Source organism: Saimiri boliviensis, chromosome X, assembly GCF_048565385.1.
Source record: "Saimiri boliviensis isolate mSaiBol1 chromosome X, mSaiBol1.pri, whole genome shotgun sequence".
NCBI lineage: Eukaryota > Metazoa > Chordata > Mammalia > Primates > Cebidae > Saimiri > Saimiri boliviensis.
In genome coordinates, this window is record NC_133470.1 from 55,189,443 (window position 1) to 55,261,531 (window position 72,089).

Sequence of the window (72,089 nt, forward strand, 5' to 3'; positions counted from 1 at the left end):
AGGAGAAAAATTAATAGGTCATAGGTTGTATATATTTTACTATATTGCTTTAAAAATCTTTAATTATGTATTTTATTTAAACCAACATATTCAAAATACCATTATGACTGATAATTAATGTAAGAAATGAAATACGTTTTTGTATTAAATGTGGAACATTTCAAATATAAGTTTTAAAAGTACAAAATTTTATAATGAACCCAGATGTGGACTAAAAATCAGCTTCAATAATTATCAATACATAGCCAGTCTTGTTTCATTTATACTCCATTTACACTCCCTTCAGAACACATTGAATTACCCTGAAGCAAGTCATATAATTTGGATGCACATTTTAAAATTTGGATGCACATTTTAAAATTTGGTATATCCTGAAAAAGTGTCTCCAAAATAGTTGTGCCAATTTATACTTTCATCAGCAGTGTTTCAGATTACCTATTTTCCATATCTTTGCCAAACTTAAAACTATCAAACTTTACATTTCTTGCTAATCAGAAAGAGTATTTTATTTTTTAAATTTGCATTTCTCCGACTACTAGTGAAATTGGGCATCTTTTTATATCCTTAACAACTCTTTGTATTTCCCCTTCTGCAAACTGCCTGTTCAAGTCCTTTGCCCATTTTTCCACTTTGGTTATCTTTTTTGCCCATTTTTCTACCTCGTTGTTGTTTTTAATCACATCCGATGTTTATAAATGAAATGCCACTAATAAATAGGCACAGTGTTAGCTTGTGTTAACATTCTGAATGTTATTAGGAAACTGGGCTTTACTTAGCATCTACTTTATTTATATATTTGTTGAGTACCTGGTACCTGCCAAACTCCTGAGGATACAATGTTAAGCGAAAGAGAGATAGTTCCTGTCTCATTGAAACTGATAATCAGTCAAGTCAGCAAGATGAACATTAATTAAACAATCACACATATAAATACACAATTACAAATAGTTATAACTGTTGTAAAAGAAAAGTACCTTGATCAAAAACCTTGAGGTAGCCAGGTTGCTGGACCACTGGGTATACTGGAATAGAGAAAGGGTGAGTAGCAGATGCTTTTATTCAAAGGGCCATAGCCAGTAAGAAAAGATCTCGTCTACTAAAGATACTCCTTCCCTAAGGAATATTAGCTTTAGGATCACAATTTGCTTGTAAGATAATATTTTATGAAATAGAATAAGATATAAAAACACTGGCCAAACATTTCAATATTAATCTCTGGCCAAAAATGCAGAGGTAGAGACTATCCTCTGTATCCCCAATGGCTCATAAGCTCAGTGCCAGAATTCCTCTGGGAAAACCACAAGAAACGTGATGGATAGGCCGAGTGTCTTCTAAAGAAACATGGAAAGCTATGACCTGGGCTAATCTAGTGGGACTGTGCACTCCATTAGAGCACTATCAACACCAGCAAGAACAGCAAAAGCAACATTAGCAACATCAAAACCAGAGCAACGGCAGGAATATCAAAGTCCAGAAGAACAAAAGCAACAACATAAACAAGAGTGAGTATAACATCAACCACATTAACAGGCAGTATCAGAAGAGAGAATAATACAGACAACACCTCAGACTTTTTGTACCTACTCTTTCAGTAAGAGAGTAACACCGTGCTCAAGAATGCTCACCACCTCAGAATTCTCCAGAAACCACCTCCAACCTCAAGAGATGTATTAATAGAATAGAGAATAAAGTGTGATCTTAGAGTGTCATCCATCACATTTTAATTGATTCACTGGAGAGACAGTACCCATCATAAAAAATACCACAATACTGAGCAAGAACTGCTTCAAATAATTATATAAGGACAGATCCACATAATTTGGGGAAGTGGTCCAGTTAATCTATTTTATAACCCCACGTTTCCACCTTTTCCATGATTGACTACAAGATCTCCATCTAGGCTTGGAACCAGGAAAGCCTTACTAAGGCCAAAAAGAGTTTGGGCTGCAAGTTGCTACTTACAATGCTTTGTAACTAAACAGAATGGCCTTTACTTGAATTGACTAATTATTTTAAGATCCCAAAGCTAGAGAGGCATAAGAACACAAGATCCAGAACTCATGGCTTCTGATATGGCTCAAGACTGGGTGACAAACAGGGTTGAGCTGTGACAACCCTGGAGGCTAGGGCTGCTCCAGAAGGAGGTTTGAACACACAGCCATCTCTAGGGAAATGTGGGGGCTGGGGCTGTCTCACTTTGTCAGTATTCTTGTCAGAGTGTTTCCTATAAGAGAAAGCATCCTACCTGTGATCTGACCAATGTTAAGTAGAACAGGATTGTCACCTCCCTGGTTCTGAACATTGCATTTTTAAGATTACTGTTAAAGATAGCATTAGGTTTTGGCCACCCTACCTCATAAATGACACATATTGAGCTCACTGTCCTCCCAAATCCCTAGGCTGTACTACATTTACTGCTTCTAAGCCAAATGTTCTCAATCGTGTGTGTGTGTGTGTGTGTGTGTGTGTGCACGTGTGTGCGCGTGTGTGTGTGTGCATGTAGCAAGTTTGGGGAATAAAGAGAGAACCAGGAAGAATTCAGAACTGAGTAAGAATTTCTGATCCATAGGGGTTCCAGCAAATTAGTCAAGTGTTTTTTTACCAAGAGATAATTACAGGTAGGAAGTAGCCCTCAGAGGGAGATCACCATAAGTTCAAGGTCTGAATTCAACTTGGTGAGACCAGAAAGTTAATTATCACCTCATCTAGAGTTGGTCAGGCACAAGGACACTAATTTCCATTCTCCAGAAACAAAGTTGAATTTCCCACACCTGCTATTCATCTAAGCTGCCCTGTCCTAGGGTGAGTTTGCTCAGATGTCAGACTTGAGAGCATAGGGGTGTTTGAGGAACAGAAGAGTAAGGCAAAATGGCTTGGATGGCATTCGGGAACATTTTCTTAAAGCTGGAGTAGCTAGATGAATTAACTTTCAGGGGACTTCAGTCTATGTGAAGCAGGTTGATCCATGGACTCAGTGGTCCCTCTCTTTGGCTAGTGTCAGAACCACATTAACACATTCTTTTGCTTTTGACTCCTCTTTCTCTAACCTCCATGGAGACACCTCCAACTACCAGCCAGCCAACCACTCTTCTGTTATGACAACACAACAGTAACCTCTGCCAAGTTTCAACATAATTGAGTAGGTTACTGTTTTCTGTGCACCAAATTCCATTTCTCCTATGTCTTACTAAAGATTTGACTAGGGACATAACCTGGTCCCTTAATGGAGACTTGAGACACATCCAATTCCCGTCACGTTAGTAATAAGCATTCAAATTCTTTCTAAGGCTCAACTCTTTCTGCAAAGGGCTGAGCTCATAGGTTCCTTGTTGATTTTGTTTTGGTCAGTTTCCAAGAGCAATTTGGTCTAACTCAGCCTTTCCATGAGCAAGTAGAGGAGCAGGGTTTGGATGGAGGGTGTGCCCCTTGTGGAATCTGGCACATTATCAGAATAACTATCCAGTGCTTCTGAAAATAATCAGCTCTTACATATCATTTCATGTAGTCACCATAAGATATCAGGGATATATATATATATATATATATATATATATATATATATATATATACAGAGAGAGAGAGAGAGAGAGAGAGAGAGAGAGAGAGAGTCACCCTGTTCATGAATAATAATAAAACAAATGTTCAGAGAGGGAAAGGGCCTTGTTTAAGAGTTACATGACTAATTATGAGCAAAGCTGAATCCAGGTCTCCTGATTACAAATCCAGAACTTTTCTGCATTTTCCTGCATCTTTACCTAAAAGTTGGTAGGAACGCCCACCAATGCTACTACTGCCAGGGCTTTCCTGTTTCTGACCATTTCTGGGGACCTCACAGAAGGGAAAAACCTGCCAGTACCAAAATCACTTGCCAGCTTTTTCAGACATAAAGTAGAAGACATAGGAAGCTGACTTCACTGCTCAAGCTCTGCTTCCCATGAAGTGACCTGGTCATAGTGGTTAAAGAGAAGGAGAGAGACCATACTAGACTACTAAGGATCTTCCTTGATCAAGAACCCATGATGGTCTAAAAGGAGCATCAGTAAACAGTGAACTTAAAAAATTGTCTTTGTGTGTATTACTTTGCTAGGGCTACAGTGACAAAATGTCACACTCTGGGTGGCTAAAATAACAGAAATTTATTTTCTCACAGTTCTGCAGGGCAGATGTCCAAGATTAGGTGTCAGCAAGTTTGTTTTTTTCTGCGATCTCTCTCTTTGGCTTACAGATGGCTGCCTTCTTGCTGTGTTCTCAAATGGTCTGCTTTGTCCCTGTGTGTCCTTGGTCTCTTTTTGTGCCCCAATTTTCCCTTGTTATAAAGATAATAGTCACATTGCACTAGAGACTACCCTGACAACTTCATATTAACTTAATAACCTCTTTAAAGGCCTTGTCTCCAAATACAGTGACATTCTGATGTACTGGGGATTAGGGCTTCAACATATGAATTTGGGCAGGGAAACACTGCCCTTTGTTTCTTAGCACATGGGCTGAAACTAATTAATCTTTTAGGCTTAAATAAATAGAGAACAGCTGGATAAAGAGACACATAAATACAATACTTTTGAGATGAAGGTGATTGTATAACATTAATTACCATCTAGTACTTGCATCTCTTCTCTATCCACACCCCACACTGTGTCAGCTCCCTTATCCCTGGCAGGTCTAGAATTTTATGGTTTCTTGGTAAACATCCATTGTCTGCTTGCTAGCAGAGTCTTTGTTTTTCTGCTAAACTGGAACTTTTCATCTTTTTGGTTAATATCTGTTCTCTTTAGAAAAGTTTGGTTTCTTGACGTTCTAGAGACAAGCATGTAAAACACAAATTTTGACTATATCTACAGATCTTTGATCCAACAATGGACAAGTTTTGTCTTTAAGCAGTGGCAGCAATAACTATGGTGAACATAGATATCAGATTTCCCAGCATAGTCCACGTTCAAATATTTGGTCTCATTGCTTCTGTAACTACATGCACATTTGTTAGACTGCTTGTTCTAACGTGGGTCCAGAAAATATACTTTGGGGTGTGCTGAATGGATTTAAGTATTCCCATCTCCATTGTTTCAGAGACAAATTCTAAACTCACCATAGAATTCAAAGTCCTCAGTAATGCAGAATTCCACATCTACAGAGCTTCATCTCCTACCACTATTCTAGATAAGTAATGTACTCAAACCATACAGAATTTTAGTCACTAAACTTGCCTGTCTGTTTTATATATTCATACTTTTGCACATGCTATGTTGGGACACTCTTCTAGAATACCTATGATGCTCTTTCCACTGTTACATGTAAACTGCGTGCTATAATGTTTTTTATTCTTCAAGTCTCAGTTCACATCTCCTCTGTGAAACTGTTCCTGACCTCCTTAGAAAGTCAATCACTCCTTCTGTTTTGCCACTGTAGCTTATACATACTATATTACGTATTGTACTAGAACATGTTATAACGTTGAACACATTGGGCTAACTGGAACACCGTTTTATTTGGCTATCTTGCACAGTACATAGGGACCTGACTTACCGTAAGTACCCATGTGTTTGTTAAATGAATGAAAGAAATAATAGGAAAAGGGCATTGCCAAGGATGAGCATATACATCTCTCCATGTTTCAACATAATTAACATAAATTCTTTTTCTTTTCTTTTCTTTTTTTTTTTTTTTTTCTTTTTTTTTTTTTTTTTTGAGGCAGCATTTTACGCTGTTGTCCAGGCCAGAGTGCAGTTGTGTGATCTCAGTTCACTGCAGCCTTGACCTCCCAGGCTCAAGTGATTCATCCTCTCCCCTCAGTCTCCCAAGTAGCTGGGACTATAAGCATGCACCACCACGTCTGGCGAATTTTTGTATTTTTTGTAGTGATGGGGTTTCACCCTGTTGCCCAGGGTGAAATTTCTTATGATTAAGATGATGAGATGGGAGCAAGGTAGGGCTAGCACCTGGTTTATATAGCTCAGACTACACTTCTAGCTTGTTTACTCATTATGGGACCTGATCTGATCTAACCAAATTTCCAGTGCTGGGACCCAAAAAGATCAATCCCACTTGTCAGATTAACCTAAACCCTCAAAGGTATAAGTAGTTGTGGGAGGACAGGATGATCTGACAGACATGTTCCTGGCAGACCAGTTATCATGTTGAGGTGCCTAGAGAACCTGGTTCCTCCCACTCCTATAACCACCCTAGGGTCCCTGAGGAAACTATGGGAGACCAGAATGTTGCCACATTGATGGAGAAATGTCAGCCTGGAAATTGCCACACAGAGACTTTGGGGAGGCAGTATGGGAGTTGGGTAGGGGACAGAATGGTACAGAGAAAGTGATGCAGAAACCAACTGTCATTCTTGAGCAACTGAGGAGGTATGGGTTAGAAGTCCAGACTGTTGCTGCTGGCACTTCCCTTTCACAATGACTCTGCAGTCCAGAAGCTGGGGAGGCAGTTACAGAGGCCACCTCAGGCCAAGCCTGGGGTAAGGGTGGTGGCAGATAAGCCACCCACCCATGAGTTCCCTTCCCATTCTACTTTCCTTTTTCACATCTTTCTTACATGAGATCTGACAATAGCCCCATGATATAGGCAGGGTAAAGATTATGACCTCTATTTTACACTTGAGTATGTCAAATTTCAGAAAAGTGAGCCATGAGGCAGCCTCCATCCAGAGTCAACTGCTCAATTGTCTTTACTTCGTGGTTCCTTGATGTACAAGGTTAGTCTGAGCCTTGCCCTAACTAGAGTCTCATATTCATTCAACTTAATACCTCCTCAGCTTTTCCATGTGTTCAACTTCTCAATTTCAACTCACTTATAACATTGATCTAGTGATGCCAACTCCTCCTATCCTAACTTTTGTTGTGTCAGAGGCACCATTTACTCACTGAATATTATTTAATATCTACTACCACGGGCCAAGTACTAAGCTAAGCAATATCCAGTACCGCAGTGAACAAAACAGTCTCTGTTTATCTCACAGAACTCCCAGTCACAAAAATACAGGGTTTAAAGCCAAGAAGATGATCAGCAGTAAACATGTAAATTGATTTAAAAAAATCAATTATTCCAAATGGTAGGATATGCTAAGAAGGAAATCAGTTGGGTTCCAAGCATATGAGGGAAAAGGAGTCAGGAGAGCTATTTTATCTTTGTTTGGCAGGGATGCATGCCATAGAGAGAATATTTTAAGCTAAGACCTGAAGAATGAGAAGGAGTCAGTCATGGGTTGAAGAGAATTTCAAAGACCTTGAAATAAGAAAGAGCCAATGGTGCACCTAGTCAAGCCAACTAGGATTCACAGCCATCTTGAGGCAGTGTGGTATACAGGAAAGCACTGGATGCAACCTTAGGAATCCCTGCCCCCACTTTTTTTTGGTCCATCCCTGCTAAGAGATCAGAAGGGAACTGGCATGTGTTGTGTGTCTTTTTTTTTTTTTTTCTGGCTAAAGTGCAGTGGCATTGTCGTGGCCCACTGTAGCCTTGACCTCCCATGCTCAAGAGATTCTACCACCTCAGCCTCCCAAGTAGCTGGGACTACAGGTGCACACTACCATCCCAGGCTAATTTTCATACTTTTTTTTAGAGACAGGGTTTTGCCATGTTGCCCAGGCTAGTCTTGAACTCCTGGGCTCAAGTAATCCTCCCACTTCAGGCTCCTGAAGTACTGGGATTGCAGCCACTGTGCCCAGTCTACTATGCATCATGCCAGGCACAAGCTAGTCCCTTTCTCACATGGATTTTTTTTAAAAAAATTCCTTGATTCTCAGCATTCTCATAGATGTAACAAGGAAGTGAGACTGTTTGGCCTCTAGGGCTTTTATAACTTGGAGAGTTTAGCTGATCTAATCTATGATCCCATCCTCCAGTTAGGAGGCTGAGGTCCTGGAAGATAAAGTGCTTTTGTCTCAGACTGCCCAATAGATAAGTACATTTCTGTTTAACTCTATGCTTGATTGACCAGGGTACAGCTGAAAGAGTCTCATCTAAACTATAACCCAGGTGGGTAAGCCAGACCTTTGGCACTGCCCAGGAAGCATATATGGATTGGGAGGACTCTTTTTTTGAATGCAGAAGATAAAAGTTATCTGCGAGCCCTTTGATGGTATGGTTGTGCCTTTGAACACCAGCAAAGCTTTTCTTAGCTGCAGATATTTTCAGGAAAAGCAGAAACTGCAGCACAGTGTTTTGGGTAGATAAGGCTTAGCCTGGTAGGGAGAGAGGCCCTGGAAGGGGGTTAGTCCAAAATTGTTATGCTTTCCTGGGAGGGAACTTGGTGTTTTAAAACCATTTTTAGAAAATGTTTTAGCATGGGAAGAACTGGAGAGAGATCAAATCCGTTTTCATTTGCTTCCAATAGCTTTTTTTTTTTTTTTTTTTTTTTTGCTGCTGCTGCTGCTTCTGCTGCTGTTCATTCTGTTCTTCCTCCTCCTCTTTCTCTTCCGTTTTTTCTTCTTCCTTCTCTTTTTCTTCTGGCTTTTGAAACTTAGAATGCACATGGTGGCCAGATATAGTTATAACCCCAGTTTCAGGTTCAGGCTCATCCTAGCACTGGTTCTAATATCTATCCCAGACTGTTGGAGAAGATATGAGAAAGTGAAGAAAGGAAGGGGAGAAAAAAACAGAGAAGAAATAAGGAAGAGAAGGTAGGAGAGGGACAAGTAGAAGAAGGAAAGGAGTGGAAAGAAAAAGCAAAACAAACAAACAAAAAAGATAACCTGCCCTCTTTGACTAGTAGGCTCACCAACTCTTCTTTACCATGGAAGGGATTTCTCTAGGACCCAAGGCTTTTCCCATGAAATAATATTTTATCTTGATAAGAACCTAGCGCATTGGTTACCAAGCTCCTTAATCTGATTCCCTCAAAAGGAAGAAAGTGTATCTGCAAATCCTCTAAAACTTCCAGAGTCCCCCAAGCCCAATGTCATTTCTACCAGGGGAGAAGGCAGAACTCTTTTATATAGTGGTAGGAACAAAGTAAGATTCTCCTGCCCTTTTTACCATAACCCAAAGCAAGAGTTTGTCCTGAGATTTCAACCAGTAAAATCACCATATTAACAGAATAGCCATCCAGAGAAGTTCTTAATGGAATGGGGGTTCTCATTAATCAAAGCAGGAAAGAACAGGGCCTTGAAGAAATTGGAAATCTAATTAAGGTGGAATCTCAAGAGATCTGACTGCATGTTAAAGAAGTTGTAGAAGCCTCATCAAAAGGATTAACTCAGCTGCAAAAACAATGCAGAAGTGCGGGTGGGGATTCTGCATGAAGACTGGAAAAAAACAGTGCCAAGAACTGAAAGTGGTCATTGTGTTCATGGTCGTGTCTAAGGGACAGATAAAAGCAAGAGGTGTCCCTGACTCCTTCTTTCATCCCATCTTAGTTGATGAGATTTGGGGAAAAGAAGAATTTGTTAAGCTTATTTAATCCATTTTGTCTTGTTCATGTTTTCATCAAGCAACTTTCTGATTAATTTGGCTCAAGCAATACAGTACAGAGATTGCTGTTCAGCCAACATGAGCATTCCCAGCTATTTGGGGATTATAGTAGCTCTGGAGTTAAAACAAAACAAAACAAAAAACCTCTCTGTGTTACATCTTCTTTCTGTGAGTTGGACTTGCTTGAGTCAGTTCATGGAGTATAGTCAGCTCAACTCCAGGTGTCTTCTGTAAAACTGAATCCATAGTGAGAGGTTTCTGCTTGAGAAGTAAGCCACATCCTTGAAGGACATTTCTATCTCACTCTTTTTGTTATGTAAAGAAGCTTACTCCTTTATTTTGTACATGGGGACACTGAAGCCCAGAGAAGGGAAGAAACTTGCCTAATTTTCCACAGTGGATCAGTGGTAAAGCCAGGATCTAAGTGTAGGTCATAACCTTGTCCTACACAGGCTCTTGTCCTACAACATTCTATGTCTAGATTTTAGTAGACTCTTTCTTGGTCCCTGTGATATATATGTGGGGTGTGTGTGTGTGTGTGTGTGTGTGTGTGTGTGTGTGTGTATGCATGTGTGTAGGTTTTCGTCCACAGTTCCTTTGTTCCTTAGTTCCTTTAGGCCTCAGAAGCAGGTCTCAGAAAACAAAATCTCTCTCTCTCTCTCTCTCTCTTTCTGATGTTCTCCTGCTCTCCTTTCACTTGTCCAAGTCAGCACTCTAATCTGATTGTGGATCCTAAGATCCACATTCCATAGAGCGTCTTGCCTCATACCCTGGAGGAAAGAATCTTATGTAGAGAGGCCAAGAGGGATCTGAATAGACAAACCTTTCTGGCTTCCCTGACCCAGTCTGTTAGTATGAGATAATATCCTTTTTGTCCAATCACATTTGTACACGAGTGTCAGTCATGCTTATGTAATGAAGCCTCCATAAAAACCCAAAAGGACAGAGTTTGGAGATCTTCTGCATAGCTGAACATGTGAAGGTTTCTGGAGAGTGATGTGCCCAGACAGAGTATGGAAACTCCACACCCCTTCCTCCATACGTCACCATATGCATCTCTTCATCTGTATCCTTTGTCATATTCTCTATAGTAAACTTGTAAACGTAAGTGTGTTTCCCTGAGTTCTGTGAGATGGTCTAGCAAATTAATTGAACTCAAGAGAGGGTTCTGGAAACCCCAACTTGGAACTGCCCAGTCAGAAGTTTTGGAGGCCTGGACTTGGGACTGGTGTCTTTTGTGAAGGGAACTCTTAGAAAATAAGCCCTCAACTTGTGAGACCTGAGGCTATCTTTAGGTAGATGATGTTGGAATTGAATTAGAGGACACTTACCTGGTGTCTGCTGCTTGTGTGTGGGAGAAAATGTCCCATACATTTGGCCACAGAAATCTTCTGTGTTGATTGTGATCTTGGTATGAAAGCAGAGGAAAGCATGATTTGGGTTTTTTCCCAAACAACCCTCAATTCAGGATCATAAGATTTATGAACTCTTTGAAAAGCAATCTTTAAATCAATTGAACTTAACTTCCTTAGTAATTCTTCAGAGGACTGATGCTTATTTTCAGCTTTGCCTTTTGACATTATAGAACTGATTTCCTCCCTCCAGCCCACCCAGCTTTGTTCTCTCTCTCGAATTTTCATTTCCTCTTCTTCCTTACCTAAAGTGACTGGAATGCAACCCTGTTTGAAATTGTGTTCTTCTCTTTTCAAATTTTGTCTCATTATGTCCACAGAAGGAAAATAAGGGTTTAGAAGACATTACTGGGAGGGTACGGTGGCTCACACCTGTATTCCCAGCACTTTGAGAGGATGAGGCAGGTAGATCATGAGGTCAGGAGTTCAAGACTAGCCTGGCCAACATGGTGAAACCCTGTCTCTACTAAAAATACAAAAGTTAGGTGGATGTGGTGGCACACACCTATAATCTCAGCTACTGAGGAGGCTGAGGAAGGAGAATCAAGAGATAGAGATTGCAGTGAACCAAGATCAAGGCATTGCACTACAGCCTGGGCAACAGAGTAAGACCCAATTCAAAAAAAAAAAAAAAAAAAAAAAAAAAGACATTACTCATCAACTCAATTGCTGTGGCACCCTGTATTTACCTCCAGACAGATCTTGACTCCAAATCTTTCACTAAAAGCCTACTGTGTTCTAGGTATGGAGCCTAAGAAAAGATGTATCCCTGCCACCTGAAGAGATTTTTAACTCAGGCAGAATTGGAGATGTGGACTAAACATGTATGGAAAGGATACATAAGCCAAGATGGAGTCAGACTGTATAAGGCAAATATTATTTATTTTAGTAGGCATTTTAGACAGATTTAACCAACATTTGCAGAAAATCTACTTAATGGTAGAACTTAACCTAGGCTCTGGGAATCCAAAAATTATTAAGTTAAAGCCAGTGCCTGGTAGAGCACACTTTCTAACCATGTAAACAGATAATTTAAATGCAATGTAATCAGGCTGTAATTTAGGTACATACAAAGTACAGAAAAATTTGTCTAGGACAATAAAGAAGTTTCTCAGAGGAGATGATAATTGAGCTGGGTCTGAAGAACAAACACAAGGTTTCCTGTCAGAATAGTGTTAGAATAGATGTGAAGGGACCAGAAAGCTTTCCAGGTGCACAGAGAGGCATGTGCAAAGGCTGGAGGTATACTGGACTATAGGGCATGTAATAGTTGGAATATAGGATGGGAAGAGAACAGTGAAGACATAGATTGTATACAGACTGTGAAAGATCCTGATCACCAGGGTTGACAAATTTTGAACTTTAAGCTTAAAGCAATGAAGAGCCAGTCATCTTTTTTAAACAGTGCAATAATACCATTAGAGTTTTGTTGTTAAGAGATCATCCAGGCAACAAATATCAAACTCATGTTCATCTCTCTCTTTTTTTTTTTTTTTAAACTATATTCTTCTTCATCACTAGGAACAACATCATTCTTTTCCTCAAATACAGGCATTCTGGGAGCTGACTTTATTACCCTTTATTAATTCAGCTAACAATTCTTAACACTAAGGCCCCTTACTATGTGCCGAACACTGGTGATACAGAAATCAATTTAAACAGAGGTACTTTTTCTTGAGGCAACTACAGGCTACTCATGAGAAAAAAGCATGGACAAAAAATATCACAGTATAAGGTACTAAGTGTTATAATCAGAGTGTTAGTAAAAATATATAATGGTAGTGAAAAATGACTGACATTTCTAGCTTGGATTTTCTCTATAGAGATAAGAAATACAGTATTATGATGAAGTTTGTTTGAGGTGTAGAGTCTAGGACATGAGGACTTAGACATTCTGGAAGATGTCTTCAATATTAGATTGAATCTGATAATCTGGAGGTAGGGAAGTTAGAGAGTAAGCAAGCATGCAGAGACACAATAAAAAGACAAAAGTACACAGTATTTTCCAACACTTACATGCAATAAAGAATAGGAAAGAAAGAGACGTCATTAAGGGAAACAGAAAATGGTTAGGAAGATAGGTGAATCAGAGGAGTATAGGTAAACTTAACAATTTTCACTGAGCACTACGTTGGATCAAGTGTTTTGCTAGGTAACAGGAACACAAATGGAGAAAACAGTCCCTATAATTAGCTCTGATCTTCTGGCATGAATTTCATCTCTAAGTCTCATCTGAAACATACTTCCGTGGCTTCTGGTGGTCAAATTCAGTCTGGAAGGGAGAGCATCCTCTAAACCATTTGATGACAGGTTTTAGGAAAGAAGAAATGGCCGACAGTCATCTGTTGCAGAGATGTGGAAGCAGGTGAGGGCTAGAAGAGAGGCTTTTGGCTTTGTTGATTAGAAATTCATGGTAATTTGGTGACAATAGATACCAGGGTTAGTGCAGAAATGTGAATAAAGGATAAAAAGCTAAATTATGGTAGATTAGGAGGTTAAACAGTTAAGTAATCTATGGAAACTACTTTTATAAGTGATCTGAAGAATGATGTGGTGGTCACTGGAAAGAGATTTTTTAAAATGTTGGTTGTGACATGAGTATGTTCACAGGCTCAGAGATCAACAAATGAGGGACAGAATAAAACAATGTCTGAGAAGAAGCTACTGGGTTGATGAACTCTGTGAGAACAGAGCCAATGTAGCAGTAAGAAGCAAATGAAGTGGGGGTAGTAGATTCCAGTTCTAAAACTCCTTTGCCTAGCTTAGGGGTCAAAATGTGAGGTTCCTGAGAGGTTTAAGGCTGCAGCTTGCAGTTCAGAGAAGAATGTTCAAAAGAAAAGTAGGATAAAGGAAGAGGAAGTTGACTTAAACCACAATAGGTCTGGCTCAGATTAGATGGGAGGTTCAACTTCCTGCCAGAGGAGCACCAGTTCATGTGAAGAGAAGTGAGAAAATCTCCTTATTTGTGATATCCCAAAACTTAGAAATAATTCTCCTGCTTTGGAGTAAAAATTGATATGATCCAGCCTGAAGGCATCAAAATACTAAAATGGACCTTCTAACTGGCATGTAGACAGTAGAAAAATTGGTTTGAATTACAGCTCAGCTGATTACTGAACAACTTGAAGTAAGTCATTTGAGTACTCTGAAGTTTAATTTCCTTATCAGTGAAAGGTATGATAACAACTCTCACCTTATAGAGTTGTTATGGAAATTACATAAAAGGATGTGCATAAAGCATCTAGCTTGGGACAGAGTAGCCATTCTTCAACTGTTGTGTCTCTTCTCCCACTTCCTCTGGTTCCCTAGTCCTGTCAACACAGCGTGCTGGAGTCTCCAGCCCTGCTATCCCTCCACCCGACCCCTGCTGTACTCTTGCCACCTTTCTTTCTTCTCTTTATTATTAATAGATAATGAGAAGATGGAAAAGTCTGTGTATGCTGAGAATTTATGCCACACTGTCCAAGAACTGACCATCTTCTGGATAGTGTCAAAGTTGCTAGAAAGACCCACAGAGCTTCTTACCCTTTCCTCTCTGTTTCCATTGCCAAGACTTGCGGATAAGCCAGGCAGCTTCTAAGATGTCTTATATCATCAGTGGCTTAGAAAAATGAGCCTATTATATGATAAGAGGTACTTCTAGGCTCCAAAATATATCTTTCCTTGTCAGAGATCTATGATATCTACTTTGTACTCATAAGTGCACCATCAGGTCACCATACAAATCCCATGGGGACTCAGATTCAGGTTCAGTTCCAGTCCCAAAGGAACCTTCACGGAGGGCCACCCACGATTCCCAAATGAGAAAATTCATCCCTCACAGTTGTATTATCACTTTGCAGTTTAGAAAGTTTTTTTTTCATATATGTTAGGTTTTTATATATATGTATATATTTAATATAATATCAATAATGTTTATATCATTATAAATTATCTACAATGAACAATCATATTCACTATAATAATAAAAAATAAGTATCTAGTACTATAACTGTAGTATAATTAATGTTAATATTATATATGTACACATATGCACAAGGCCCAGAGAACTTTACTTAGTCTAGGTCATCTTTTAGGTCTTAAACATCTTTTGAAGAAAGAATTTCCTAAACTCTCATACCAAATTAAGTTTGGTATTATTTGCTCTCATAGTACCCTATATTCATTCCGTATAACACTTAAATTTTTATTCTGAGATACTTTGGCAAGTGCCTGTGTCCCTCATTTGAATGTGAGCTCCTGGAAGGCAGGCCCTTGGTCAGTCTGGCTATCTTTGGCACCCTTGCTACCTAGACCACTTGACCAATCTATGAATGGGAGAGAGAAGAGGGCCCTTTAAAGACCACGCAGTTCACCCTACTTATAAATGGGGAGTGAGGGAGTGATTTAGTTTGAATATGTGTCCCCACCCAAATATCATGTTGAAATTAATCCCTAATGTTGGAGGTGGGGCCTGGTGGGAGGTAATTAAATCATGGGGATAGTTTCTCATGATTGGTTAACTCCATCTCCCTTGGTACTGCTGTTGCAATAATGAGTGAGTTCTCATGAGATCTGGTTGTTCAATAGTGTGTAGTAACTCCTTCCTTTCTCCTTGATCTCTCTCACCATGTGATGTGCCTGCACCCCTTTTTCTTCCACCATGATTGGAAGCTTCCTGAGACCTCCCCAGAAGCAGATGCTGCTATGCTTCCTGTACAGCTTGCAGAACCATGAGCCAATTAAACTTTTAAAAAATATATAAATTTCCCAGTCTGAGGTATTTCTTTATAGAAATGTGAGAATGAACTGATACAGGGAGACCAATACCCAGAGCAAAAGGGAAATTTCCCAAGGTGATATTATAAACCATGACACAGCTGGGCCTGGAACTCATGTCTCCTGACAGTTTGTCTAGAGCTATTCTCAATGAATCTTCAAATCTGATGGCTTTCAGGTATCACGTCATCAGGAACCAGAGTCCAAAAAAGATCAAAGCTTTCATTATTCAGATATCACCTCATTTTCTGGCCTTGCAGAACAGGAAGAATATTTTCATCAACAAATATTTATTGAGCACCTACTGTATAAGCAAGGCAGCTCTAAGCACTAGGGATAGTTATGAAAAAGATAAAAATCACTACCCTCATGGAGCTTACACTCTAGTAGGGGACATAAACAATAAACAAAACTATAAAATGCTAGAAAGAGTCAGACAAAAGGCAAATGACAAACTAGTGGAAATAATTGCAATTCTCATAACATACAAAAGAAAAACTTCTCTAACATACAAAATACTCCCAAAACCAATTAAGAAAAAGAAATCAGCAGTCCAGTTGAAAACTGGGTATGACAGATGGGATTCTGCTCTCATGAAGCTTGTAACTGACAGGAATAACCCTTCTTTTTTTTAAGGCTAGGGGAAATAGCTAGGCTCCTTGGTTTGAGGGGGCTGAAGGATATGGCGAGTCATTGAGTAGCCTCTCTTATGCCAACTTAGGGATAAAAGTCTAAATTTTAGAATTTGGAATTCTAAATTCTAACAAAATTATAAATCTCAATTCTGTCACTTACTAAATATGTGATGTTGAAGGAAGCTGCTTAATTTCTTCAAGCTTCAATGCCTCCATTTGTGAAATAGAAATGATTCTTATCTTATAAGGTTATTGGAAGGAATAAGTGATATAATAGCGAGTGAGAGTAAGTGGTACATTCCAATTTCCACCCTTATTCTGCCTAGGATTGAGAATAGAGGGCAGTGTCCCTTCTTATGTCAGTATGAAGCTTTTTTGTTTCTTACCTTGCATTATCTGGCCTTTATAGGAGCTCTCATGATCCCACTTTGAAAACCCGTGAGGTACCAATTTATTAGAATTGACTAATTCCTGAATCAGTGCCAAATCTAGTTCTAGCAAATGCTTAGCTGTGGTGAAAGCTCAAGGGTCTGGTCTAAATTTTCTTTTTGTTTCCCAAAAGGCACAATTATTGCCCTTCCTTTACTCAGAGAACAAACTAAGAAGATGAAAATATTTTGTGTGTGCCAAGTCAATGGTTTCGGGGTAGCCACCCCAGTCTGAATTAGGAAATATGTCTCTGCTGATATATAGATAGATACAGATATAGATATAGATATATTCATTTAGTTTTTATTGTAAATTTATAATTGTATTTGTGGAATACAAAGTGATGTTATGATTTATAAATACAATAAGGAGTAATTAAATTTAATATATCCATTGCCTCAAATAATTACAATTTGTTGAATAATTTGAAATTTACTCTCTTAGCAATTCTGAAACATGTAATACATTATTAACAGTATTCATCATGCTGTGCAGTAGATCTCAAGAAAATCCTATTCCTTCTGTCTGAGACTTTGTATCCTTTGAAACTTATCTCCTTATTCCACCTACCCCTAAGCCTTTGTAACCACCATTCTACTCTCTGCTTTTATAACTTTCATTATCTTAGATTCCACATGTAAGTGAGATCATGTGGAATTTGTCTTTTTGTACCTAGCTTATTTCACTTCACAGAATCTCCAATTCCATTTATATTGCTGAAAAGGACAGAATTTCCTCTTTTTTATGTATTTTTTTTGAGACAGGGTCTTCCTATGTTGCCTAGGCTGGAGTGCGGTGGCTATTCACAGGTGATGATAGTGCACTACAGCCTTGAATTCCTGGGCTCCAGTGATCCTCCTGCCCCAGCCTCTCCAGTAGCTGGGACTACAGGTATGATATGAATAGTGGCAGTCAGGGACAGACTAGAGTGAGAACATATATTTTAAATAAATACATTTTTTTTCCTTCCAAATATACTATTAATGGTAGGCTATTGAAAATTGATTCCTCATTCCTTTCTTTGCTGTCCATTTAAAACTGTTGCCTAGGGAGGGTATATTTAGGGCAACTTGAATCTATGTGCCCAAGCTGCAACCTTCAAACTTGGCCCAAATAAACTCTTTACTCATATTAAGAAAAAACAAAACAAAACAAAACAACTGCTGCTTAGTAAAAACCTTTAGGTAGACCATTATAGGAAATAGATAAAAATGTTTGGTTAAGGTCACTTCAGTTACTTCTGCCATAGATGGAAGCTTCTGAAGGACTCTGACTGAGAGTTAGGTATGGTAAGTAAGCAGAACCAGTCTGATTTTCTGTCTTTAAACAACTTCCTGGAACTCCCATTTTATTTATTTCATTTATTTTTTTTTTCTAAGAAGCTAAACAAAAGTCAGCTTCAGCTCAGACTTATCTAATGATCATAAACTGGAAAGTAATGAGGTTTTCCTGGAAAAAACTGCCCTTAAAGACTGAGATGATAACTGACTTTATCTTGACATTTCCTACCCAGAAACATATATTTTTTGAAGATTGCTCCAAAATTTCTACCATTCATAAATTGTTGCGTGATATTTAAATCCTACATCTGCCATTTACTAGCTAATTACAGTAGCTCTCTCATAAGGTTGTTGTGAGGATTACATAAACTAACATATGTAAAGGGCTTGAAACAGTGCCTAGCACTTAGTAAGCTCAAAATACTTGTTCATTATTATTACAGTACAAAATGGATCTCTTAGTAGTTCTAAAGCCTTTGTCAGATTTCCTCCAGAATACATTTGGTATGTTGCATAGGCCTTTGGGCTGCCATTATTCTCCTCTGCCTGTAGATACTCAAAAATACTAAAAATACTCTTAGGCTTACATTTGCCCTTTTGCATCAGTAGTCTCCCTATTTGCACAAGCTCACCATATTCTTTCCCATCTCTGCACCTTTACTTGGGTCCTTTCCTCTGCCTGGAATGCCTTTCTCTGATTATTAATCCAGTTATCCTTCAAGGCTCTTTTAAAATTCTGCCTCTTCTGTGAAATCTCTAATCCAAGCAGGTGTAATTAACTTTTCTTTCCTCTTTGTTGCCATGGTCTGGACCCCTAAAATCCTAGGCTTGAATACAGAAGGGCGCTGAATCACCTATACCCTTTCTGGCTTCTCATGTCTCAAATGCTCAGCATAGCATACAAGGCTTTTCTTAGTTTGGCCCCTGCTTAACTCTTCTACTTCCTTTATGCTATCTTTTTTCCTTTGCTCACTCGTTTTGAAGCCATACCAGCCTTTTATCTTGTTGCTTCTTCTGCTTGGAACTGCCTTGCACCCATTATCCACTTGGCTCACTACTTTTCATTTTTTCAGTCTCTCTTTAAAAGTTACTTCCTTTAAGAAATTTTCTTGACCTGTCCAAGCCTGGTAGGTTATGTTGTCCTGTTATGTGTTCTCCCTGCTCTCTGGTCTTTCCCCTTTCTTGACATATTTTAAGAATTTGTTTAATGACTATTTTCCACCACACCGTATATGTCAAGGAGGCAGACATTTTATATGTCTTGTTTACTTCTGCATCTTGAGCACCTTGCATCATGCCTGACGCTTAGAAAACATTCAACCTATATTTGTTTCATGAATAAATTTAATCCAGACTTAATGTAGACATGGAAATATGGAGGCCCAGAAAGGGAGAGGGATTTGCTCAAGGTCACACAGAGAATCAGTGGCAGAGAAAAGACTGTAGCCCAGATCTTCTGACTCGTAGTGCAGTGCTCTTTTCTATATATGCACCTCCACTACTGTACTCATTCTTTGAACATGCTTATGTAGCATTCTGGTTTCTGGACTAGGCTGTGAATTCCTGGAGGGTTGAGACCATGTCTTATGCCTGATCTGGTCAATATGGTAGCCACTAGCCACATATGACAATTTCACACTAGAAACATGGCAAGTTGAAATTGAGGTGTACTGTTTGTATACACACTGCATTTCAAATAATGTAAAATATCTTATTAATAAATGTTTACAATGTTTACAGGTTGAAATAACATTGTGGATGTGTTGAGCTAAATAAACTATATTATTAAAATTAGTTTCATTTATTTATTAAAAATTTTTAAATGCGGCTGTTAGAATGGTTGTGGCTCAACAAGCACCAGATCAAACAGGCTGTGAAGAAGCTCTATGACATTGATGTGGCCAAGGTCAACACCCTGTTTCGGCCCGATGGAGAGAAGAAGGCATATGTTCTACTGGCTCCTGATTACGATGCTTTGGATGTTGCCAACAAAATTGGGATCATCTAAACTGAGTCCAGCTGGCTAATTCTAAATATATGTATATCTTTTCACCAAAAAAAAAAAAAAAAAAAAAAAGAGGAATGGTTGTGGCTCACATTACATTTGTATTATATTGTTGCATATTTCTGTTCTGTTGTATGTTCATTTTATTCCCTTGGTGCTAAGCATACAGCTTTGTAGCCACTAGGTGCACAACACACCGTTGCTGCATATAGTTAAGCTGTAGTTAGTAGGTTAATTGCTGCCATTTATCTTGTCAATACCACTGTTTTGTGGTGAGCCTCACAGTGAAACCTTTGTCCCCAGGCCCAGGTATACAAAAAGTTCTTTAGTTTTGGCATGGGGATGCCCTACACATTGCATCAGCCTTTGGATTTCCTTTCAGAGGAAACCACGATGCAATCCTATGCATAGCAATCACCAGGGTTGAGGTGGCCTGTGTGGACACCAGCCGCTTGCACAGGAAGTGGCCTTAGCTTTGCAATTTTCTCTAGGGCCACTTCTTGAAAGTCTTCTGAAAGGAGGTGGGTGTGAGTGAACAGGAAGATACACTCAAAATGAAGGGTAAAGGGTTTCTCAGCTCCTTCATGGAGGTAGGGTAAGCTAAGCAATGTGGGGACATTGGGCCATGAGGTCTCTTTGTTTTGCTTATGCATTGAATGCTTATGCATTCACTTATTCACCTCACAGTTCTGGGATAATTAGTTTATTCCTAGGCCTAAGAAGACAGTAAAGATTAAGCATAGTTCCTACTTTGGGCAGTGCTTGGTCTTCTGGTAGAGACTGACATGTAAGTGCAGTGTGGGTTTCAAGAATAGAGAAGGGCAAGGTGGAAAGCAACTAATTTTGTAGGTGGTTGTCAGAGAAGGCTTTCCAGAGACAGTGAGCATCATTTTTTTCTCCCTATCTTTCTAGATATAGCTAAAATCCTATTCTTCTGAGAACCTTTCTACTTACCATCACCTCCTCATATTCTTCCCTGGGAGAATCTTATCTACATATCTGATGACACTTCATGCCTTTGTCAAATTACTCATTATATTCTGTAAAGTGACATAGCTCCTGGGTGCAGCCTGTCTTCCACTTCCCTTTAGCCTGAGAATCCTTCAATCTGATGTGGGGACTGAGGCTCAGAAAGGCTGTGTTTGATTGTTCAAGGTCACATAGTTAATGAGTTACAGAGCTTTGTCCATAACCTAGGGTCTAAGATGCAGGGACTCTGATTCCATGTTCTTTCCATTCCAGTACTGAGGAAATAAATGAGTATTTGTAGTGTGAGACCCCAGCACTGCCTGCTTGCTCCCCATGTCAACTCTTTTCCCTTCTTTCTCATCTCCCCCCACAAGCATAGGGAAGGCAGAAATCATCCAAAATGGGAAAACTTTGTGATTTTTGGTTGCTCTGAGCAGAAGCCTGGACAACAGACCAAAAAGAAGAAGCCCTTTTGTGCTGTTATTGCAAACTTGGCCCTTCCCAGCATAGTTGGTGTTTGTGGGCTAAAGAGGAACTCTGAGCTCAGTTCCCTTTGCTCTCATTCGAGTCCTCTGCATAGGTGGTGTGATTTTCAGAGCCTTCTGGTTCCTAATGCTCTCTTTTATTGCCCTATTGTTGGGCTCAAAGTAGATACCATTAATTATTACTTTAAGCAAATACATTGTCTCCAGAAACCCTATTAGAAAGTTAGTAGAGTACCCTAATTGATAAGGGAGAAAAAAGAAAAAAAATGTGTGTAACTAATCTTAATCTCTATTTTGTGAGTAGAAAGAAGGGGGTCCCTTTTTAGCAAAGTGCCCACAGGACCACCTTACTTCCGCTCCAAGCTTTAGTCAGAAACCAAAAAGAAACAGGAACTGAATCTTTCTAGAAGCTAGATCCAGGGTCTTGAGGCCTAAGCCAATAAATTATTTTGGTATAAGGAAGTTTCCTACAGAGTAATGTTAGTGCAAGTGAATCCCTACCTTAGAATTCCATGGAGCCTCAGGTCCTGCAACAACGGGGAAGCTCACAGTGAGTAAGAAAGAGCCACAAAGGAAACAGGGAATGTTTGAGTTGGAGTGGTCATCACGACCATTTAGTCCAACCTCTGTTAGTTAAAGGAGAAACTAATGCCCAGGGAGGAATTAGAGTGGGGACTAGGATGCAGGGCTCTTGGCTCACAGGTTATGGTCTTTCTTTTGAACCTGAATTTATAAGAATGTATGTAGCTTGGAAAGGTTATTTACCATTGCTTGAGTACCACTCAGGGCCATACTTCCTCTACTGTAGACAAAGGACTGTGACTTGGGCACTGCAATCATTGAAAGCTATCCAAAATATACCCTGAAAGCATTGAAGGAATTGCCCCTCCCATCCTCCATGCCATCAGAATTCATGGTGGAGGGCACTGCATCGTGGGAATTCATCATCTTCCTGGCTATTAATGGGGACTTCCTAGGGACTCTAAACATGAGGCACTAGGAAACTACTCACCCTCTTTTTACACCTTTCATGTCCCTTATTTGCCTAAAGGTCACAGTTTAACTTAGGGGTCTGGCACTGTCTTTCTTTCTCAAGGCCAACTACTTTCTTCCCCCCTTCCTTGTAGCCAATGTGGAAGAGTAAAAGAAAATCTCAACATTTGGAGTTAGACCTGAGTGAAAAATCTGGCTTCTCTATTATTTTCTAGTTTCGTTTCCTTAGGCAAGTCACTTTATTTCTGTGTGCCTCAGTTTTCTCACCTATAAATAAGAATAATGATGATACCATACCAGAGGGTTGTTGAATAAATTAGATAATACATGTAAAAGAACATCATAAGTACTCTAATAAATGTGAATTTTCTTATTTATTTCCTTCTACAAGTCCTGAGATGACAGAATGTGGCGTGTGGTTATAGCTGTGCTCCAGGACCAGCTTCATAGGCATATGACTTCTACAACTTCACAGGGCTCCATGCTTAGAAGGATTCCACACTTAGTTTAATGTTCTGTTGTTGTCAGGTTGATATTCTTAGTTTTTTTTTTTTTTTTTTTTTTTTTTTTTTTGAGACAGAGTCTTGTTCTGTCGCCCAGGCTGGAGTGCAGTGGCATGATCTTGGCTCACTGCAACCTCGCTCTCCCAGGTTCAAGTGATTCTCCCACCTCAGCCTCCTGAGTATCTGGGACTACAAGCATGTGCCACCATGCCTGGCTAATTTTTTGTATTTTTAGTAGAGACTGGTTTTCACCATGTTAGGCAGGATGGTCTCAATCTCCTGACCTTGTGATCCACCTGCCTTGGCCTCCCAAAATGCTGGGATTACAGGCGTGAGCCACTGTGCCTGGCCTGTTCTTAATTTTCAAATAAGCAGCCTATTATTTTCATTTTTTTACTGGGCCTTGCAAATTATGTAGCTGGTTCTATATGACAAGAGAGAAGTTGGAAGTAAAATGGTATTCCAGGACCAGGAGTCATTCTGGCAGAGTGAAAGAACATGTGATTTGAAGTCCATAGAGATGGGTTCAAATTTCGGCTTTGCCACTAATTTGCTTTGTGATACTAAGCATTTCCTTTTATCCGTCAGAGGCTCTGTTTCTGAATTTTGAAAATGGGCTTTTTCATTAGATAATGACTCCGTTCTGGCATTCCAGGTTTCCTTCAACTATTCTGGGAAAACCTCTTTGACCCACAGGCAGAGCCTAGGGCAACCAAGTGCTTTCCGCTCTCTCTCTCTCTGCAGCTTGGAAAGTTAGTGTCTGTTGAAAGTCAGCTGGGAGTTGGTGGAGGCAGGGCAGTGTTCCGCTACTATTGCTGCAGTAGCAGACCCTTTCACAACAGCATTGTTTTGTCATTTCGCACCCAGATTTCCGTTGGCTAACCTCAGTCTTATCTTCCTCATTTCTGTTTCCTGTTGAAGACACCAAGGGCCCTTCAAAACACACAACCTTCTTGCTCACAGCATAAAGCCCAGTTCCATCTGGCCCCTGCAGGTTGGCTCAGCACTGGGGAACCAGTGTCCCCTCCATGACCAAGGCACCACTCCACTGACAGGTATGGTATCAATTTGCCCTCTCTTCTTGCATTCCCAAGCTAGGGCAGTGTCTGTGGCAGCCAAGGGTGGCTTAGATCTGCCCATCCCATTTTCCTCAGACCCTCCTCAGGTATCAGTGTCAAAGGTGGGAGGAAGAAGGTTTCCATTGACCTTCCATCCTGGAACTTCTACTAGTGGGGAAAAGGAGATAGGATATTTTCTAGCCAATTAGTATGTTTAGGAGAAAGTCACATGGAAGTGGAATGTTCTTTGGACCCAGTAGTCAGAAAATCTGAGTAGCAATCCTGGTTTTACCATTTACCCAATGTGTATCTTTGGGAAAGTCCTTTCTCCAATCTAGGACTCAGCTTTTTCATCCCTTTTGTAAAATAAATAAATAAATAAATAAATAAATGAATAAGAAAAGAATGAATAGATGAGTGCTGTTTAGAGACTTTTAGTTATTAGATTCCTTATTTTTATGATTGTCAGCCCTCTGTCAAGAAGGAAGATGCGAGTAATCTTTGCATATGTAACTGTGGGTGGGGCCGAACACATCCAAGAGGAGAGCTGGTAGTAATCCATATAGCACTCTATGAGAGGCATGGCTCAAAGATGAAAGCCTCTTCTCTAGTCCAATTTTTGACTCCTGGAAGTTCAAAATTGAAATACTCTTAGAGACCAAGTACATGTGGAAGAAGAAACTGAGGTCCAGAAAGAGGAAGAAAGGGACTTGCCCAAGATCATACAGAGAATCTGTAGCAGAGCTGAGTCTGGATTCCCAGGCCAGTCCTCTTTTTGCTCTGTCCTCGGAGGACAGAGACATCAAGCAGCAGGACCTGTCCTGTAACTGACTCAGTTGGGCCTCCTCATAGTAGAGGCAGTCTGGATTTTTTAGGCATGGTCCTGAGGACTTCTTCTTTTCTTCTATTCTTCTTTCAGATGCTTGGCTCACTCTGAGTGTTCAGAGATTTCCAGACACCTACCCCTCCTACTTCTGGTCAGTTCCCTCCAATTACCTCTATAAAAACTGACCCATCCTTTGTGCCAATAATAGTGGCTTTGTGAAGCTCTTCAATTGAGGATTTTACATTTCATATGGGAAAAAAATGATGTTATTCCAAGTAATGTAACAGACAAAAAAAAAGAGCTTCCAAATTCCTTTAATATCATCCCACATAGACATTTATCTCTTCTTTCTATGGGTCTGGCCAACATTTCTCAACTGAACCTGATTTTCTTATATACACTCCATTGAAGAGGCATGGACTAGAACAGCAAGAGTGGAAATGAAACCAGTCTAGTTTCAGCTCAGCCACTAACTTCTTCCATCAATATTAGAGCATTATTGTCTAAAAGGATCTCCAAATTTTGAAGTACTAAGAATTTTCAGCTCCTTTCATGCTTTTTTCCCAGGCTTTCTGGGGGTGAATAAAGTCAGAGAGGGCATTCAAAAGGCTGTGAACACCTCCAGCTTATCTAGGTCTTCTTTCTAGAGCTGGTAGCCAATGAGGGTAATGATACCACAAAGGTAAAAATACATTTCTCTTTTTCCTTCCATCCCCAACTCAAACTCTGTTAATCAGCTTGCTTGGCTGGCCTCCAACCACAGGTTCAGGGGATGAGCCAAGGTCCTTTTGAGCTCCGGTGTGGGAATCTCTGGAAAGCTTAGCAACACTTTCCAACAACTTTGCCAGGTAAGTCTTTTTGTCCTCATTTCCAGAGAAGACAACTGAAGCCCAAAGGAAGACTTGCCCAAGCCATGATTGTCTAGTTGATGGCCAAGACAGCATCAGAACACAAGTTTGTCTGATTTTTTCATACCATATCTGGTGACCATGACTACTGCTTTTGCTGCTGGGTGACTTAGGCTGGATTGAGTAGGTAGAAAAGGAAGCGAGGGAGCAAAAGAGCCTTAGTTTTGAGGTTACTGCTAGAACTTAAATTGAAGGGGTATGTTAACCCCTTACATTCAGTTAAAAGAGTTGAGCAAGAAAAAACGTTGAGTGTTTTCTTGCTGAAAGACAAGGCTGAATCCTTCTGTCTTGCCTTGGCTGGAAACTGGCCTCATGGGGACAGTTTTCCATTTTTGGTAACCTTGAAATTCTTGCCACTTTTCATGACAGTACTTAATGTAGACCAGCTACCTGCTCACAGACCGACTGCCACAGCTGGTAAGGGCAATAATTTGACCCTGGCAACCCGGCATTTTTAGTAACAAGTTCTGAGTGTTGCCAAGGGAATTCTCCAGGAATTTTCAGACCTGACCCTTCTTCTGGCATCTTCCTTATTGCGCTGGTGACTTGTGGGTTCAGTGATCCCAAACGCTGCATTGCAAAGGTACTATCTGTTTTTGTCCTCTTTGTTGCTGTGTTTCCCCTTTCCTAGAGGGATATACAGAGAAGGGAGGCAATAGAACCAATGAGGAAAGCTGTGTAAGGCATACTGCTGAACTGTAGAAAACTTATTGTATAAATTTTACAAGTCTCCTCCCCAACATGAGCCTTTGTTCTCTCATTTATAACCTAAGTGAGTGAGACTAGATGATCTTTAAGGGCACTTTAATAGTTGCCATTCTTGAGTCCCTATGGGACAAGAGGATCATGTTAGGCAAGGCTGAGACCACGAGAAATCAATGTCACACCTGTCCAGAATCTGCTAAGTCAACTGCCAATAGCTCTTGCTTTCGTTTTGGTGTTACAATCACTATTTTTTTTTTTTTTGAGTGTTTGTTATGTATTGAATACTGAACCAAAGGCTTTACGTGTATTTTCTCCTGTCATTCTCACAATAACCTTATGAGGTAGGTATTATGCTTACATACATTTTGTGTGTGTAGCAAACTTGCTCTCAGAAAGGTGAAATGATTTATCCAAGGTTGCCTGGATAGCTAATGGAAGAGCTAGGATTTAAGCTTATGTTTAACCTCAAAGCCTATGTGTATAACCACAACACTGTGAAAACACAGCTTAGGGGAACTGAGAAGAAGAGGGAGCAAGGATGATGGCTCTGGGGTCTGGTACTTTCCCCAAGTCAGAGAGGCAGGATGATGACCAAATTTTCCCCTCTTTGCTTCATAGAGGAACCCACTGAAGCTTGGGACACCTAGAAAAGCCATAGCTACAGGACTCAGGTCTGAGGAGCTTCCAGCTGAGCACTGGGTGTCAATCAGGCCTTCCCTGCTTATCCTTAGGATTGCTCTTCTGGATAGGATCCTTATGCCTATTCTGCTCACTTCCCTATTCTGGTGCTTTGACTGGTCCTTTCAGCAAGTTCTCTAGGGCTAAGAGTGTGACCTCATCAGTTCTTTCTCTCTCTTTCCCTCCAGGGTCACACCTCCCAGGAAGATCTCACTTTCCCACAGAAGCCCCTGGCCTGGCCTCCTGCAGTGCCACGCTCCGTGTATTTGACAAGCTGAGTTGGACACTCAGTGTGGTAGAGTGTCAGTTTGTCAAATACCCCAAGTGCGACACATGCTTAGCAGCTCCAGACCAGGGCAGATGGGATATAACAGATGAACTGCCAGCTGGATACAAGGATGCTCACCAAGCACCAAGTTCTCATGAGTTATTTTAAGTGACTTTGCAGGAACTGACGCATTATATCTGAGGACACCAGGGGAAAAGTGTGGCATCTGTGGGCATTACAGCCCTGGGCTTCGTCTACACACATCATGAGAGTGCTGATGGGGACACAATAGTCTTGAAAATTTATAAAATGTCCAGGAATGGAAGTGCTCTTTGATACATTGTTATTTTCTTCCTTCACATTCTCCTCCCAGAGTCTCCCATCTAGGACACCAGAATTCTCACACAAGCATCATAGCTTATGTGAGAAAGCAGGGCTTAGAAATTCACTTTCTTGATGCTCAGTCTTGGTTTCTAAACACTCCTTGACCTTGCCTACCTCCTCCCTTTTCCACATGTCTTTTCGTCTAGGAAGACTTTCCTCATTTATTTCTGCCTATTCAAATATTTCCCATATTTCCTGACCTAGCCAAAGTCCAGTGTTTCCAGAGACTTTAAAAAGTCAACTTGAACTTTTTCCTTCTTCATTCACAAAGCACTTCTTGCCTGGGCCCTGGTATGTGCCTCTTTCTCTCTTAGTTTCTAACAGCACCTCTTGCATTGTCAATGAACTTTTCTAGGGGGGTATTCTTGAATTCCCAACTAGATTGTGAGCTTCTAGAAGACAAGGCTATGTATCTTTGATTGCTGTCTCCCCTACCACAGCCTGGTACTTTGATTACAGAAAAAAATAAACCTTTACTGATTGATTGACTTTCCACTAGTCCACTAGCTTTAGGCCTTGGGGCCAAATTCTACGTTGGATTTTGAACGAGAAATCAAACTGCGTACACCGAATGTTATAGAGCATATTAGGTAGTAGCCAATATGAAGGTTTTGTTTTTTTTTTTTTTTTTTTTTTTTTTTTTTTTTTTTCCCCTGAGAAGCAATGTCAAGGGCTGGAAGAAAAGGACAAAAGAGTAGATTCAGAAGGCAAATAAATTTTGGTGTTACTTGATTACACAGTTATACAGGTGTTTTATTACAGGATTTTTCAGAACCTTTAATAGTTTAATGCTACCTTGAGAATCTCAAAGACGAAACAATAGAATGAGGCATTTGCCACACTTAACTGATCATGAATTTCTTTCCCAAAGTAAAAAAAAAAAACTTTTCCAATGTGTCAATTTTTTCCCATGTGTCAATGGCCCATGAAGCAAAATTTGGGAAACTGTCATAGAGAAACTTTACACCTTCTCTCTGTTCTGGAGATCTTTTCCTCTTTTCACTCATCTACTTCCTCCACCCAGCCACCTGCCTAAGAAAGGTCCCATGTTACCTCATTTTTGTTTAGCCTATCCTGCAGCTTTGAACTATCTCTATACATAGGAATTTTTTACTAGCCTGTCCTATCTGAAAAAAAGTCTCAGTTTTGAAGCAAAGAAGATCCAGATGCTGCAATAAATATATGCACTGAGGAGTTCACGGGGCTGACTTTTGGTCTCCATTCTACCACTAACTTGGTGGTTGTTCCTCTCTGAGCTTCATTTTCTCGTCTTTAATACGGGAGTACTAGAATCAGTAATCTCTAGGTTCTTTAAGATGAATGATTTTGAGATATCCCTGGGAGTCCTTAGCTCTTAGGGAGAAGTGTGCCTGGATTTGTGGCTCGTTTTTCTAGTGCAAATGCAACCAGGATTTTCTCCCCAACACCTGAAACTCACTTTTTGATGGGTAGCAGGGAAAGATAATGGGTATTTTCAAAGGCTGTCGGGGCTGGACACAGAGTTGTTTCATGAAGGAAGGTGAGCTTTCCACTGGGTGGAGGCCCTATTTCAGAGGCTTGTAAGCACCATGGGAAAGAAAGAGTTGTTCCTTTCACCAACTAGGTGAAGCTAGCATCTGGAATGAGGAAAATGTTGAGGTTTCTACCATGGATCTGGCATGTTAGTGAAATGGTGGATTCCTTTTTGTTACTTTTGTGTACTATTTTGAAGTCTGTAATTATCGCAAAAGGGGAACAGCACCTTGTGAAACATGAACTGTCCTTTGGGGCTGCATGGGAACCAGAAGTAGCAACATGGCAGCTTCTTTGAAGGGTGCAGAAGTTGATTTGACATTAATTACACGGGGAAAAGAAAGCTGTGTAGACCTGGGTCAGAACAGGTTCTCACAGAGGAGCCTTATTTAAAGGTGCAGGAACTTATGTACACATACAAACTCAGACAAACACACTCTCTCTTTCTCTCTCACTCTCCCCTAACCCTATTCCTGCTGGAAGAGAAAGGCTTTCTTGCTCTTACCCCACCTCACATTGTAAGAAATAGCGTGAAGAAGATAACCTGTGAAAAAATGCAACTACCCACAAGATTTTAAGATTCAAAAGGTGAAATCCTTGGGAGTGGTGCATCCATACTTTGGAAAGAAGGAAATCCCTTCATCTCTGCATTTATAGTCCCCAGAGACAGAAGGATTTTTTCTTTTCCAGGCTTCCAGTTGATGTGGGAAGAATCATCCAGATGGACCTGGCAGGATGATAGGTGGGGTAATGGAAGCCAGGGAAGTACTATGTAATCAAATATTCACTGTGTTCCAGCTGGGCTTACCAGTGGAGTAAAGTAAGAGTGGCATGTGTGGGAAGGGGAAAGACCAAAAAAGCAAAGTGACATCCATACTCTCAGGGGCCCCAACCATCTTAACTAGTCTCACTTTAATTACGTTTTGTAGGTCCTACCGTACCGTGAGAGAAGAACAACACAACTAAGATTGCTGTTATGATTAGATATTTATTGAGCATTAAGAGTCAGAACATTAGACTTTCAGTGCAGGAACAGAACCGAGCCCTGGTCTGTGATATGACAATCTCAATTAAAAGATGTCTGGCCCTGAAGAAGGAGAAATGATCCTGGATGCAGCTGGTCCTCTGAGCTGGCAGAGCTGAGTCTCCCGCTCCTCTTCTGGTGGCAAGATGCCAAAGTTGAATAGTGCCTGTAGGCATGATGATAAAGTCCTAGTGCTACGGGTATCTTCCCTCTGGTGTTTAGAGACGAGTACCAGAAGCCCGAGGCAGATATTCTAGAAGGGCCCAGGGCCAAATCCAGCAGCTGACTTACTTGAAATGCATCTGGCAAATTCTAAAGCAAAGCCAGTGACTACCAGGGGCCCCATTATTGGCAGGGCAGAAATTTGAGGCTATTCATGAAGATAGGTAGCAGGGAAGGCTGCTATACAAAAGGCTAGGACTGAACAGGCAATTATGTCAGCAGATCCTGGCCTAGTGGGGCGTTTTAAACAGACACTCTTGCCTCAGTGGCCAGAAACTCATAATACACAGGAACTGCGTGCAGCTGTGTGCAGCAGCTGGGTGTAGTCACCATTGATCTGGGTGATGATCTGGTACTCCTGGCCTATGCAGGGCTGATCGGAGTAGTTGTTGCCCAGATTCTGGGAAGTTAGCTCATCACTGGAGCAGCCACTTGAGAAGATGGCCACCCTCGTGGTTTCTCCAGAGTCGTTGGTCTCCCTGGCATGCACCCTATGGCCCAAGAGCCCACTACCCATAAGAAGGGGCTTTGGGCTGGGGTCCTGTTTTCCCACCCTTCTGCCTCAATTCTTGCCAGTTAATTCTCAGGATCCTACCTCCCAAAGATTCTGGGAGCAGAAGGCTGATGGATTTAAATTATCCTTTGTGTTTAGAGGGCCAAGATAACCTCAGGAGATGCCTGAGAGAGGGGAGAAAGCTATGTCCTGACCCTGAAGGCCTCTGGCCTTAGGATTCGGTCTGTGCCACACCCCCCTTCCTCTACGTTTCCCACCAATAATCAAAATTGAGGGCAGGGAAGGGGTCAAAAATGGAAGAGGAGAGGCTTTCTTACCTGGCCGCTTCACAGACATGCTCTAGAAAAGAAGGAGGAATCATGTCAGAAGTTTTCATGGCAAGTTAACAAGGGTCAAGCGTGGACCCTGGGTGCCAGTCAAAAGATGAGGGAAGTGTACAGAGAAGGAGATTTTATGTCTCAGCTTTCCAACAACTGGGAGGTATGGGAGACGTGAATTGAAACACAATGATGCAGATTTATCAGGGAAAGGAAGGAAAAGTGCAAACTTTTTGTCATCTCTGACTTAGAATATTGGGCTGGAGCAGTTTCTGGGTATGGGTTGGGGGAAGGAACTGGAACTGGACCTGCTCTTTACCCATGAATCTCCCCCAAAGATCCCCAGAGAGTCCTTGTGGGAAACTTGACTGTCAGGCCAGAGACCAGGAAGAAGGGGCTGGATTAGCCTGATGCTGACGACCGTGACCCAAGCCATTCCCAAATGCAGTCACCCCCACCATATACCCAGGAAAACCCGTGAAATAGGTCACCATTGCCCCCTAGTGTCGGAAATAGTGTCATATATTCCATAAAGGCTCAAAGGCTTAGGTTGGTACAAAGATAGATATTTCTTGGTACTGCCCTGTAGGTGCTTACAATTCTTCTGGGCTGCAACTGGAAATGCAAGCATTAAATGATAACAAAGTAAACAAGGCAAGCCACAGGACTTCTGCCTTGTGCGAGAGCCCTGCATTTCTGTGTCTTACCTCCCCCACTGGCCTATGAGCTCCTGTACTGCAAGGATCATGTCTTTTTCATCTTAATATGCTCAATGCCTGTCACACAATAGATGCTCAGTAATTATATTAAATTAAATTGATGCCTTAAAGATATCTTCCTTATAGAGAAGTAGGAAAGAAAAAATTTTGGAAATGAGACTAGGTATAAGGAAATGATGGACGTTAGAAAATTGGCTAGAGCAAGATCACAGAGAGCATTGAATAGAATGCTACATTTTGACCTTTATTCCCTGGGCCATGAGAAGCCATGGAAAGTTTTTGAGAGAGAAAAAATTTAATGTGGTTATGATTTATGTCCAACCTCATCAAGACTATGAGAAATACTCTCCTTTTAGTGCCCCTGGCATTTGTGGCCATGTGAGGTATCTCTGCTATCACGTTCAGCCTCATGGTGATAGCCATGCTAACTGGCCAAAGCCAGAACTTATACTTGAGATCTGAGAGGAGGAGATACTCAAGACTTCCTTCTGATGGTGGAACTCCATGAGACCCATGGTAGAAATCAGGCTGTTTGGGAGTAAGAGATGCTATAGAAAACACAAACTAATGCTAGGGAAAATGACCAGTGCACTGGGTATTGAGAGACAGCTAGGGTTTTCTTTTTTTCCTTTTAGAAACAACCACCTCAATATTCTTTTTCTTCCTCTGTTGGCTCATAGTTTTTGAATGACTCTGACAACTGTGCTGTCATTATGCCACTTCCATGCTTAAAAAATTTGGTGACTTTTAGTGCCCTTACAACGCTTAGTGAAGAAAGTCCAAATTATTTAACCTGGCATTCAAGGCCTTCTATAATCAGGAATAAGCTTCCCTTTCCCACGGTACTTCCCTGTTGCCCATCTACAGAATTTTTTTTACTGATGACCGCACTCTCAGTTGTCTTTTAGGTCTTTACAACTTTGTTCATGTAGTTCTCTCTTCCTGAAATACTGTCCCCTTATGAATTATTTTCATCCTCTAAAATGTGGTCAAAGATATTCCTCCTTCTGAAATCCCTTGCTAATTGCTCAAGCCTTAAATGATTCTCTTCTCCTCTGGATCTCTTTAGTATTGATTGTCTTCTGTAGGTTTTGAACTCATAGCCTTTATTGCTATGTGTTATTATTGATAAATTCCATGTTTCTACCTTGAATCTCCTAAATAAATTGTAAGAAACTTGAAGGCAAGGACTGTGACTTTTCCTTTTCTTATATCATTACAATGACTCATTAAAAGATGGTTGTACTTGACTCAGTACCAAAGACTAGTGCATTTGGTTCCGTAAGTCTTATGCCATTGTTTGCCTGAATGTCTGTGTCTTTGCACTTTAACCCTTACTCCTGAACTAGGCTGGGAGCTTCTTGAAGTGCCTAACACAAATGCCTGATACAGAGTTTAGGTTCAAATATACTGACAGAAAGGATAGATGAGCCAAAGCCACCTTCTCATATTCATCACTCACCTTGTTGGGATGTCTTCCGGCAGAGCATGATATAGGCCATGGTAAAAACCACCATACAGCACAAGGAGATGATGAGGATGATGGCAAAGATAGGCATGCTCTTTCCTAGGGGATAAAACAAGGTCAAGTGGTATCTGGTTGAAAATAAGGCCGGAAACAAGAACTCTAGGGAACAGACCAGACTAGGCCAGACCTTTTTTTTTTTTTCCCTTTTTCCATATTCTTCTAACCTTCTTAGCTAGCCAGATAGACAAATTAAACTCCAGGTCCATGAGAAAGACTTGAGAAACAGATGCCAGGTTCTTCCAGACTCACTGGTTGGCTGATTTCCTGGGCATTTGAGCTAGTTCTCCATGCTTTCTATAGGGCCAAAATAGAGAGTTTTCACTTTCCCTTAGAAAAAAGAAACTAGGACCAGGCACAGTGGCTCACACCTGTAATTTCCACCACTTCGGGAGGCTGAAGCAGGTGGATCACCTGAGGTCAGGAGTTCGAAACTAGCCTGACCAACATGGAGAAACCCTGTGTCTACTAAAAATACAAAAGTAGCCGGGTATGGTGGCACATGCCTGTAATCCCAGCTACTGGGAGGCTGCAGCAGGAGAATCACTTGAACCTGGGAGGCAGAGGTTGCAGTGAGCCGAGATTGTGCCATTGCACTCCAGCCTGGGTTACAAGAGCAAAACTGTCTCAAAAAAGAAAATAATATCTTGATTTTCCAGCTTCACCAAAAATGCTACACACCTTATTAATATTCTGGTCAGTTACTTCTAGCCAAAAAGATTCTTCCTATCATACTCTCTGGTTAAGTCCCCAGCTTCCTTCATTCTGAAAACATATTTCCACTGAGCCCCTTGAGGTACATATTCCCATTATGTGTAAAAACTGAAGGAATCAACTGGACTGGGCTGCCAGTCCTGGATCTGTTATTTACTTGCTGTATGACTGTTGTAGGCAGAATAATGGTCCTCTAAAGATATTCACATCCAAATTCCCGGAACCTGTGAGTATGTTAGTTTACACAATAAAAAGGAATAGAGATTTGAGAATGCTACATTTTTAGTTTTGAAAATGGAGGAAGAAGGCCATGAGCAAAGGAATGTAGGTAGCTTCTAGAAGATGAAAAAGAGAAGGAAATTAATTCTTCTCCAATGTCTCCAAAAGGAGCACAGCCTTTCTGACTGACACTTTGATTTTAGTTCAGTGATACTTGTGTCAGACTTATCTCCAGAAGCGGAAGATAATATATTTATGTTGCTTTAAGCTACTAGGTTTGGGGTAAGTTTTTACAGCAGCTGTGGAAAAATGAATACAGTGACCTTAACCAAATCCTTGACTGTCACTAGGCCTTAGTTGCCCCTTAAGGTCAATGAAAAGATTGTATGAAGTCTAATGCACTTTTAGCCATAATATTCTGAATCTAAGAGGCTGGATTGGGGATAGAGAGGCATATGGAAAGGAATCTCAGTGTACTCAGGATTTATTGATGTAGCTGGCTTGTTTTCATGAGACTCAAAGATATTATGTCCTAGGCATCCAGTATTTGTGGTCCTTAGAGTGTCTTGTTGGAACCAAGATAATTCAAGTTATAAGCTGCTACAAATCAAAAAATATCCTTTTTAAAAGAGAGTCAAGTACTGAAAAACTTGGTAGAGAAAATAGGGCACAGACCCAACATCTGAGAACTTAGACTTTGCAGAACGTTATTTTCTCATTTTCTAAATCAACTCTTCATGAGACATTTTCTAACTTCTCTTCTCCCAATAGATGTTCTTCTGGGAGAAGAATAGAGCTATGGAAGTATTGAAGCCAAAGATGGCAATGCAAAGGTGGCACATAAAACAGGTTTGAGCTATGCCTAGAGATAGCCAAAAAGCTCTGCAAGCAGAAAAGGAGAGGTACGAAGAGCATTTGGAAGTTCACTCTCAATTATACACAGCCAGAGAATGAGTACCAGGATTGAGAGTTATCAAACTATTTAATTCCAACCAATCACAACAGATGCCTGCTGTAGACCTGGAGTCTTAGAGATTCCTTAGTATACTTTTTGTTGCATGACCATCGGAGTGGTCTAGAGAGTTCTGAGTAATGGGCCAAGGCAGCCCAGGTGATAATGGAGGGCTCAGGGGTTGAGGAGAGCAGCTAATTATCCATTTGCATGAGAGTGTTCTATTATTTCAACAGTCAATGTAGTCATGTCAGTGCATACCAATTGACTATCAGATGCAGGTGAAACACAAAAGATTTACTTGGGATTTGAATCTCTGAGACCCTGACTTAGGAATCTTTAAGGCCTTGGAGGAATCACAAAGCAGCTTTGAGCTGCTTGAAGAACCCTGGCTAAGAGCTCAAGTAATGAGATTCTGCCATTATCCTTACTTGGCTGAGGTCATGATATTATAATGGCCCTATCCCTATTCTTGTTCAAAATATTGGGAAACTGAGAATATGGCAACTGAGAACTAAATAAAGGACACATTTACCACTGCCCTTAACCTCATTCTGAGTTTGCTCATCCCTGGATCTATATCTCTCCCTCTACCTCCCACCCACCTCACCCATCCTCAGGTCCTTGACCATTGCTTGGTACATAGCAGGTAATGATTTGCAGAGTTCAATGCTGCAGAACAGTGTTCATAATGGAAAGTTTTAGTCACAAAGCTTAGAGTCAAGAAGGAAAGACAGAAATCCTGACAGTGTTCTTACCTGGCCCAGCCCTGGTCATTCTAAGGTAGCCATCCATGTCAGTGGTCCAGTCCCAGGGTTGCTTTACTGTAGATGTTGCTATGAATATAAAGAATAGGGTCAGAGATCTCTTTTCTATCAAAAAACTGGAGGTAGGAGATGATTGCAAAGGTTGGAGTCCTTCTCTAGCCATTTGTGCTGGACCTTCCAGAGTGCCTGGCCATGTTATCAACCACTAGTACCATGAGATGAGGCATCTTCATTTCTTACTGTTAGGGGTGGGAAGTGAGAAGAAGTCCCATCAAGTGGAGGTAATATACCCAAAGTCACACAGCAAGTCAAACTAGGAGCAGAATAGAATTCAGTGTTCTTTTTTCTTGTATTTCCAATGGGAGTATTCTAACTCTTTCCTTCCTTTTGCCTCAGAAGTTTCCAAAAAGAAGAGTATGTATTCAGCATTCTTATCTTTTTTTTGTCGTTGTTTTCATTCCTTTACTGCTATGTTCTCTCTGAGAAACCAAGTGACTGTTTATTAGCCATTCAATGGCATTGTGATTCCTTCCTTGGCTACCATGACACCATTTTGGACCTCTATGACTCCCTCAAACCCTAGTAAAACTCACCGTTCAAGGGGTAGCTCATGGTTGTAGGTGCCTCAGTATTGGTCTTGAGTAGCTTTGAAGAGTCTGCAAGGAAAAGGGAACCCATTCAAGGGATCTTGTACCCTTGGGTGAATAGCTTAATGCCCTAGGGGAATTGGGAAGTAAGTAAAGGCCAGTCAGGTCCATACTTGGACTTTTCTCAACACTTCTGTTATGCTGCTGGTAAGTCCTGTGTTGCTTGTTTATCTTTCATACATCAATCTAGAAGAGAATTTTTAAACCACGATTCATAGATCTCGAAGGAACCTGTAGCTAGAGTTCAGAGGGTTAGTCAACGTATATGGGAAATCATATTTTATTTTTACTAACTTCTAGCTAAGACTTAGTAATTAATTTTCTTGAGAGAAACTTAGAAAGTATCACAAACAAGGTGGCAATGGGTGGCATTAATGAAAATGATGGCATAATAACCTCCAGAAATTTACCCTTTAACAAAATCAGTAAAATAATACAAAATTTGACACAATGAACTTTTTTCAGAATTTTGCAAATTAGCCAAAGGTTTGCAGCAACTTAGTGAGGATTTATGGAAGAAAAATACTGCAGTTTTTGTAGGAACAACAAGCTTTAAGTTGTTTTAACTTATTCTCATTCCTTTACCCCTTCTAGCTCACAGGTAATCTTGAACATACAACCAACCTTATTCCAGGTGCTGGAATGAGCCCAACAAACTTCATTTTTGAACAATTGCCATTATTTGGCCTGTCTGGTGGTTCCCTGAAAGACCTGACTCAAAAGAGTTTTTTTATTGGTCACTCAGTGCTAACAGCCTCTCCTCAGGGATGGGGTAGCATTTGTCACACAGCTGCCTGAGGCAATGCAAAATAGGTGAGAGAAACAAAAAACGAACCAAAATAGCCTTAAAAGGAGTTGAAGAATAAGATTTCCATAGGGATTTTGAAAAGTTCTGACACAGTTCTGGGAAACTAGAAGGCCACACACAAGCGTAGGGCTGTGTGCCTGCTCAGGAAAGACATGAGAGAACCATAAGCTGCTCCCTCTGGCTAGCTTAGAAATTCTGCATAAGCAGGAAGTGATGGCTGTGGCACAGTTGAAAACTGCCTGGTTTAGTATTGAAGACATGACTCAAAAAGCAATACAGCTTTTTGGCAAAGACTAGGAGATTTATTTGTTCCAGGTATTTAAAAAAATCTCTATCCAGCTGGGTGAGGTGGCTCACACCTGTAATCTCAGCCCTTTGGGAGGCTAAGGTGGGTGAATCACGAGGTCAAGATGTGAAGATCGTCCTGGCCAACATGGTGAAACCTGTCTCTATTAAAAATACAAAAAATTAGCTGGATGTGGTGGCATGCACCTGTAGTTCCAGCTACTTGGGAGGCTGAGGCAGGAGAACCACTTGAACCCAGACTTGGAGGTTTCAGTGAGCCAAGATCATGCCATTGCACTCCAGCCTGGTGACAGAGCAAGATTCCATCTAAAAATAAATAAATAAATCTCTATCCAATTGTTAGTTGACCACGAAGCTAACAAAGTAAAAACTTCAGTGTCCATCCATGACAAAGAAGACAGAAGACAACTAAACAGAAAAAGTTCAGAAAAGTTACTAAACTAAAAACAACTACTACAACAAGGAATGTCAACAACAAGCCCTGAGGAGAAAGTGAAACTGATTTTCACAGTTGCCACATTGTGTTGCTTAAAAATTCCAATATTTAACCAAAAATATATGAGACATGCAAAGAAACAAGAAAGCATATCCCATAAACAGGTAAAAAGTCAATCAATAGTAACTGCCTCCAAGGAAACACAGATGTTGTATTTAGTAGAAAAGGCAATTAAAACATGGCAAAAAATAAAGGAAATATATCAAAATAACAAAAAGAAAGAATGGAAATGATTCAAACAGAATAGATAATATCAATAAAGACACTGATATTTTAAAAAGAAACCAAATAGAAATACTAGAGTTGAAAAACAATAACCAAGAGGAAAACTTCACCAAAGGGTAGAAAAATTCACTAGATCAGATTTGAGCAAGCATAATAAAGACAGTAAACTTGAAGATATGACTATTAAAGATATTCATTTAGAGTAATAGGAATGAAAATTCATGAACAAAGATAAATGAACAGTACTTCAGAGACCTGTAGGATACCATCAAGTTTACGAACATACATGTATAGAGAGTCATAGTAGAAATGGATAAGAGAAAAAGACAGAATATTTGAGGAAATAATGTCAGAAAATATTTGAGTTTGATGAAAAACAATAATCTCAAAATCTAAGAAGCTCAACAAACTTTAAGTATGATAAACTAAAAAATATCCATACCTGGACACATCACAATGGAAAGCCAAAGCCAAAGAGAGACTACTGAAAGCAGAAAGAGAGAAGCAACTGATCATGTACAGGAGATTCTTAATAAGATTAATAGATGATTTCTCATTAGAAATAATGGAGATCAGAAGACAGTAGGATGAAATAGTTAAAGTATTGAAAGAGATACCCTATAAATCAATAATTCTATATTATTACTACCCTTCAAAAATGAGGGAAAAAGTAAGACATTCCCAGATAAACAATAACTGAGAGAATTAATCATCAGCAGATCTGACCTATAGGAAATATTAAAGAGCATTCTTTAGGCTGAAATAAAAGGAAAGTAGACAATAACTTGAATCAACATGAAAAAAAAAAATTAAAAGGCACCAGCAAAGGCAACTACAGAAGTATATATAGAGCGTAGATGTATTTTTTGTTTGTAACTTCTTTTTTTCCTGATTGACGAGACACCAAATAAAGAAATAATTATAAATCTATGTTGATGTAATTATAATATACAAAGATGTAATTTTTTTCTCATGACAACATTGAAGAAGGAGGAATGAAACTACATAGAAACAAAGTTTTTGTATACTATTGAAATCAAGTTAGTATAAATCCAAATTAAATTGTAGACTAAGAATTAATGGCAATATCCAGAGAAATTACCAAAAGTATTCAAGGTATGTAGTAAAGTAAACAACAAAGGAATTACCTACTACACTAGAAATTATCTGCTTAACACTAAAGATAGCAGTACAGGAATGGAAAAATAAGAGATACATAAGATACATAGAAAGCAAATGGCAAATATCAGGCATGAATAATATCTTATTAGTAGTTACATTAAATGTAAATGGATTAAACTCACATTTGAGGGCAGAGATTGGCATAGTGGTTTAAAAAACAATCTAACTATATGTTTTACACACTTAGGGTTCAAAGATACGAGTGATTTGAAAGCAAAAGGAGAGAAAAAGATATATCACACAAACAGTTACCAAAATAGAACTGCCTATAGTAATGTTTGACAAAATAGACTTTAAGACAAAAATTGTTAGAAGAGAAAAGAAAAGACATTTTATAATGATAAAACAATCCATCATAAAGGCACTTTAATTACAAACAGAAATGCTTCTAACAGCACAACCCCAAAATACATAAAGCAAAAGCTGATATAATTGGAGGGAGAAATAGACAACTGAACAATAATAGCTTGAAATTTTAACACCCTATTACAGACAGAATAACTAGAAAGAAGATCAGCAAGGGAGTTAAAGACTTGAACAACACTGTTAACCAACCAGACGTAATACATATATACAGAATACACACAACAAACAGCAGAATACACATTATTTTCAAGTGCCCATAGAGCATTATCTAGAATAGACCATATGTTAGGTTATAAAATAAATCTCAGTGAATTTGTATAAACCAAAATAATACAAAGTATGTTTTCCAGCCACAATGAAATGAAATTAGTAATAAATAACAAAAATTAATTTTTGAAGAAGAAATAAAAAACTTGAAAAGACAGACTTTGAACAAGGAAAAAAATTGAATTGCTCACTGAACAACTACCAACAAAGAAAAGGCCAGACACATGTGGCTTCACTTATGAATTTTATCAAACATTTAAAGAAATATTAATGCTAAATCTTTACTGATTATTTCAAAAAATTAGTGAGATAATACTTCTCAACTCAGTATATGAGATCAATATTACTCTAATATGAAAGCAGAGCCATCAAAAAAAGAATAAAAGGGGAGAGGCACACAATCATCACAATAGACACAGAAAAGGTATTTGACACAATCCTTACATGATAAAATACTCTCATTCATATTCAACAAACTAGGAATAAAGGAAACTTTCTCAACCTGATAAAAGATATCTACAAAAAATCCATAGCTAACATCAAACTTAATTGTGAAAAATTGAAAGTTTTTCCTGTATGATCAGGAACAAGACAAGGATGTTTATTCTTTCCATGTTTATTCACCATTATACTGGAAGTACTAGCCAGATAAATGATTCAAGAAAAATAAAAGTCATACAGACTGGAAAGGAAGAAATAAAACTATATCCATTTTCAGATGACATAGTCATATATAGAAAATTCTTAAAAATCCACAAAATAATGACTAGAGCCAATCAATTCGTTCAGCAAAGTTGCAGGATACAAGAGCAATGCACAAAAATCAGTTGTATTTCTCTGCATTAACAATGAACTATCAAAAAATGATGTTAAGAAAAAATTCCATTACAATAGCGTGAAAATTAATACCTAGAAACAAATTTAATCAATTGAGGGTCTAGAAATAAGCTTACATATCATTAATCATTGATTTTCAACAAGGCTGCTAAGACTGTACAATGGGAAAGTACAGTCTCTTCAGGTAATGGTGCTGGGACAACTGGATAGTCATGTGGACAAGAGTGAAATTGGGCTCCTACTTCACACTAAATTCACTGAATGTGGATCAAAGACACAAATTTAAGAGCTACAACTATAAAACTCATAAAATAAAACAAAGGGATAAAACTTCATGAACTTGAGTTTGGCAACAGATTATGACATATGACACCAAAAACACAAGTATCAAAAGAAAAAAGATAAGTTGAACTTTATCAAAATTAAACACCTTACCTCCTCAAAGAATATTACCAAGAAAGGGAAAATACAATATATAAAATCTGAAAATATTTGCAAATAAAATATCTGAGAAGTATCTAGTATTCCAAATATATGAAAACTCTTATAACTCAACAGCAAAAAAGCAAACAACCCAGTTTTAAAATGAGTAAAGTATTTGAAAAGGTAGTTCTCCAATAATAACATAAAAAGCTGATCATTATTGGTCATCAGTGACATGCAAATCACAACCACAATGAGACAGCACTTCAAACCCGCTAGGATGACTATAATCTAAAAAATAAAGCAGAAAATAACAAGTGCTGGTGAGAATGTTGAGAAATTGCCACCCTCATATATTGCTCATGGAAAAGGAAAATTGGGCAGCCACATTGGGCAAGAGTTTGAAACTTCCTCAAAAAGTTAAACATGGAATTACTTTACGGCCTAGGCATTCCAGTCAGTCATATATCTTAAGGGAATTAAAAACATAACTCTACACAAAAACTTTTACATGATTAATCATAGCAGCATTATTTGTAATTGCCAAAAATGTAGATAAAACCCAAATGCCCATCAACTGAAGAATGGATAAATAACATGTGATATGTCCATGCAATAGAATATTATTTACCAATGAGAAAGGTGAAGTACTGATACATGCTACAGCATGAACGAACCTTGAAGACTTTATGCTAAGTGGAAGAAAACAGGCAACAAAGGTCATGTATTGTATGCTTCAATTTATATAAAATATTCATAATAGGTGAATCCTTAGAGACAGAAAGTAGATTAGTGTTTTTTAGGAGTTAAGGGATAGGGGAATAAAAGTGACTGCTTAATGAGTCCAGAGTTTTCTTTTAGGGTGATCGAAATTTTCTGGAATTAGATAATGGTGACAGTTGCACAAACATATAAACCACCTAATTGTATACTTTAAATGTTGATTTTTTTTTTTTTAAAGAATGTGAGGTATATCTTAATGCAAAAAGAAGATATCAGTGATGGGTCAATAGAATTTCTTTAGGCTGAGAAGGAGGAGTAATGCTGAAGACAGAGCAAACAGCATGCTATGTTTTAGATGTCGAGAGACATGTTAGGTGATAAGGCTGCATAGGTAGGCTGAAAACAGAGTAAAAGGGTTTGGACTTTGTTTTTTGGTTAGAAGGATCCTTGGGGTATAACAGAAGGTTACACACCTTTTGAGAAAGGTTTACTTCCTTGAACAGAAGTGAAAATTGTTCAGTCTATTTTTTGGGGAAATAATTCTAACAACAGTGTGGTAGGATTTTTGAAGGTAAGGGAGTAGCATATTTTTCCCATCCATTAATAAATACAGCATTCATCTGGTGTCTAGTGTCTTCTTGTGCCAAATACTTTGGTGGACTCTGGAGAACAGCCATGAAGTAGACAGGTAGAATTCTGCACTCTTGAATTTTATAATCTAGTGACATAAAGTATGTACTCAATAAATATTGAATAAGTTGCTGATTTCGTAAGAATGTATTAACATGGAGAGAGTATTTAGAAGATGATTGAAATTGTTTTTTAGAAAAGAATATGAGACCATGAGGGTATAGGAAGAGAAAGGAAGAGCCTAATAAAGGATCTGATTCAGTAGGTGAATTTCCAGTACTTGGTGATCTTGTTGATTACTCGACCATGTGAGGTAAAGGAGAAGGAGGAGTCAATGATACTGCTGTGTTTTCTAACAGGTTTGAGGAAAGGTTTGGCGAGTAAAAGATACATACAGTTTTGAACAGGCTGCAATTAGAAATGAAGCTTTCATGAAGGTAACTAGACACTGGGATTTAGCAGTCAGAAGAAAAATTACAGATAATATTATGGCTTGAGAGTCACCAGCCTGTAGGTGATATTTGAAGTCATAGAAGTAAATAATATTTCCTGAAAATATAGAAATACATGCAGAGGTGAATAAGAATTGAGTCTTTGAGAACATTTACAATTAAGGAGTGAATGAAGAAAGAGCCAGCAAAGTTGTCTAAGAAGGATCATTCAGAAAAGTCTTAGGAGAACCAAGATAAATTGATGTCATTGATAGCAGTAATTGGAATAATTTTGAGGAAGAAGAAATGGCCAACAAGATCCACTACTACAGAGATGTTGAGGAGGAAAAGTATGAATGGAGAGGTCTTGAGATTTGATGATATGGAGATTAATGATGACCCCAGATTACAAAGTTATTTTGTGGTGAATGAATTCAGAGGTTCAGCTGTTGGAAGCTACCTTCTTGAGAAGATTGGTAGTGACCGTAGGAGAGATGGGATGGCAGATGGGACAAAGATTTTTTAAAAATTATATATATGTATATATATATATATATATATATATATATGCATGTATTAGGCTTGCATACTGACATATATACATACATTATACATGCATATATTTGGCTTAGGTGGAGGATGAAGGGAATTGCAGGGCATTGGTGTAGTTGATGTGAAGAGTTCAAGAGAAGGGGCTTGCTGTGGAGAGGAGCAAAGCATACCTTACTCCGAGCCAAGAGGAAAAGGATAGGGAAATATCAAGGCAGAGAGGAGGGTATTTGATAAAAGTCACATCTGAAGAGGGCCTGGATCTTCTTACAGAAGAAGGAAGTTACTTTATCTTTTAGGAGCAGGGCTGGGGGCCTGAAATAAGGTGTAAATGTTATGGAAAACTGCTACAAGGAATGAGACAAAGATGAGCAAACAGATTGACACACAGTATGGGGGCAAGCAGTGGATATCACAGAGCATAAAATTAAAGTGGAGTCAGTTCATATCTGTGTTTTGTTTTGTTTGTCAGCAAAGCTCAGCAGTCCAAGAACATGGGCAAAGGCAGGGCCTCCAGAACCATTCTAGAAATAAAGAATAGTGCAGAGTGAGGTGGAAGGGCAAAGGGCTGAGAGTTCTGTAGGTCAGAGGTGAAAAGGGATCAGACTCATGGGACCAGGTTAGGATGGACAGGGAGGCAGGTAGAAGTAGCCAGGAACGATTACATTGGCTCACAGGGCAGGGAGGAGCGGAAGGCTGAGAATAACTTCCCTGAGCCTCAGTTTTCTTATCTATCAGTAGGGGGCAATGACGAGCACTGCTTAACATTGATAAGCATTGACTGGGAGAAGGAATAGACAGACTGGTTTACTGTGAGCAAGTTCTTGCCTAGATGGTCTGAGAAGAAGCAACTCACAGAAAGGCAAGAATGTTCAATTAGTCTCTATAAAGAATACATTCTTGGGCTTTCTGGTCATTCCTTGCCCTCTCTGCTTGACCAGGCTATTGGCTCTATGACACTGTTCATATAAGGTTTCAGGGCAGACCGCTGTTGTTTCTCCCAAAACTAACAAGCCAGGGTCTACATCACATACATCTTCACTATAGTATAACTTTGGGAAACAAATCCCTCCAGGCAAACACAGGTGTTTCAAACGAACGTCAGTCTCTTAGGCCAAATGGTGATAAGCCATTTGGGCTAGGTTTACGCACTCTTCTTATACAGATCTATCCTCAGAGGACAATAATTTTCAGATTGTTCTAAGGGCAATTCTCTAAAATCAGTTAGTTTCCAACAGGTTTTGGGCAATGGTAGCCCTGTTGGGGTGTCTTTCTTTCCAAGGAGATCTCTCGTAAGGTAAGAAAATTCATCTGGACATATCATTGTTGGACTCTTCATTTAAAACTCAGCCTATGATCATAGTTTGTAGTGCTCTCAGGACAGTGCTATAAGAAATAGTCAAGTCTTGATTAACCAAAGCCCATCTTCAAGGATACTTCAACCAAAACTTCTTTCTGGCTTTGCAATGAAGTGGAGAAGGGAAGTTAAAAGAAAGCATGCAAATATATTAGATCAAGCCTAATCAAACAAGCAAAACAATAACAAACAAACAGAACACATAAACAAGCAAAAAACAACAGCTTTCAAAGGGTGCCGAGGATCTGATATAGATTCAATCATGAGAAACAATCAGACATAGTAAAAAGAGCATGAAATCTGAGTGCAAATCCGGGTTTATGCTTCTTTGCTGTGAGATCATGGGAAAGTAGATTCCCCTTTCTGATTCTGTATCCTCTTCTACAAAATAAAAGTAATGATAACTATCTCATGGGACAGTCATGGGGATTTAATTTGAAAATGTGTGTCAAGTTCTTGTACTTTGTGTCTGGCAAATACAATGTACTAGTAAATCTCACTGTTTCCTTTATCATCTTTATCTACTTAACCTATGGCATGACAGGCAATGTTTCTATGTTTGCTGTCCCCAGTCCCAACTTTTTTTCTTTGTGATTGTACAACCATTGCCTACTTGAGACCCCACCCTCCTAACTCTTCTTTTGCATAAGGGCACATTTTGAGGTATCTTTGGTTCAAGCTGGTCTGTTAAGATGCTCACCAGGAGAGAGGGCTGCTCACCTTTGACCACAAACTTCACAATGTCGCTGTGCTGCTCAGAGCCAACCTTGCCCTTCGCAGTACAGAAATAGGAGCCAGAGTCGGCTACCAATGCAGGCTTGAAGAGTAAGGTACTTAAGTTTCCTACTTTGATAGGTTCCTGGTTATTAGTCTGTTCCTTATACCAAATATAAGTGATGGGAGGAGAACCCCGAGCCTGGCATTGAAGGCTAATCCTCATTCCCTGGGGCACCATGAAGCCGTAACCGCTGCCAGTTGTCACTGTGGGCTTGGAGACAGAGACTGCAAAGAAAAGACAAGACAGGAAACTCTGGGCAGTCATAAGGATATGGGACCACAAGGCCAAATCATTCTTGTTGGGCATAAAGGCATGTGTATATCTGCAACTGGAACTAAAGGGGGCTCCACTTTAGAGGAAATAGGAGGGAAAGTGCAATACAAATTAAATGACTTCCTTTGAAGTTAGGTACGTTTTTGTATTATCTGGGGTTTTGGAATATTTGGAGGTAAAAATTAGCTGACATTTAAAAATAATGTAGCTTTTTTTAGGGCTCAAGTAGAGATTTTGATTATCTGCAGTTTTGGATTATCAGGTCTGGGCCTTTGTAAAACTGTCCAGCCAGCAAACTTATCCTGGCTAACCTCTTCCTCCCTTTCCCCAGAGTTCCTCTATCAGCATCTATCTAAAAATTAATCATACTCATTTTTCAGTTGTAAAGCCCAGAGCCCAAGGAGAGTAACTAGGCTATGAATGCCAGCATTTCTGGGACAATTGAAGGGATAGAGATTTATTTACAGGTCAGGAAACCTTCCCAGCACTTCTTAAATTTGGAACACTGACCCGAAGAATCCTCTGCCTATCCACTTCGTCTGATAAGCACATACACCTGAAGAGAGCCTATCATAGATAAACAAAGGCCTCAGAGTTTTTCAAGAGTTTCTAGAATAACATTCTCTATTGATTCATTGATTATCAATGCTTTCGTACCCCCACAGTGACTCACGTTTCTGGACACGGAGCTCAGTGATCTTATCTCTCACCACTTGGTTGCCATCAGGGGTCTGCCAGGTGACTTCACACATGTAGTGACTCCGGTCATCCATCTCCAGGGTACTTAGTTGGAGGGATACATCTCCTGGAACCTTGTGGCTCACATGTAGGCGGCCCTGGTACTTTGCCTGCTGGATATGGTCTCCAGAAGAGTCACGTAGGAAGATGGTGACAGGGTATGAGCCACGATGTACCAGCCATTTCACCAAGACTTGAGTGTAGCCTTCGAGGGGGCCATAGGTGCAGGGAATAGTCACATCCCCTTTCCAAGGTCCTGTTATGTTCTCTGGCACTTCCAGGATGGGAAGGCCTGAAGAGGGAGAACAGAGAAAAGAAGCAAACATACATGGCATACCTACCTGGCAACTAGAGTGGCAGTGGAAGACCTCAAAAGGTTTTTGAGAAACACCACTCAACCTTTTTTCTGTCACACTTTTGTGTACCTGTGCCTTTTTACTCTTTGACAGCCTTCTCATCATTCAGAACCAGTCTTCAGGATAAAAGCCCTTAACATTGTTCAGATCTTGTGAGTTTCAAGTCTTTTTTATGTTACTTTCTTGCTATGGAGGTGATCCTAGGTAAGTCATCTTCCTACCATGGAAGATCAATTTACTTCATATATAATACGGAGAGTTTGGATGGTATGTGCTCTAGACATTCTATCAACTCTGTCATTCTGCAAATCCATGAAAAAAATTTCTTTTGACATTTTCCAAAAGAGATATGGAAGCAAAAATGCTAAGCAATTGGGTCTGGACTGTTTTATTTTGTGTAAATATGCACCTGGAGAAACATGGAGGCATTGAGGTTCAGCAACAAAGGGATCTTTCTCGTTATCTTCTCTTGTTCCCTTACAAATCCTCAGTGACTAGGGTCCCAATCCTAAGCTATTCTCTGGAAGACAGGCAAAAGACAATACTGAGGTGGAACCCTGTGTGAGGAAGTCTGGATATACATTCCTGTTTAACAAAATCATTAGTTATTGTTAAGTTTGAGACAAGCGGTTTGTAAGCCTGAATTTCTAATTTCTCTTTTATTTGTTTATTTTCCTTTTGGTTTGTCTTAGTTCTTAGCAAGGGTAGACAGGAAAATTTCATTTTGAGGGGGAAATGATTTCATCCATTCTTGGTCTGGAGAGGAAAAGGGTCTGAGTGAAATCCTGAAGCTGTCGTGGAGATGATGATAGAAGCAATTGGAGATTGCTTCTTGCCATGCTTGAGAGGGAAACCCTTAGAGGTGGGGGTGGGCCAAGGAGGTGGGGATGTTGAAACAGTCATTGCCTCCCATCAGAATTTTCCATTCATAAGCTCTTATTCTGAAAGATTTTTGTGTTATTTAACTGGGACCAGGAGTGTGGGTGGGTATATTTAGGCAATATGTTCATGTCTCTCCAAAGAGAGGTGGTTTCAAAGATCTGAAGTATTACTGAATAAAAGCCTTTTATTAAGCCTAGAATTCCCAGTATTCAGTCAAGCAGATGGAAGATGACATCTTTTGGATGGGTTGAGTGTATGCTTTCTAACTCCTAGAATGTACTGTCCAGCATCAGAACTTCTGTTAATAGAGACACTAAAGTAAAGCCTCTAGCCTCTGCCCTCACCAGGGACTCTTAGAACATCAATAGTATATTTTAGCCAAGAAAAAGCGCTTGAGTAGAAAAGAATAAATAAATGTAAGTTCATATTGCTAGATCCACTACATACGCCCTGGAGAGTTTCAACTTTGGCATAGAGCAGAATTCAGATGTATGAATGGGAATACAAGAGGGCAGATTTTGGTTTGCTCTGTTTTCCTGATTCTATTTATTTTTATGTTACTCTTTTCTGCTTTCCATATCACAGAAGGGATGGTTTGCCTTAAAATGCACTTTATGACTAATCAGAGCTGTCTATGGATGGGGAAGTTCTAGGCTTTGTTTGTGTTTTAACATTGCTCTTTAAGGTCCCTCCTAATCTTAGGTGGTCCAGTGCTAATAGACTATAATGGAAATAGAAGTTAAATAATGATATATTCCAGCTGGTGGTGAATTTTCACCAGGTAGTGGGTTTCACTGTGCTATAGATAATTCATGCCTCCATGTGATTGCAGATACAGCTTTTCATTATCATGGACACACATGCCCATACATATTTTTGGCCACATGCAAGCACAAATATACCATTTTTAAATCCCATGAAAGCTATCTGAGTCTCTCGGTTTAATAGGTTATTTCCCATTAATCCTTCCCTGGACCTTCCAAATGTCCCTCCTCTTCTCTGAAAAGCATTCCTCTCAGGCAATAAAGCAGCATTCTGCTTTGAGGATATCTGGAACAGTTGAAAATGCCATTGTCTTTGTGTATGTGTGTCTTCCTTCTGACCTTAGGAGAGCTGCAAGGCCTGGCTTATATTCCCCTCTCTGGGAATTTGCTGGAAATTGTCACAAAGCTCAGTCTGGTCTGTCAAGAACATTGCTAGCTAGTCTCAACTTCTCAATTTTGAACATCACTTCTGGAAGTAGGTCAGGCTTGACTCCTCCATCCTAGAATGAACAGGACAGAGTTAGTAACTAGAGTTCCCAAAATGGCATTTTTCCTCCTTTCACTTTTTTCTTTCTCCTTCTCTTCTTCCTTCTTTATTCCTTCCACCCATTCTTTCATTATGCTTCTCTTCCTTTTTTTTTTTGTCCCTTCTCCTTTTTCTTGTTCTTCTCTCCTCCTGCTTCATTAGTTGCATAAAGAGAGACTGGATTATAGGTACAGGGCATCACAAGAAAAAGGACATTGTACTATTCCTTGTGTTCTCCAATCTCCAAAGAGAGGTTAACCACAATAGCACTGACTTATACCTTCTACCTTTCCTTGTGGTGCCCTTAGAATCTAGTAGGAGCTCCTAATGAGAGCAGGGGGGTAGTGAAGGACTGCATGGTGTAGTAGGAATAACACTGATCTAAGCCCAAGGTCTGCCTTACCACATATCTCTCTATGTGACCTTGGATAAATTACTAAACCTATCTGAAATTCAGGTCATTATCAGTAAAGTGGAAGTAATAATAAAGATTCCATGGCAGATAATTGTGAAAATTAAATAAGTTCATATGTGTGAAAGCACCTAGCATATGGCTGGCATGCAGTGGGTGCTGGATAAATGTCTCATGCCCTAAGTGCAACTTCTTGTATTTGTCTTAAATTATTCCTGTGCTACAGCAGTCTTCAATATATCATCCCCTGGATAAACAGATTCATTAAGTTGGAACACTGTCAGCTTTAATATTGACCCGAATCAGAAGTCATCACATGGTAAGGTAAGGAAATGCTATCCCCCATCTGATATGATCTACTGAATTATGGGCAGGTACTAGGTTGTCTGTGGGTTGCAGGGCAGCTGGAGATGACATAGGACACCGTGCCTCCAATAACAGGCCTGTCTTGGCAGCCAATGTGAAATGTTGGCCAAATTAAGCAATACTCATGATTTTCCTGGAAGATTGGGTAGGAAAAATTCATTTCAGGAAAGCCCCATCTCTTGGCGGAGCACTGTGCCCATTATGGATACCTCAAAACCACTACCTGGCAAGGCACTTGGTATAACAGGGGTTGAGGTACCAAAGAGGATGAAATTTGTAGCCTTCTGGAATGACATAGATGGAGGATCTTTTATAAATCACTTAGTTACATTCCCTCATGATACATATGGGTAAGCTGAGGCCCAGAGATAGGCAGATGCTTACTCAAAGTCACATGGATAGCAAGGTCAAAGCTGGGCTTGGAGGCCTAGAATACAGGTTTTCAGATGCTATGCTGCTTTCTTACTTTCTTAATTTATTAAACCATCAGTCACAATTGAAACCAGCAACTCCTTACCTGGGCCTACCTGACACAGCTTCTGGATGGTATCCTTGGGTTATATATTATCCCATGATTGTCTGAAAAAAGATGCTCCTATCTGGCAGCTGCTTTCTGGAAAAACCTTTCTCATAGTTCCCAAGCCTTGCTCTCCTCCCTCAGGAAATGATTGGGTTTCCTTCAAACATTGGCCTCTCTCAGGAGAAAGACCAGGGCTGGATATTGACTCAAGGAGCTTTGTGGAAGGAGAATCTGGCTTGACAAAGAGAGGACAGTACTGAGCCTACTTATAAAAGCAAATGTCTGAGGCCTGTGCAATGGTACTGAAAAAAAGAAAGGCTGAATTTACTATATGTGTGTTCCTTTATAAGACCCATTCTAGGTCTCTTTCTGAATATCCTCCTCCCATCATCACAAAGAGGGTGACATTTTTCATATGTCTATCCCGTGCCCCAACATGACTGATTTCTCTCCCTTCCCCCGTTCCTGGGATGTCTCCTGGATAGAGGATTAGCTTATATAATAGATGTTTATAAAATGTTTCTGAAATGCTTAAAATGTTTATAAAATGTGAATATTAGAATTTTAAAAATTTTGATTATCTTGACATATTTCTTAGCCCCACAGGAAGAGGTTAGCAGCTGATTCTGGCCCTTACAGGCTTTTTAGCGGTGAAGCCTCAGCCCAACAGAGCTGTCCAGCTGCGAAATCCCTTTGAGTCCAGCCAAGTCAACCTCCTCACTGTACAAATGGGCTAGGAACAATGAGGTCCAGGAAGAGGGAAGATATTATTTGCAGTTCAGCATATCCTGGTCCTCAGGTCTGTAGTGTAAGATCCTATATACAAATGGAAGGCCTGCTTCCAGGTCTGGAAATCTCACAGGCTGGGGAAAGAACAAGACACATGAGTGTACTCTCTCTCTCTCTCTCTCTCTCTCTCTCTCTCAGACACACACACACACACACACACACACACACACACACACACACACAGAGAGGATTTAAATTTAACATTTCTAAAATCCTCCCTCAAGCCCCAGGCTTGAGCCCTAGCTCAAACCAACAGACTTGGAGAAGGTAGAGAGATACATTATAAAACCCACCAGGGAATGGAAATATGGTAGTTACAGAAAGAAAAATATTTTTCAGGAGCATTAACTCTGCCACTAATGCTCTTTGGCTTGGGGGCAAATTATTTTCTCCCTTGGATGACTTAATCTAGAGTGTTTTCTAGCTCTGAAATTTTACAGTCTGATGGGTCACAGAATCTCAGGATAGGGTAACCTAATCAGAGTCAGCCATGGAAAGCTGGATTTTTACTGACTTCGCAAGTGACAACAAACTGACACCCATCCATCCTTTTTCTCTAGGGAGAATAGGGAAGCAGCAAAAACCTTTACCCTATATTGGGTCTTACTTCGCTGTTACACAGGTTAAGCTTCCTGAAAATCCATCTCACTTCTCAGGAGTGTAAATGAGGATAGAGCTTCCCAAGCTCCAAGGAAATAATGTTTCTATGGAATAGTCCATCCTCATTTGGAATTTGTGTTGAGCCCATGAACAGCCTAGACAAATTTAGCCGTGCTTGTAGGGAAGTGAGTTAGCCCAGGAGCGGGTAAGAAACCAAGTCCTATGAAGACCAGTTGAAAAAGCTGGGGCTTTTCAGATTGAAGGAGAGAAGAATCAAGGGGACACAGTATTTGTCCTCAGGCCTTTGCAGGGCTGTCACAGGGCAAGCAAGCAGTTATGTTCTGTATAGCTCCAAGAAGCAGAGTTGGGGCTTTTGGATGGAAGTCAGAGGGAACTGGATTTAGTTCAATACAAGTAACTTTCTAACAGTTGGAGCTGCTGATAGACTAGATGGTCTGGGAAGGTAGTGAACAATGAAATCTTAGTCGCTACTGAATTTTTCTGAGCACTTGTTCATGTCAATGAAGGGTGATATAGGTTACTTCTGTATTCCTATCCAACTCTTAAAAACATTCCTTCTTTGGGGTCTGTATATTTCAACAGAGACCAAAGCTTGAAAGCAGATGGGTTAAATCTAATGTTAGAATTTTAGATGAGACAGCAGATGGGGGAAAAATTCGAGTGTCATTGGGAGCCTTCTTGATGCCCCTGAGATACAAGCCCTAGGAAATCATGCCTGCGTTTTCCAAGAGAAAATCCTTTTTCAAATGCTTCCCAACCTTGCCTCCTGGCTTCTTCAGCAGCCTTCAACTACCTCCATCCCTTTTGCTGAAGGCTGAGAGAACCTGCAGAGTTTGGCTGAGAGAACCTGCACGGTTTGGCTGAGAACACTCACCTGCCCAACAGGAACAGGCTTTCCTTAGTAAGCATTAACCACCACCCCTGCCCCAGCCTTTGCCTAAGCCAGCAGTGGCAGCCAGGACCCCACGTTCTGCCTTACCATAAGTGTCCACTGTTAGGTGTCCCAGGAGTAGCAGGCCCAGTAAGATCCCCATCACAGCCAGAGCCACTTTTGTCCTTTCTTCCAGCCTACTCCTACCAAAGAGGCTCAAAATTCTGGTGGCCACCAGCGTCTGTGTCTGCTTACTTCCCTTCCTTCCTTATATCTCTCACTCAAACTCCTAGTCCCATCATACATTCCTCTTCCTTCCCTATTTCGGCATAGGTCATGTGGGGTGCCCCCCTTCCGCCACCTCCCTGGGGTTGGAGGTTCCAGGGTGAGTGAAGCAATTCTTCCCCCTGTTAGGGTATTGACTTTACTTTCCCTGGAGCCAGTGGGGCTCTCTGGTCTTTGATCTCCCAGGCTGTGTTTATTTTGGTTGGAGGGCAACCTATGGGATGAGTCTTCTCACTCCAGTATAGGGGTGTTTTTCTTTGTGGTGATCCCAGGGAGAAGAAATCAACTTAGCTGGCCTATGCAATTTTCATCAGTTGTAATATTAACCCTTGCCTACGCAACCTAGGCAAATGGACAGGGTGTTGGGTGTGGGGTGCCTTTGGGCTTAGGAGTACAAGAACTTAGTGAATTCAAGGGCTTTCTACATATCAAAGCTTGAGTAATTGGCAAACCAATGGATAAGGCTGATATGGGTGAATATGCCTCATATCTCATATGGGGGAAGGTCTTTGAATCACTTTCTCCAATGGCTCCACCTCTCTGGTGGCAAGGAATAATTCATTTTCATTAAATGTTCTTCATGCTTTTTCATAAGGAACTTATTATTTACTTATTTTACGGGAAAGTTAAGCCTAGCTTCCATTGCACCAACCCATTAGTGATATGCTCTAATACATTGAATTTTTCATTGACTTCCAATGGGTACAGGCTCTTGACCTACAAGAGAGTAATATTATGCCTCATAGCAAAGTTCAACTGCTCCAGAAATTGCCCCTCTTCACAGGCCCGCAGAGTGACTATAATTTCATTAGCAGCCTAAGTAGGTTTGTCACTGCCCTTTGTCTACTAAGCTTTGAAACTATAAGCACTTTCAAAAACACAAATACATTCAAAAAATTCATACCACACTGTAAGTAACATCTAAGCTTAGTTTACTTTTCGATTGGAGGGATAGGAAAGGCCTTGGTCAGGGGAGTGAGGAGTTTGTGCAGAGATGAGGAGTGGGAATATAAAGAAACATACTTGCCAAGGGTTGCCTGCATACAGATGATTTGGAGCTGTGCATGGGCTAAGAAGACATTCTAGCATTTCAGGACCCATTATTACATGGAATTATATCAATTACCTCTTCCTATATGGCCCAATTCCCCTTGGCTGGTTGTACCTTGTTTTTTGAGTACTGCACTCATTCCATTTTACTGGAACTTTTAGCCATTTTTTCTGATTGAGTCCTCACTCAGGAAACCCTGAAATTCGAAGAACACTCCTTTGATATTTTCAACCAACACCCTATCACGACTACCAACACACACACACACACACACACACACACACACACACACACACAGACACTCCTTCCCTGCTAAAGAGCCCACTGGACTAGTAACCATTTCTGCCAGGCCTGGTGATTAGGTATGTTTTGAGCTGCCTCTTGCATTTTGTTAGGATCTCCTGGATCTGAAGATAGAATAATGTCCTTGGGAACATGCACAATATTACTGCAAGGCTAGGAAAGACTTCCAGCTTTGTAGTAGGCTTAGTAGACCTCTTGATTAGTAAAAGAATTAGTTGAGAAGTCAGAAACCTGGAGATAAGCCTGGCTCTGTGTCTACTTCATTCTGAGACTTTGGACAAGTCATATGTCTCTGAACCCCAGCAACCCTAATTGTAACATGAATATGATTAGATTTGATGCTTACATCTTCTCAGATTTTAAAAAATCAAACTATACTATACATACAATAATAATTATATAATGATACTTGCTATTTTAAAATCTTTTACTCTTCCAGTCACTGAATTAAGCACATTGCATGGATTATTTCCCTTGGTTCTTTCAACCCCTCAGGTGGGTATTATCGTACAGAGTCTTGTGTCTCTCCCTACCACTCTGTACTCCCTTACACTACTTTTCTTTTTCTTTGTAGAGCCTATCTTTACTTGACATATTGTGTATTTATTGTCTTAGTTTTTTGTTGTCTGTCTCCAGAATGTAAGCCTGCAATGTAAGACTTCTGAAGGCAGGAATTTTTGTATGTCATGTTCACCGTTGTATTTTCAGTGCCTAAAATGGTGCCTAGCATATAAGACACTTAATAAATATTTGTTGAATGCATAAATTGAATATATCGCCACTTTTACAAATGTGCCTAAGACCCAGAATAGTGAAATCACTTACTTGTATAGAGGGTGCCTAGACAAGATTCTAACTCCTATCTGTATGCCCCCAGAAATGATACTGTTAAGTAACATACTATTCTGCTTCATTCGTACCTTTAATGATCACTTCTACAATAATTCCAGATTGTCTCTGGATGTTGTGAGGGAGAGAGAAGAAATGTTGGATATGGTCCCTGTCTAAGTTAAATTTTAGTGTAAAGAAAAGACAAACACATATGAACACACTAATACAAGGTGAATTATTAACTGACCTTTAAAACTTGTGGTTTGAGCAGTATTTAATGAAGGCAATAGTAGTGTGGGAAGGCTTCCCAAGGAAAGTGATACTAAAACTATCATTTGTAGAACTCCTGCTCTGTGCCATGAACATTATCCCTAGGCCTTAACTCACAGGGAAGGCATTATTAATATCCTTTTCTTATTGACACAACTGAGGTCTGGACTTACCGTGGAACCTGCCCAAGGTCACATAACTGATAAATGACAGAAGTGTGATTTACCATCCAAGTCTGTGTTTCAAGAAATTGTACCTTTGATCCTCTATGCACCAGGGCATGAGTCAGAAAAGATGAGATGGTTGAAAAAGAGAGAGATGGATAGTTACTTTAATCCAGGGAGTCCACCTTTTGCTTATTTTCAACCTCAGTGCTTCCTGAGATTATAGTATGAATGTGGTAAGAGTTCACAGACTGTGGGTGAACAGCATAGAAAATGACTCACACCCTTTCAGGCCTAGTATTCAGAGGTCACTGTGGCTCTGTATCTATTTCTACCCCCATAGCCCACCATTCTAGAAAAAGATTGAAAGGTCAGGTTGGAGAAATTTACCAATGTGTAAACATTATCCCAGACCTCCCCAGTGTGTATGTGTACCTTGGGCTTGCTGAGCTGGAGAAAAGCAGTGGCACAAAGAGGAAATCTACACAGGCCCTGCTCAAGGATACACACACACACACACAGATCTACAACTACCACAAATAAACATAAATGCACAGATACATATAGGCACATATTCATATATAGCTATACATATGTATAACATGGCCTTAAGCATAAACATGAGTACACTGACACACAATACACAAAGTATACACACAAACATGTAAGCACATGGGACACAGACACACAAAATATGCATGCAAACACACAAATACACAGAGCTTGCACATAGACATGAGAAGAACAAGCAACGAAACACAAATGCATACACTCAAGCAGGACATAGGTAGATAACACATGCATATAAGGTTATGAACACTTATATAAAGACACAGATATAACAGACATATACAGAGAAAAACGCATGTAAACATCAACCCAAAGATACATAGAAAAAAAATCATGAGGGTTTCGAAGAAAACTAAAAATAAAAGGCCTCACATATTAAGGGACAAAGGAATGGCAGAAACTCATTTGTGCAACGGGAGTTCAGAGGTGGTAGCAATCCCTACAGACTTTAGTGGTTTAGGAAGGCTTTCTAGAGGAGCTGGCATGTGGGCTGGGATGTGAGATTTGTTTATCATTGGATAGGCAAAGAGGATGGGGAAAAAATTCCAGGTAAGTGGCAGAGAGAGAGCTAAAGTCCAGAGGCAATCAAAGGCAAGAATGATTCTGATGAACAGGGAGAGTCAGTTGGACTTCAGCTATTGGTGCATATTTAGAAAGGCAGAAGAAGAAAAAGCTCAGCCAGATTATGGAGGGTTTTGAAAATAAGGCCAAGATGCCTAGACTTGATCTTTAAGACTTCTATGGGAGCCATAGAAGGTTCTATAGTGAAACAGGGGTGATACTGCTGAAAGCAGTTTCTTAGAACCAAATCTATTTGTAGAATATCAATGAAATAGGATTAGAAAATTGGAAGCAGAAAAATGAGAGACTAATTTGGCTATCACTTGTACAATGCAATGGAAAAAGCACGGGAATGGATATTAGGAGACCTGGGTTCATTCACCTCTCTAGGTCTCAGTGTTCCCATCTATATTCTAAAGGTGTCATACTTACCCATGTATTTTCAAGCTATGTTCTGCGGATCCCTAGGAGTCCTGTAGTGGGGAAGAGGAAGGGAGAGGGGAGAAAATTAGGTGACCGAATTTCAACCAATGGTGTACTAGAGCCAACTTAAATTCTAAGAGCTGATTATGTGAATTTATTCCTAACTCTGTGTTTAGTGACATTGTGTTGGTAGCACATAATAGGTATTGAATAAATGTATATTATGCACTTTTGATGCTTCTGACGTTGTTCTAGGTCCTGGGGATATAGTAGTAAAGAAACAGACATGACACTTAAATTTTAATGGAAACAACCGAAAAATATAAAAAGAGACATCAATAATTATATAATTATATATTAGGTGGTTCTGCCATGATGTATCAGTAACATAAACCCTGAATGTTGCTCTCACCGCCAACATTGTCTATATATTATTTATTAATAATACATTGGGGAATCTGAAGACAGGAAATACTCATATGTGTATGTGCAGGACTTGGGACAACAGAGGTGAGGGAATAAATTCGAGCTAGATTCTCATCTATAAAAAGAATAACAATAGCAATATGAGCATGTTATTCACAGATATGAAGTCAACCCCTGGCCAAAAAAAAAAAAAAAAAAAAAAAAAAAGCAGCTAACCGTTGAAAATGATTGTCTTGGAAAAGGGGAAATGTTTTAACAAGCTTCATTGAAAGATTTGATTTTCTTATGTCTATCTCACTAACAAATATGTGTATTGCGTATGATATGTAGAATGATGATGAGTACCATGAAGCAAAATAAAGCAGGGCTATGGGATAGACAGTCTGAGAGTGTGGTAGGTAGAGTACTGAACCCCCAAAGATGTCCGTGTGCTAATCCCCAGAACCTGCGAATAAGTTAGATTACATGGCAAAGGAGAATTAAATTTGCAGATAGAGTTAATGTTGCAAATCAACTGACCTTAACATGAGGAGATTATTTTGGATTATCCAGGTGGGTTCACTATAATAAAAAAAATCCTTAAAAGCAGAAAAGGGAGGCAGAGGAGTCAGAGTTAGGCAGGGGAAAATGTGATTACGGGAAAAAGGCATAAGTAGGTGAAGCATTGCTAGCTTTGAAGATAGAGGAAGGGAAACATGTGCCAAGGAACTAGGGTGGCCTCTAGAAGCTTGAGAGGGCAAAGAAATTGATTATCCCCTAGGCAGTACAGAAAGGAATGCAATCCTCTGACATATTAATTTTAGCTCTATGAGATTCATGGCAGACTTCTGACTTCCAGAACTGGAAGATGGTTCATTTATGTTGCTTTATGCCAGCAAAGTTGTTCTACTTTGTTATGATAGTGATATAACACTAATACAGAGAGTAATGAGATGGCATGTATTCTCAGAGGAAGTAATATTTGAGCAGACCTGAATGAAATATGAGAGTAGGCTTAGCAGATATCTGGGGAAAGGTAATTCCAGGCATGGAGGACTGCGAGTGCAAAGACCTTGAGAAAAGAACATGTCTAGAATGTTCAAAGAGGTATGTTTTGAGTAGAGGGAATGAAGGAGAAAATTGAGAGACGATAAGGTGGGAATGGGAAAGGGTGAGGAAGAGTATATTATGCAAGATCTTGTAGGCCATTTAAATGACTTTAACTTTTATTCTGAGATAAGGAACGATTGGTGGGATCTGAACAGGAGGATGACATAATCTTATTTGTGTTTTAAAAAGATTGCCCTTGCTTCTCTATTGTAGACTATAGATGAGCAAGGGTAGAAGCAGGGAAATCAGTCTGGATTTGCAACAAATGAGTAAATGCAGGACAGTGACAGTGAAATCAGAGTAGAAGGGGTGGATGCCAGAGACTGTGGAAAGAAGAGTGGTTAGGTTTTGCTTATGTGTCATAGTAAATCATGGCTAAGTGGAAAGCACAGATACTACTCATGTTGTAGATATGATTGGCCTGGGCAACAATAAGGCCATAAAGAGAGCTCAGAAGGTGTTCAAGGGGAGGGGTTACTTTTAGCAGAAGACAGTTTGGGACTAGCCACGTGAGAGCAGAAGTGATGAGACTCCTGCAGTGAGATGTCCTCATAGGGTGAAGATAGGACTGAATTTCAGGGAAGATTATTCCTAGAGGGAGAACTTTGACAATCATCAAAGACACATGACGGTGACACCATGAGAGGTTGTCATATCCCTTATTATAGGAGAGTGCAGAAAGAAGCAGGTATCTAAGGACATAGAGCTAAGAGTTCTATGCGGCACCCAACTCTCTTCTTCACCACCAATTCTAGATCCATATTTATAATCACAGAAAGTCAGAGACTAGAGGACTCTTTGAGACCACAATGAGTCCTCCTCCTTTGCCTTGGCTCTGCAGGGGGAGAAAATGAAGCCTAGTGATGGAATGGAATTTGTTTAATCACACACAGGGAAGGCGAGTGGCAGAGGTAGGACTAGAACCCAGACTACCTTTATCTACATCACATTGCCAATCATGCTGCTACATGTTCTAATTCTGCAGGTTCTAAGAAATACCCTCAAAAATGCATTTGGGAGAGGCTATTTCTAGACCAGACAGAGTGGAGCTTCTTTGTCCTTACTGGGCCCTAGTTGCTCTCTCTGAAGTGTAAAGCTAATAGCATTAATCAGTCAACTGAAACAGCCAAGAATATGCTTGAAAATCAAGTCGGGATCCACTGATTACATGCACGCATGCAGAATGGGAAATTAAGAAAAAAAAAACTTATATGCCACCAGCCCTTATTTTTGATTGAACATTAAGAACCAGTGTTTTTTGAGCTCTGGTTCTAAAGGTGACAGAAAAAGAGGAAGTGAGACATTTGTGGCTGTGATTGGGTGAATGTGATACAAACACTGACAAAATTTTGTCATTTTCTTACTTCCACCTACTCTACTCACTGACTAGGAGAGTTGAATAAAGAACAGCCCAGGACGATCCCTGGTAGGCTAGGTCTGCAAACCTTTTTTCTGGTTCCTCTTAAACAGACTTTCAATTTAAATCCATTTAATTTCATCAGAAGACTTGAGTACTTACTGTGTGTGTCAGGCTTGTGTTAGGGCGCTTACAAAAATTTTCTCCTTCGTTCCTTCATAGTAACTATATGAGAAAGCTACTAATTTATTTGCAATTTACAAAGAGTATAAGGCTCAAGGACTGGCCTCCAAATCTAATTTGAAGCAGAGCTGGGAATTCAACCAATACAGTTTGTGGATAGAGTCCATGTTCTGGTTACCACTATCCAACACTGACTCTTATACTATGAGTTTTATCTTTGTAACTCTAGGCCCAGCCAAAGGCCTCATATGTGTCTGGTACTGTCTGTTAGATATAAGCGAATTGAATGCGGAAGGTGCTACCCTAGGAGGTTTAAGTACTATAAAACTACAAGGAAACGAAGAGCCAAATTCCCCTCAGTCAGGAAAAGCTTTGAGGGGGAGATGGTGTTTGCAATATATTTTGAGGATAGGGTAGGTCTCTTTTATCTTGTGTTCTTTTCTGTTCTCTTTTCTTTTCTTTTCTTTCTTTTCTTTTTTTTCTTTCTTTTTGTATTTTTTGGGACAGAGTCTTCCTCTGTTGCCCAGGCTGGAGTGCAGTGTCATGACCATAGCTCACTGCAGCCTCAAACTTGTAGGCTCAGCAATCCTCCCCACTCAGTCTCCTGAGTACCTGGGACTATAGGTGCATACCACCAGGGTAGATCTTTTATAGGAAGAATTAAGGGCAAATGAGGAGGTTATTCCAAACTGAAGTTCAGGGTAAAGCAGGACAACTTTTTTTACAGATGAATAATTTCACTTTTAGTATCTCTAGCCTTGACTAGTTTGCTAGACTGCAAACCCCAGATGTGAGCAGCTGTTTTGCTTCAGGACAGGATTTGACCTATACTATACCCAAATGCATGTAATACAAACCATGTAATAACACTTCTGCTGTATTAACCTCATGTTTGCTTTCCCTGAGCACATACTATCCGGAGGATTTCAAGGCGTCCATACCCATATTGGTAGGTGGAAACAAAAAAGCCAGCATTATAAAGTTCTCGAAAAAATAGAAAAATTACTAATGAGTCTTAAAGTAGGTTAACTGCTGCTTGGGGTTAGAGGAAATTGCTGCTTAGGGCCAATGGAAAAATGGGAAGTGACTGCCATGGGTATAAGAATTTTTTCTGGGGTTGTAAAAATATTCTAAAACTGATTATGATGAAGGCTGCACAGATCTGTGAATATACTAAAAACCATTGAATTGTACAATTTCAGTAGGTAAAGTTTATGCTCAATAAATTATATCTCAATAAAGCTGTTGAAAAATTCATTACAGTTTTGGAAGAATTTTTAATGGCTTGGGAAAAAGTTTACAGTATAATGTTAAGTAATAAAGAAGAATATGAAATTATATGTAAGCCTTAATCCAAACTAGGTTAAAAGTATGACAGGCTTGCAGATGTTTAATTTTTTCTTTTAATTTTTTGTATTTTGAATTTTTCTAATAATCATATATTTTCTTTAATAATTTATTTTTATAATTTTCTTCACATATGCATCAAATACATATTTTAATTGGTAGATCTAAAATAATTTTTCTTTTGTACTTTTTATTTTGTTCTGTTTTCAAATTTTCTACAATTAAGATGCACTATTTTAATAGACAATATTAACACATTTGGAAATACCATAAAATATCCATCACACATTACAGCATCTACAAATAAATAAGAATAATTTAAGTCAACTAATGAAACAATGAGCAATCAGGAGACAATTTGCACAAGAAGTCATATGTTTGGCTAGTAAACACATGGAAATATGCTAAACCTCACTTACAATAACCAAAGTATAATTGATTCTACCCAATTTTGTGAAAGGTGTAGGGAAAAAGATCCTTTCATACAGGGATGGCTGGATTGTCAACTGTTGCCACCACTCTAGAAAGTAAGTTGACAAAACTATCAGGATAAAAAAATATTTACTGAGCAATTAAAATCTTAGGATTTTATTAAACAGAAATATTTACACAAGTGTACAATGAAATACAAAGATGTTTATTGCATCATTGATGGTAATATGGAAAAGTTAGAAGCAACTTAAATGTCTATCGATAAGAGATTGCTTAAATACATTTTAGTTCATCAATGTACTGAAGAATACTATGAAGCTGTTAAAAGGAATGGGGGTAGTTTTATGATGCCTACAATGTATTATAGATGAAGAAAGTAAAATTTAAATGAGAATGTATAAGTCTATTTTTGTTGAAAAATTATGTAAAGGGCTGACAATAAATTGTTATTTGTGGGGTGGATTTATGGGGGGATTTTCAGTTTCACCAAGGGAGGAAAATTGAGTTTTAATCTTAGATTTTCTACTTACTAAGGTATGAGGCCTTATGTAAGTTAATGTCCACTTTCTCATATGTAATTGGGCTAAAAATTGTATGTTTTTCATAGAGCCACCTTGAAGATAACTAATGTAACTAATAAGTATCAGTTATTTAAAATGTAAGCAATAAGTATCGGTTATTTTACTTTATACTGCTCTAATTTTTAATAATTTTTACACGTTGTTTCTAAAATCAGAAGAGAAGGTAAGAAGAAGATTGACAATCCACATTCAAATAATGGTTTGGTGACCTTGTCAGAGTAGCAAGTAAGATCAGTAGAAATTGTATAAAACCTCCCCGTGAGGAGCAGAATATCTGGTAACCTACAAAGGAACTCCCCAGATAGGGAAAACCTTAGACCTCTATTCTTAAAATTTATTGGAAGCAGAAGCATTTTTACATGCATTATCCCAAATCTGTCAGTTATCATTACTCTATAGATAAAGCAGAGGCTCTGAAGTTAAGTAACTTCCCCAAAGTCACACATCAGGGAACCAGGAATCTTACAATCTGTGTGACTCCAAATTTGTGCTCTTTCATATCGCACGACAGTGTCCAGATTAATTCAAGTGGAGAGTGAACTTTTTCTGGTGCATCTCTTAGTCTCTTGCACAGCCATTGCCTTTCATACACCCAGACTGTTTCTTTGCTTTAGGGACTGGAAAGTGGAAGTGGAACCCCCTATGTTCTGTCCTGGGATATTTCCGGGCTAAGCCAAGAGTAGCTGTGTGTCCTGCTAGGTCATGGACTTTCACTGACCACAGAGGTTGAGAACCCTTGAGCAAACTAAATTCTTGTATCTCACTGGTTTGGGAGCAAAGCAGAAGTGACAAAAGCTGACAAAGCCCAGCTGGAGCAGGGATGTTGAAATGGATACAAATAAACATGCCCTGTAGACGTGACCAATATAAATGCTCTAAATTTACTCCTGCTCTTATGGTTATACTTTCTATTACCTTGTACCGAATCTTGGAGGTACTAGATACTCTTTCCTTCTCTTTTGCCTCCTCTTTCAGGTGCCTAATTCTGCTGTTTTCCTCTTCCATCTTCATAGTCAAATTTCTCCTTGAGGGTCTGTGAAGCTCATAGCTGAACTACTACAAATATTTCTCATGGGCCTACCTGTCTCAAATTTATCTTTAACTGTATCCCAAACACTCTATTTTGATTATTTGTTCTCAGTCCACAAAATGATTCACAACTCCTCCTCATTATCTGGCTTTATTATCTGAGGACTTAAACCTGGACTTATGTAGTAGGTGGACAAATAAAAGTTGGAGAACATAAATGTAATTTACTTCTAATTTTTACTATCTGCTAGAATATAAGCTTTGTGAGGTAGAGATTTTGTGTACTTCATTTACTGATACATCACAAGTGCCTAGAAACATGCTTGAAACCTTGGGAGCTCAATAAAGATTTATTGAATGGGTGAATGTATCAACATTCTAAGATCTTTTAGTTAATTTTCTTCCTTTGTAGTACTCAAATAGGAATTAAACCTGCTGTGTAAAGTTTAAAGGTCATATATTCCAAGGAATAAGGCTCTAAAAGTTTTCTTGAAAACACACTGTCCGGTTTACAAAACTGCTCAGTGCTAGGGAATGTATTCTTTTGTTCATGTTATTCATTCAGTTCCTGCATGTCTACTATATGCCTGACCCTGAGCTGGCACTGGAAGTACGAAAATGAGTACAAAACATTACTGCTTTCAGGAAACTCAATATCCAGAGTGAAACACAGACACATAGCATCTAACTAGAATTTTAGGCCACACATAGTGCCATGTAATATGTACTAAATAGTCCAGGGGTTGAAAGGAGAGAGATCACTTTCAATTCTGGAATCAGAAAGGAAATCCCAGTGTAGGTCATTTTTCCTATGGCAACTAAGCCCATTAAAGACTTAGCAGGTGCTAAATTAGGTGTTGTTTTGTGTAGCTTCCAATATTATAGACTGTTTGCAAAGATATCCCCTTCCCTGAGTATTCCCTCCCTAAGTCTTTTTTTTTTTTTCCTCTGTAGTGTATAATCCCAGTTCCAACAGTCATCTTTTACAGATCTTGGTCTTGTGACCCAGAACACTTTTTGAGAGCACTTATTAAGTTTCCTTCCTAAGGACTAACTATTCTAGTAAGCTGTGATAATCAATCCCATGACTGGGGAGTTGGGAAATTCAAGCACTCCCTGAGGGTGTGCTGACTGAGATGGAAAAATGTCCTGGGTAACCCAATAATGAAATCAGGCCTACACTCCCATCGAGCAACTAGGGTGGTGTAACAATGTGTGTGACTGTGGGACAGAGAGGACATTTGGCAATAAACAGTCAAGACAGACTTAAAAGTAGTCACCAGAGTGCCCAGAGTTGCAGAAGTCACCACCACTTGCACATCTTTGATTGGCTTGGTCACTGTCACCTACATGAAGAGTGGTGACTTTTAATATATTTACTATGAGTCTTTGTGAGGCTGTTCCTGGCTGTCACTACTGAGATTGTGCCAGCAGATCTAAACAGACAGGCAGTTCTAAAGGCAGAGATACCTGTGGCAAAACTGGCTTAATGGAACTGTACTGATGCTGAGCCATGTGAGGAGGCACAAAGTGTCCAACAGTAGATGCTCCTTTTTCAATATACATGAATCACTTAGCTCAAATGCAGTTGCTGCCTGTCTCCATTTTGGAAGCTATTGCAAGGAAAAATTCAGTTGATCATATTTTCATCTGGCTGTCTCCCTTTTCTATAATCTCTTGAAGTGAGAGTTACACATCACTGATATGTAAAAAATATATATGTGGAATTTTCAAGAGCAGTTCATTTTTCCAAAGGCTTGATAAACACTTTATATCTTTCTGGTATTAGAAAGAAACATGTAATTCTCATGCTGTGTTGGGGCACATGTCCATGCTGTTGCTGGTTGATGGAGTTTTAAGGGTTGGTTTCATTTCTACTACTTCAGGGTAAGTTCTCAAATTTTTAGATCTAAGCAGTCACCATTATCAAATCTGATGGTGTCAAATTAATCAAAGGTGTAAAACAGTGTCTCTGTCTTGGCTACACTTTATTTATTATTATTTTTCTTTTTACCAACAGGAGATGCAGTTTACTTACAACAGCAGCCACGGGGGCTGAGGAAATACACAGCATTTACGAAATGAGCTACCTGTATATAATGAATTACATATGCAAAAGGAAAAAAAAAATCTCAAGACCATAGGATAGCGTGAGCTCCATCCCCATCCCTCAATGACCCCAGCATGTGGTAATGCCAGGCAGGTGGCCCCTGGGTATGCAGGCGGGGGAGAGTGATACATGGGAGGAAAAGCCACTGGTCACTGAAGTTAGTACAGAATCACCCCTCACACACTCAGACATATGATAGGATACAGACAAAGGGCAGATGACACCTAGTTGGTGTGGGAAGGATGGGAATTGAAGTCTACATAGGCTGATAGTTAGAGGGAGGAGAGTGGGGAGCTCCTAGCCACTGTTCAACTACATGGTTGGGCGGGGGGACTCTCTCTTCAAAAACAAAAGGGTTTGTTCCCTCAGGGTCCCTGCTGGACCAAGACCATCAGTTACCCAGCCTGGGTAGGGGGTTCTGCCCTGAGGGTGGGCCAAGGAACAAGGGGGAAGTTTATGTGGACAAACAAGTTCTCAAACTACTTCCCAATTCTGACTCCTCTAACTAGAAGGGGGAAAAAGGGAGAGGCCAGAGAGAAAAGGGTGTATTAGGGCCTGACCCGCAGCTGCCTTTCCGAAGGGAGAGTGAGCTACAGCCTTCCTCCCTTCACCTTCAGCCTACTCCCAAGACTGCATATGGAAGGGTCCCGGAGGCCTGGTGATATCCTCCTTTATCTCTGGCTTTCCCTTGGCGGTAGAAGGCTATGGATGGCCAAGAACAGAGGGGCCCAGGCCCCAGGATTTATTCTAACTCCTGCCAAAGTCTGCTTTAAAAAAAATAATTCCAATTTGTGGGTCAAAAACCAACTTGTAACCAGACATCAACTGTGATCAGAATCATCCTAAGGGGAGAGTAGGGTTCCAAACAGGATACTGTAGCCCTATCTCTGTTGTTCCCTGAACCCTCTAGGGTCCGTAACTCGATCAATCCAACCAATCCTGGGTACTAGCTACCCATATGTAGGATGGCTCCTCTTGGGAAGAGGGTAGGGGACATGTCCAGCAAGTGCCAGAGAACTTGGCTTAGGATCACCTCCACTCATGTCAGTCAGCTCTGCTCTCAGTCCTGGCTGTGGTCCTCCAGCTCAGCTCCTGGGAGTAGCAGTGCCCAGATGGAGGGGGGATAGTACAGCTCTTCAGGATGTAGACCAGGCAGGTGGGCACACTGGCATTTGACAGTCCCTCAGAAGGGAAGTGACATCCCTTCCCCAGCACTGACAACCCGGAGCAGAGGCCACCTTCTCTTTTCACCTGACTCCTAGCAAATGGAGAAGAGGCACGAGATTAAGATTATCCTTAGAGCCCTAAACCACAAATATAGAATAAATAACTTAAAATCACTAAGGAAAGAAACTTGGGATGGTGGGTGGGGGGCTTTGGAGGCAGGAGCTCTGAGAGAGAAACAGAAGCCAATCAAGGTGAAGCAGGGTGGCAAGCAGCAGTTGGGAACTTGGGCTGCCCTGGTAGGGCAGGGAATGAGGTATGAAAACATTTCAAATAAAGTAGCACAGTTCACTCTCACTTTGGGACCGCACTCCCCACCAGCCCTGGGTCAGGGAGGAGAGTCATGGGGAGTAACTCTGATATAACTCCCTCTTCATATGCTCCCTTTCCAATTCCTTGAAGCCATAGAGGCTGGAGGCCCTTTCTTGGCACCCAACAACAAAAGGACAGCATGGGGACTAAGTGGAAAGGGCTGTCCCTTCTCCCCTCTACCTCCAAGGGGAGGCCAGAGATAAAGGAGGATCTCACCAGAGAATGTGGCAGCAATTCTGGACCCCCACCTCAGCAAACAGCACTCTGTGCCTGCCTACCACTGGGACTGGGGACATTTGATAGGATTCTCCTCACAGAGGAGACATGCCTATCCTTACCCCTTGGCTCCAAGTACTGGACCCATTCACATTACTGAGGGCAACCACGACAGGCCCCCTCCAGACTCAGCTTCCAACTCATAGCCTCCTGGGCTATCAGGAGTGGGGTATAGGCAGTGCCCTGGCACAGTGCCCAGTTCAGGCCCCTGGCCTAGCTGGACATTCAGTAACTCACAGTATAAATAGGAAAACTGCCTCACCACCAAACTTATGTCCAAAGCATAATATGTCCAGGTCTGAGTCCTGCACACCAAGGACCTTGGCACGCCCCCACAGGGTACATAATCAGATCTTCTGCTTGCCTGGCCCACCAAACTTCCCAAGCCCCAACCCCCAGCAGCCATCCATTTGCCAGGCTATGGCACCTGGGTGGGGATCAGGAGACAGGGCTCTGCTCAGCCAAAGGCTATCTCTTGCACTGAAATCAGTTGATGTTATCACAGGTGTTCGCCATTGAGGGTACCGGTGGCTTTGGCTTCTTCTTGTTGGAGTCCAGGCCGGAGTCAGTCCCTACCAGACTCAGATGGGATTTCTTTTTCTTGGTTTTCTGTGTCTCAGAGCTGCTGGTACCTAGACCCCAACCCTAATTTTCATTCGTCCTGTTGGAGCCTGAATCAGAGGATGAGAGATCAGAGGAGCAGTCCCACTGAAGCTGGCTGATTAGGGCCTAGCGGTCAGTCATGTCAAAGCTGTCATTATCCTGGAAGCTCTCCATCTCCGGAAGGACGGCTTAGGCCCTGAGGAAATAAATCTGCAAGGTTCACTTCTGCTTGTCTGTGTGCTGGGACTTTGTGCATATCTTGGTGTCTTCAGAAACCACCCTGCATTGCATGGTTAGAAAGTTATGAAGCTCCCTGGTCCCAGGTTTCATAGCTGATCCCAGTTGAGTTGTTACACGTAAAAAATTTCAAAAAGCTAAGTTCCCCAGTTCCCCATTTTTGTGTTTTAAAGACTCTGATCTTCGAGGGATATTGGGATTCTTGTCTGATTTTCTCTTCTTGGCTTTCTTCTTTGAGCCATAGGACCAGTTGTTATTGATGTCATCATTATCTTCTTGGTCACTTTCAGATTTGCTTATATTATTGCTACTGGTGACTTGGCTACTGTTTCCACCCATTCCTAGGCACGTATCCTGATAGGGAGCAAAGTGGGAGACAGGAATGCTACAGCTGCAATTGGAGCAAACATATTCCTTGCTCTTTCACCAGTTGAAAACCAAAATCCTTCATGCTCTCAGGGTCAGTGTCGCCCAGGAAGAAGTAGCCCCACCTGACAGCCTGGTGTGCCTCAAAGCAGAATCTCAAACAAGAATCCTAGACCAGGCCTGCTTATATCTCTTGAGCTATGGCCACTAGTTTGCTATTATCCAAGCCAGACAAAGACATTTCCTCCATTTTCATTTGTAAACTCTTGTGGAGAAGACTCTCTGTTCATAGCACAGCAGGCTGGGGAGCGGGGAAGGGGGAAGGGGGAAGGGGAAAGGATGGAGGGGAGGGGCGAGTGGGAGGAGGGGTGGCTCACCAGTGCAGGCAGCCTCTCAGGGATGTGTCCTCTGGGGCCAGCTGCTCCAGAACCCCATGTCCATCGGTCCATCCTTACGTGTCCCCGGGCCCAAGGTCCGGGTCGGAGTCAGGCCTCCTTCCTGCCTCAACGCCTCATCAGGCAACCATGGTCTCTTCCCCTCTCTTCTTGCCCAGTTGGTGCCTCCTCCTTCTCACCTCATTCTGTCCTCTTGCAGTCCTCTGTGCCATCTTGGCTACACTTTAGAGTCACCTGGAAAAGTTTTAAAAGTTCAAATATACAGATATTACCTCAGACAAATTAAACCGAAGTCTTTATTTAGGAGTAGGTCCCAGACATCAGTATTTTGTAGAGCTCTGAATTAGTCTGTTCTCACGCTACTAATAAAGACATACCTGAGACTGAGTAATTTATAAAGGAAAGAGGTTTAATTGACTCACAGTTCCACATGACTGGGGAGGCCTCACCATCATGATGGAAGGCAAAGGAGAAGCAAAAACATGTCTAACGATAGGCAAGGGGGCATATGCAGGGGAACTCCCATTTATAAAACCATCAGACCTCATGAGACTTATTCCTTATCAGGAAGACAGTATAGGAAAGACCTGCCCCCACGATTCAATTATCTCCCACTGGGTCCATCCCACAACACTTTGGGGTTATTACAATTCAAGATGAGATTTTGGTGGGGACACAGATCCAAATCATATCAAGGCCCCCTTCTGATTTCAATGTGCAGCCAAGTTTAAGAACCACCACATTAGAGTAATCACTTTGTAAACCTAGATGCCATTTGAGTTACTGTAATGAGAGATATAACTATCAACATTTGCAGAAGTTACTATTTCTTCTTACTTATCACTTTTTGGTATGGGCATATGTAATAAATATTATTCTGGAAAATCAAGCTTAAATACTATCCTTGATGAGTATGTGATCAAAATGTAGAATCAAGGGTTCACCAGGTATAGGAAGAATTCTTATGATTTGAAATAGTGCTTAAATGGGATAAAAAGTAAGTAGAGAGCCTGAAATTAGGTAACAGATACAAAATACCCTCTCACCCCAGCAGGCTCTATTACTTGGAAGTAATACTATCCAGTATTCAAAAAGATAACATTATATTACTTGATTCTTTGGTAACTTTCCTACCCTATGAATTCCCTCTGTTATTTATTTTTATTTAATGAGAACCAATGTTACTTAAAGGCTTATTTTAATAAATTTAATACAGGCAACTGTGTTGAAATCTATATGTCTCGTAAAACAAGTAATAATTGTATTTATCAGGCTAAGATAAAAACATTAGAATAGAAAACTTCTGGCAATATTCAGAATGAGTTTTCACTTTTGCAGGTCAGCACAGCAGTGTGGAACAAATGTGTACATATATTTAAAGAAAGAAATTGCCAGATGCGGTGGCCTACGCCTGTAATCCCAGCACTTTGGGAGGCTGAGGTAGGCAGATCACCTGAGGTCAGGACTTCGAGATCAGCCTGACCAATATGGTGAAACCTCATCTTTAAAAAAAAAAAAAGAAATAAATAAAAAGAAAGAAATTAGTATTGGAAGACAAGGAGAAAAATAACATGAAATAGTTAATAGAATTTCAATTACAAAAGCAAAGGTAGATTGTTTTGTCTAGCCTGTAGATGGCTTCCAAAATAAAATAGGTTCAAGCTCTCCAAAAGGATAGGTTCAGGCTCTCTAGAAGTACAAAGACTCTTGCTTTATTTGAAGCACTTGACTCAGGCATATTTCTTGGTACTAAATGTAATAATCCAAACTGAGCATCTGTCTTAGAAATTTCATTGATGGAGAAGCATTTCTTGGTCTCGAGATTTTGTAGTTGGTCAGGTGTGGTAGCTCACACCTGTAATCTCAGCACTTTGGGAGGCCGAGGCAGGCGGATCACCTGAGGTCAGGAGTTCGAGACCAGCCTGGCTAACATGGTGAAACCCTGACTCTACTAAAAATACAAAAATAAGTATTTTGTAGTTTTATCCAAGCACTATGAAATGTTTCCCTCTACTCAACAGATAGTTTGATTGATTGTTTATCCATTTTTTCATTCAATAAACATGTATTGAGGGACTAACCACTATGTTCTAGGCACTGGTGATATAAAAGGGAACAAGACAAAATACCTGCTCTTTGAACTTATGGTCTGGTTAAGAAAAACTGCCAATGAACAAATAAATCTCCTTTTCCACTTTTTCTCTTTGCACTTAAAACGATTACATATTTGTCCCTTTAGAGACAAAAATTCATGAGGTATAGACCCTGTTTTGTTCACCACTGTATTTCCAGTTCTTGGTGCAGAGTAGGCACTCAATAA

General features: G+C 40.1%; 1 protein-coding gene, 1 long non-coding RNA gene and 1 pseudogene across 3 annotated transcripts; 1 reads left to right on the forward strand and 2 right to left on the reverse strand.

Moving 5' to 3' along the window:
• The first annotated feature begins 23,798 nt into the window (after positions 1 to 23,798).
• On the forward strand, positions 23,799 to 28,200 carry LOC101041705 (uncharacterized). The gene is made up of 2 exons (XR_012515789.1): positions 23,799 to 25,621; positions 27,253 to 28,200. It is a non-coding gene; the product is annotated as an uncharacterized LOC101041705 (long non-coding RNA).
• A 2,000-nt stretch (positions 28,201 to 30,200) lies between these two features.
• Positions 30,201 to 53,604, reverse strand: VSIG4 (V-set and immunoglobulin domain containing 4). 2 transcript variants are annotated; one of them, XM_010351674.3, is made up of 8 exons: positions 53,453 to 53,604; positions 47,173 to 47,529; positions 46,169 to 46,450; positions 36,795 to 36,857; positions 36,193 to 36,270; positions 33,487 to 33,591; positions 31,306 to 31,327; positions 30,201 to 30,418 (listed from the first exon to the last, which is right to left on the reverse strand). In XM_010351674.3, exons 1-8 carry the CDS (start codon positions 53,505 to 53,507, stop codon positions 30,295 to 30,297), a joined length of 1,086 nt encoding a protein of 361 aa, XP_010349976.2. In that variant the 5' UTR covers positions 53,508 to 53,604; the 3' UTR covers positions 30,201 to 30,294. The 2 variants fall into 2 exon arrangements, with proteins under 2 accessions (XP_010349976.2, XP_010349979.2); XM_010351677.3 differs by lacking the exons at positions 30,201 to 30,418; positions 46,169 to 46,450 and having other exon boundaries at positions 31,302 to 31,327.
• A 15,050-nt stretch (positions 53,605 to 68,654) lies between these two features.
• On the reverse strand, positions 68,655 to 69,642 carry LOC101041077 (ataxin-7-like protein 3 pseudogene; annotated as a pseudogene).
• Between the last annotated feature and the right edge of the window lie 2,447 nt (positions 69,643 to 72,089).

Coding starts and splice junctions, on each gene's coding strand:
- VSIG4 (XM_010351674.3), bottom strand. CDS start 53,507: ATGGGGATCTTACTGGGCCTGCTACTCCTGGGACACCTAACAGTGGAC. Junction 47,530..53,452: donor CCTAACAGTGGACACTTATG/GTAAGGCAGAAC, acceptor CTCCCTCTTCAG/GCCTTCCCATCCTGGAAGTG. Junction 31,328..33,486: donor CCGGAAGACATCCCAACAAG/GTGAGTGATGAA, acceptor CTTCTTTTCTAG/AGCATGTCTGTGAAGCGGCC.